Source organism: Papaver somniferum, chromosome 5 (assembly GCF_003573695.1).
Source record: "Papaver somniferum cultivar HN1 chromosome 5, ASM357369v1, whole genome shotgun sequence".
Taxonomy (NCBI): Eukaryota; Viridiplantae; Streptophyta; class Magnoliopsida; order Ranunculales; family Papaveraceae; genus Papaver; species Papaver somniferum.
The window spans coordinates 66,392,025-66,464,113 of NC_039362.1; the positions used below are offsets into that span (position 1 = coordinate 66,392,025).

At 36.6% G+C, this 72,089-nt stretch overlaps 3 protein-coding genes across 3 annotated transcripts; 2 read left to right on the forward strand and 1 right to left on the reverse strand.

Moving 5' to 3' along the window:
- Positions 1–11,732: 11,732 nt before the first annotated feature.
- LOC113279139 (glycine-rich protein 23-like) lies at positions 11,733–12,548 on the forward strand. Its single transcript, XM_026527844.1, has one exon. The coding sequence runs from the start codon at positions 11,733–11,735 to the stop codon at positions 12,546–12,548; it is 816 nt and encodes a 271-aa protein (XP_026383629.1).
- Positions 12,549–35,941: 23,393 nt separating this feature from the next.
- LOC113281779 lies at positions 35,942–38,610 on the reverse strand. Its single transcript, XM_026530622.1, has one exon. It carries the CDS (start codon positions 38,055–38,057, stop codon positions 36,333–36,335), a length of 1,725 nt encoding a protein of 574 aa, XP_026386407.1. The 5' UTR covers positions 38,058–38,610; the 3' UTR covers positions 35,942–36,332.
- Positions 38,611–67,007: 28,397 nt separating this feature from the next.
- On the forward strand, positions 67,008–67,847 carry LOC113279140. Its single transcript, XM_026527845.1, has 2 exons — positions 67,008–67,127; positions 67,224–67,847. Exons 1-2 carry the CDS (start codon positions 67,008–67,010, stop codon positions 67,845–67,847), a joined length of 744 nt encoding a protein of 247 aa, XP_026383630.1.
- Positions 67,848–72,089: the final 4,242 nt, after the last annotated feature.

Consider the following 72,089-nt stretch of genomic DNA (forward strand, 5'->3'; position numbering starts at 1 on the left):
TGTGTCAATATACCTTTATACAATTTTTTTTACATGAAAGGTATTTATGATATTAGAAAGTGACTGCACAAGGGTGTGTCATACCCATTGATTCATTTGGTACAATTTGATTTAAAAAATAAATATGGGATTCCATGGTCACATATTGTAGTCGATAAAATTCAATTGACTTCCTTTTCCCTCGTGATTCTCCAATCCATTCACCGCTCGGATTCCTTCTATGTAGTTGTGATTGATAGTACTTTATGTAATTTAAAGTATCTTCTACATGATATCTAGAAACCGTTCATGTTGTATACCTTGGTAGTTCAATATCAAAATCTATGAGTGGAAACAAGTTTTTATAGTATTTCAAATGGTATTTTGACCCACGTCTGTATGCCGTTGTTTTTGACGCCTTCAGCATAGCTCATTTTCCAACTATCATTGAAGTGGTGATGTTTAGAGATTATGCTATCGCTATAAAAGTTGTTGTCGCCGAATCTCTGTGTTAGAGCACTGCTCGGTCGAACTCGCAAGCATTGTTATCTCAAGCTTGTTTGTCAACCTTAGTTTCCAAAACTATAAGTCTTGATTTTTAGTCTACTTATAGCTAAGTCTCGGATTAGGATAGTAAGTGTAGTTGAGCATTAGACTTCACGGCAGTCATCGACTGAATACGAAGAACTACTAAGGGGAGCTTGTGGAATTTCATCAACATAAGTTATGTGAAGACTTTAACTCATCTATCACTCAAAAGTCTATCTACTCTATCTCCTATTTGAGACAAAAGTCGTATATCTATATAGACTTCGATTATATATATCTGATATTTCGAGCTGAGTTTAACTCACTTACATATTTCTCGAAATATGTATTGGTAAGCTTTCGCTTTAACCAAGTTCATCTTATATTCTTGACGAAAGTCAAAAGATGATCATGTGAAAATCGCCTGGTAACATCTAACTGGTGAAGAAGGTTCTTCCTCTAAATACCTCTTGTCTGTTTGTCATTTTGATAATAACTTTAGAGGTATGGTGAAGGATTTCATCAACAAAGGAATGATCTAAAATCTCAAATCATTTTCTCTTTTGATTACCAAAGGCCAGATTCATTCTTTGCATGTCATTCTGAAGTTTGGAAATCCTTTTGTTGTTCCTCTTGAATTTCCAACACTTATTTTGAACATTATTTGCATTTCAACTAAACAAACAAATCAAGGAAGATTTATTTTCTTGCATATTTGCCTCCTGTTTATCACAACATTCATCATCAATTATTCCAAAACCGGCTAGAACAAAAGAGTTGTTTGTGCTGACAATTTTGCTTTTGAACCCTGAACCATTTGTGTTTCCAAAAAACTTCTGACCGAATAACATTGCTGAAATTTTGTCGGAACTTCCAGAAAACCTTTGCAGGTCACACTTGAGAGTATTAATCTCTTTTTCCTTCAGAGATAGGGTCCTGGTGAATTGATCATTAAGACAATTTATCTCAAGATTTTTCACCTGTAGTGATGATTAAGTTTTTCCAACGAAGCCTTTAGTTGTTAATTTTCTTGGTGAATTGCTTCACACTTATCCAAGAATTCAAAAATCTCAGTGTCAGACTCAAACTCTGAATCAGAATTTGAGTAGGAAGAAGTTTCTGCTGCGAGAGTTGAAAATTCATTGCACGCATCGGAAGCATGCACGATAATGACAACCTGGGATGATTTTTCTTGTATTGAATCATCTGAAGCATTAATCGGAGAGAGACGTTTCTCATATCTTTTGCTTTTTTTAACAATATCCTTGATCTTTTGTGTAATCAGTGATTTATCAAAATCAACATGATTGGAGAAACATTCATCAACCCAAGACAAGTTAGAAGATTCGCTTGTGTTGGTCACAGCATTGAACGCAAATATTCTGACTGTGTTCTGATCAAGATCAAGTATTTTTAACTTCCCAACAAGAGTATTTCTGGAAAGCGTATCAAGGTTATTTCCTTCAACGATGACATGTTTCTTAGAATCGTATTTGGCTGGCAACGATCTGAGAATTTTCATCACAATGTCATTTTCAGGAATAGTCTTACCCAATGCAAAAGATGCATTAACAATTCCAGACACTTTGTGATTAAACTCATCAAATGAATCTTCATCAGCCATACGAAGGTTTTCCCAATCAGAATTTAGGTTTTGAAGCCTAACTTCCTTTTCAGAGGTATTCCCTTCGAATACAGTTTCTAAGATATCCCACGCATCTTTAGACCGATTGCACGTAGTCACATGGTGCTGAAGATCTGGGCTAATGGCATGAATGATAGGATTTAAATCGTCAGAATTTTGCTTTGCAGCGAGAATCTCCTTAGGTTCATATCCACCAATATCCTTTGCAATAGAGACACCGCCTACTGTAACCATTGGAGGATCATAGCCATTAACAACATAAACCCATGATTGAAAATCACGCGCTTGAAGAAAGGCACGCATAGCAATTTTCCACCATAAGTAATTTGAGCCATCGAAGACTGATGGTACGTTTACTGAGATGACACTTATGTCCATAGAGTCAGATCGCTACAAACACAGACTTATAAGGTTTTAAACGTGTTTACCTGCTCTGATACCAATTGAAAAAGCGGGGGTCTAACAACCTCACCCAATATTTCGATTAGACAATCTATATGGACTAACTCCAATATAATTCTGAGAGCACCAACTAATAAAGCGAGCTCAATCAAGAAATGTATCCAAGAGTTATATCTCTGTTTCTTAATGTAATCAGCAAATCAAACAGATTGAAATCCGTGAGCTTGATTATTATAAGAAACAACTTGGACGGTATCAAAAACCAATATCCAAGTGTCAATCATTTCAATCAACAACCAAAGGTTGGATTCACAATTGATTGAACTTACGCACAACATGTGATATTTCAATTATATAGAAAATATAGAAAAGAAATAACACAGACACCATAAGTTTTGTTAACGAGGAAACCACAAATGCAGAAAAAACCCCGGGACCTAGTCCAGATTTGAACACCATGTTGTATTAAACCTCTACAGACACTAGCCTACTCCAAGTTAACTTCGAACTGGAATGTAGTTGATCCCTAACCAATCTCACACTGATCAAGGTACAGTCGCGTTCCTTACGCTTCTGAATCCCAGCAGGACTTTGCGCACTTGATTCCCTTAGCTGATCTCACCCACAACTAAGAGTTGCTACGACCCAAAGTCGAAGACTTGATAAACCAATTTGTCTCACACAGAAAAGTCTATTGAATAGATAAATCTGTCTCCCACAGAAATACCTATGAGTTTTGTTTCGTCTTTTTATAAATCAAAGTGAACAAGAACCAATTGATACACCGGTCTTGTAATGTTTTTAGATTGTGATTACACATAACTATTGCCAACGATTTTTGTCTTGCAATGTTTTTAGGTTTTATTTATTTAAACTCTAAAGTTTATTTGGAAGATGATTTTTCAGTATTAATCTTTATTGGTTTAATATTGAAAAAATTATTATGGGATATGTATGTTTGCGTTCGTGAACTATGATTGTCCCATATTTGTCAAAAGTTAAGCCTATTATGTCATTATGCAAATATTGATAGAAGATAAGATGAAATTTTGATTACAAAGATTAAGTCTATGATATCATTATGCAAATATTGATAAAAAAATAGAATGAATCTTTGAATATTCCGCAGTATTGATCTTTCCCTGATCCACTTCTATGTGAAAGTACTGCATGGCTCCGTAAGATCTCTTATGTTGAGCATTTCCGGTTAAATTAATCATAGGGTCACTTGTTGTTAATTTAATTGAGTTTTTTGGATACAAATTCATGTAATTTGTTAATGTCCAAGGAAATCCTTCTTTTCTTGCAAAAGTAAGGTCGCTCTTGTTGTTCTTACGGGAATGACATTTTATGGGGGAGAGTTCTTTTTGAACTTGTGCTTAAATGCCAAATCTTTATGGGGAGTGCGGCTGTGGAATATTATAGGAGTTTTCTTGTATCTTTATGAACTCCTTGATGAATGCATTTAGTTTCGACTATATGATCTAAACAAAGTTGATATGTTTTCTTTTAGTCATGAAGAATCTCTATGAGAATTTCATTATGATCCCACTAGTTTTCGTACCTTTGCCAATTTATATTGACAAAAAGGAGGAGAATTAATGTGTAGTTCACACTACAAATACATATGGTTTACGGATCATTATGTAAGGGGGAGTGGTTTTCATATGAGATGAAGTATTGACTAAGGGGGAGTGATCCATATCACCATGGTATTGTTGTCAAAGTTGTGATACAATTGGACTTTGATGTTGTGTAATAATACTATGACATTGTATAACAATACGAAAACATCTTATTTTTATATATTGTTATAGCTACGGATCTTCAACAACTATTGTGCTGAGTTGAACACGTTCAGAATCACTGGAGTACTTGGAAGTAACGAAGATGTCGAGTAATGTTGAAGAACCAAGGAAATCAAGCATTTGGATGAGAAGCTACAAAGTTTATTTATTTTGTAATCCATATGTATTGATAGTTTTGTCACTAAAATTGACAAAGGGGGAGACTGTTAGAGCACTGCTCGGTCGAACTCGCAAGCGTTGTTATCTCAAGCTTGTTTGTCAAGTTTAGTTTCCAAAACTATAAGTCTTGATTTCTAGTCTACTTATATATAAGTCTCGGATTAGGATAGTAAGTGTATTTGAGAATTAGACTTCACGGCGTTTATCGATTGAAGACGAAGAACTACTAAGTGGAGCTTGTGGAACTTCATCAACAAAAGGTATGTGAAGACTTGAACTCATCTATCACTCAAAAGTCTATCTACTTTATATCCTATTTGAGACAAAAGTCTTATAGCTATATAAACTTCGATTATACACTTCTGATATTTCGAGCTGAGTTTAACTCGCTTACATATTTCTCGGAATATGTGTTGGTAAGCTTTCGCTTTAACCAAGTTCATATTATATTCTTGACAAAATTCAAAAGATGATCATGTGAAAATCGCCTGGTAACATCTTACATGATTTGTGTGAGACAGTCATTTGATGTAGACTCGGAATGTTTCGTATTGATCATTCGATCACTTGGAAATTGATTTGAAACTAATAGTTTGTGTGAGACAACTATTGTCGTCTTCTAAAAATGTTTCAATGATTGAAATGTGAGTTTAGAACAATTAACCATGATTGGATATAACACAGTATGCGTGTAATACCCCGATATTCGGCAGTGATTGGCTGAATGGAATATAAGTAATGATTTGTCATTTCCTATCACCGGGGCCTTTTCAGCACAATTGGCTCCAGAGTTGGCAGAAAACTCTGTAGTTAAGCGTGCTCGGGCGGGAGCAATTCTGGGATGGGTGACCTCCCGGGAAATTGCTGTTGGATTACCGCAACGATGTCGTTGAAAAACCCCACACCACTGGACCACAAAAGTGTCTAAGTGGGGATAGTATCGGTGGAAGGGACGAGTCGTTACAAATGGTATCATAGCCAACGACGGGTCACCTGTCGAGGGTGAGAAGGTACGCTGGACGGGGTTGGTCCAGGTGCTTCTCATGAGGGACAGGAAACTTCGGAGATCTGGGCTTGTACATATTCCAGAGCCGAGGACGGCTCCAATTTAAGGTGGTGGTATTGTAATACCCCGATATTCGGCAGTGGTTGGCTGAATGAAATATAAGTAATGATTTTTCCTTTCCTATCACCGAGGCCTTTTCAGCACAATTGTCTCCAGAGTTGGCAAAAACTCTGCAGTTAAGCGTGCTCGGGTGGGAGCAATCCTGGGATGGGTGACCTCCCGGGAAGTTGTTGTTGGATTACCGCAGCGATGTCGTTGAAAAACCCCACACTGCTGGACCACAACAGTGGCTAAGTGGGGACAATATCGGTGGAAGGGACGGGTCATTACAATGCGTACTTGTATGCTAAACTGTTGCATGTTATTCCAAGTCCGGGAACCATAGTATGTATACCCATATGCGTACTGGTTGGTTAATGAAAGTCCGGGAACTTAGTATGCATACCTGTATGTACTGGCTTAAATTTCATGTCCGGAAATTCAACTGATTTTGGAGGTATGCACACCCGTTCGCATACTGGCGAACCCAAACTTAGTCCGACCACTTAGGTATGCGTACCAGTTTGCATACTTGAGTAGGTTATGTTCTAAAATCGATTTGTTCATGAACTAATACATTTATATATTAAGGAATGCAATCTTTTGCAAACCGTGGCTATAATGTTCATGAATTGATTCAAGTGAATCAAAATCAATTTTGCTTCAATTCTGTCTTGTATACTTCTATGAGAATATAAAAAATTGAAAACTCTAGAACTAGTTTCATTTGAGTCATTTGAACTAGTTATGGTTAAGATGAATAAGGTTGATATGAAAGTGTTCATATGGCTAACTTCAGTTAACTATTGTTGAGTCAACAAGGTGCACACTTTTAGGTACAGTTACTCATATCTACATGAAGTCACTTTTCATTTGTGTGTAATAAGCTAAGTTCGATCTAACGGTTGAAAGATATTAGCTTGAGTCTAACCAGGTTTTCATCTGATGGTGAATATTGAATGCTTTGTTACCAAGGTAGCATTGATTGCAAACCCTGATTTGAAAACTATATAAGAGAGAATTCTAGCAACTGGGAAACCTAATCCCACACCTCCTGTGTGATGTTAGTTGCGACTAGATTCGATTCTCCTTTAACCTTAGGTTTTTTCCAAAACCATGTAGGTTAATGACTTGAAACCTCATTGGGATTGTGAAGCCAGACCCAACTATTTTCTTTGTAGTTGCGTGTTCTAATCTCGCTGTTTTCTATCGTATTGAGTACTATCTTCTCTAAGATTTGCTCGAGATTTAATCTCAGATAGGCAAGAAAAAGGTAATCACAAACATCTTCGTCTCATCATTTGTGATTCCACAATATCTTGTTTCGCTGCCATACGATAAAGATTATTGTGAGGTGATTGATATTACTAGGCTGTTCTTCGGAAATATAAGACCGGTGTATCAATTGGTTCTTGTTCACCTTGATTTATCAAAAGACGGAACAAAACTCATAGGTATTTTTATGGGAGACAGATTTATCTATTCAATAGACTTTTCTGTGTGAGACAGATTGGTTTATCAAGTCTTCGACTTTGGGTCGTAGCAACTCTTAGTTGTGGGTGAGATCAGCTAAGGGAATCAAGTGTGCAGAGTCCTGCTGGGATTCAGAGGCGTAAGGAACGCGACTGTACCTTGATCAATGTGAGATTGGTTAGGGCTCAACTACATTCCAGTTCCAGTTCAAAGTTAACTTGGAGTAGGCTAGTGTCTGTAGCGGCTTAATACAGTGTGGTGTTCAAATCTGGACTAGGTCCCAAGGTTTTTTTGCATTTGCGGTTTCCTCGTTAACAAAACTTATGGTGTCTGTGTTATTTCTTTTTCGCATTATATTTTCTATATAGTTCAAATATCACAGGTTGTGCTTAAGTTTAATCAATTGTGAATCCAACCTTTGGTTGTTGATTGAACTGATTGACACTTGGATATTGGTTTTTGATATCGTCCAAGTTGTTTCTTATAATAATCAAGCTCACGGATTTCTATCTGTTTGATTTGCCGATTACATTAAAAAACCGAGATATAACTGTTGGATATATTTCTTGATTGAGCTCGCTTTATTAGTTGGTGCTCTCAGAATTATATTGGAGTTAGTCCATACATATTTCCTAAACGAAATATTAGGTGAGGTTGTTAGACCCCCGCTTTTTCACCCTGCATATAAAACTTGTACCAGGATATTTAGGGTGCACTTTAGCCATCATGTATGTATTAATCTCAATCGATTCTAGCTCAGAGTGACCAAAGAAACATCTTCAAATGATGCAATGAAAACATGAAATATCAAATCAACTATACATAATAAGTTCAGTTAGAGATTTAATAAGATTAGTTAGACAAACCGTGAAGAGTTTTTTCCACCAAAAGTGCGAAGGCGTAGCTGCCATTCAAGTTTCGAAATAGTATTTAGGTTTATCTAATTTCTCCTTCTAATAATGGATCATTTTCCTATTTGCAATATTTTAAGCTAACAAAGAAAAATGATGATCTTTTAAGTTTCTTTTACCAGTTGCACCTTTATGTTTGTCAATGTAACAATAGTTAGAAGAGACATATCTCTCAAATCAAACCGATTTAGAATCGTACGAATTACATGACTGACCCGAATATTTTCGTTAGACTTAATAAGATCAAACAAACAACATTCATCAACCAAACAAAATACACTTTCATACCCCTCAACAACATATATACAATTTCTAATATGAAATAGACATGTAACCATTTCTTGCCGATTCAGGTAAAGTTTAAATGACATGGTTTGAATTAAGATTGAGTCATCCAAACCTTTAAGAAATTTACATATAGTAGAGATGCTAGGATCAATATATCCAACCATTTCTCAAAGTTTTTTTCATAAATTTAGTAACTCAGATGATAATATTATATTAGAATCCATAGATTCCACAATAGCCAAAGTTTTCATCAAACATAAGGTGATACAAGTACTAGAGATACCCAAAAGCGGTTCTCTTGGGGAGGAAACGGGTTGAATTGGTCCGAAACTTTTTTTAGTATCAGTCTTCTGTATCCATCTGTTGCTGGAGTCTTTGTGGTTGCTATTATCTTTGGTAACTTGGTTGTTGTTGTTGTTGTTGTTGAATTTGAGGATGTTCGTTATTAAAAATCCAAAATAAAAACAAGAATAGTATGTAAAGAAGTCTTGATCAAAGAAACGAAAACAATTAGATAATATTTGAACTGTAAGAAGACAAAACCAAACCCTAACTAAATTTAAGTACCTAAACCAGCCAAGAAAGAGATTATTCAGTATTAAGAAAACCATGCTTAAGGATATCAATGATCCATGTTTTGCAGGATGGAAAATAATGTTCAGAATGTTACAAGGTTTTGGAGGTGGATGGTCTGATTTTGTTTTCTTACAAGTGTCTCTGGAATCCAAAAATTCCACAAAAGGCGATTTTTTCGTATGGACTTTATGTTACAATGCTGCGCCGACTATGGATACATATAGAAATGCAATTTTGGTTAATGGGTGCATGTTAACCTAACCATCATATATTCTTACATTGTGAAACTGTTAGAAATGTTTGGTTGTTTTTCATGAAGTGCTACAACTTACAATGGGTTTTCCAAAAAACAGTTCGACAAACCATTTAGAAGTGGAATGGGAAGAAGGGATCAAACACTAGTATAAGGAGGAAGGTTTGCGATACAATTCCTTTTGCAGTATGGTGGGCTATGTGGATAGAAAGAAACTCAAGATATTTTAACAAAAAGTTTAAGAGTATGCAAGGTATAATAAACAATATTAAGATGATGATTCTACGATTGGTGTACATGTACTAATATTTTTCATGGGGTGAGTAGATATGGTTTTGAATAATTGGGAGGATGTACTAATGTTTTAGATTTGGATGTGTTTTGTTTTTTTGGTTTTAGAGTGCTCCGTTTATTTGAGTACTATGTATTGGTCTTGCTCATTTTCATTACTTCCTTGGTGATGATCTGATTTTCTTAATGAATATTGCCCTTTTTGCGTTAAGAAAAAAAAAATCTCCTTTGGGATACTGGGAATACACAATGCAGTCAGAAAACAACAAAGAAGTGTTGTTGACATACTGTCCCAAATACGAAATGCCCAATGGGCCAATCCTACATGTCACTGTCTGGTGGAAAAACTTCAGTTACGCATTAACTCAATTCTCATAAACCCAATGGGACGCATTAAGTCAATTTCACTAGAACCGTTTTCTGGGACTACTCAAAAAAAAATGGTAGGGGACTACTCTCTATTTATTTTGGGTGGATATTTGAAGTATTAATGAGTCACCCCTTATCTAATTTTTCTTCTAATACCAAATTTTTCCTTGATAATTAAATTAGTGTAATGATTAGTGAGTTAATTAGTGATGAGTGAGATTAAATTAATAATTTGATTTTTTTCAAAAAAAAGAATTATACAGAGGGAGAAGAAGAAGATGATGATGAAGATGATAATAAAAATGAGGGTTTTGGAAGAAAAAAATTTAGGTCTTTTTCTTTAAGAGGCACAACAAGAGTATGATGTTTTGGGTACTCACGGATACTTCAAATTTAGTTAATGGTGCTTGAATTGGCCAAAACATTCCTAAAAATGAACAATTTATAAATTGATTTCGGTTACAACATTTGAAGAACAGGTAGCCGAACTCATTCTGCAAGTGTAGTTCGGTTAATGTTTCTAAAATCACAGGTAGCCGAACTCAGCTTTAATGGAGTTTTTTCTTTCAGAGAAAAGTCCGGTTAGGAGAAAAAAATTGCGACGTAGCCGAACTTTTCTCTGAAAGAAAAAACCTCCATTAAAGTTGAGTTCGGCTAGTTCGACAAAGTTTTTCAGATAATTTCTAGCCGAACTTTTATTTACAACTTCCATTTTCAACTCATTTTGATGATAACTTCTCATTTTTTCAAAGGAAAACGAATGAAAAGTAATGGGTTTGTTATAATTTTGATTTTGATTTTGTTTTATTAATGATTTAAATTAAGCTATATATAGGGGTGGCGGCGGTGGTGATTTGAGGTGGTCGGTGGTGATGGTGGTGGTGGTCGGTGGTGATAGGTGGTGGTTGGTGGTGGTGAGCGACGGTGGTGATGGGTAGAGGTGGTTATATATAGGTGGTGGTGGTGGTGGTGGGAGTGGGAGGAGGTGATTATATATAGGTGAAGGGTAGGTTAGTCATTTCCATACTTTAAGACACCCCTTATAAGTATAGGGTAGACATTCCTATCACAAAGTAGTCCCCGACATTTTTGAGTACTCACCAAAAAAAATGGTTCTTTCACTAGCACACATTGCAATCATATAGTCAAAATGATGAAATGTAGAACATACACCCGAGGAGTATCCAATTATTGAAGTGACTTAACTCCATCCATGTGAGCTTGGCTTTACACAAAATGCATATTACAGAAATGGGCAGAAGGTTAAAAGTAATCCAAATGATAAAACTTCAACGAGATTTGTGATGTTGGAGTATAACTTTGAGTGTCATTATGAAGATGATTTTCAAGAAAAATGAATCGAATGTGTCTTTATGAGAACTGGAACATTCCAGAGCGCTGGTTTAATTCGAGCAAACTTCATATGATTGAATACAAAAAACTTGAAACAAAACCAATATACTGATAAAAAAAAAAGAAAATAAAATCAATTTACTTATACTCTTAACCAATCCATTATGACAACAATTAATCTAACAATAGATGATTAGGTGAACATCATCGTCACACATTTAATTTTCACTTACAATTCCAGTTGTTTTCTTTCTCTGTGAAGGGCTACTGTCTTTGAAATATACATGTAGTTGTATTTGCATGAAAATAAACATCAAGGTTCATATATATCAAGCAACCAAATAAAGGAAAATTTCTATTCGCATTATACAATGCCTTCAAGTTTCTTTCAAAGCTTTGAATGCGTAGGACCAAACTAATGAATAGCGAATCTTACCTATGGTTATTACATCGCCATTGCAGAATTCAAAAGATGCCTTCACGCTCTATAAAAAGGGAATGGTGTAAGCATTGTTAGAAGAACCAGTAAGGCAAAGATAAGAGAGAAAGCAGAGTGAGATTAAAAAGAAAAAGTTGAGAGTTAAGGTTTACAATGAAGACAAACAGAAAGGTGTCATGTTTTTCTCTCATGATCATAACTATCTTTGTTGTAGGTTTGTTTAATGGTGGTGAAGTTGAAGGAGGAAGAGGAATACCAACGGCTAGCAACACCAAAGGTGCTAGTACTACCACTGTCAAAGATGCTTACCAACCTCAGGACAATATCCATGAACAAATCAACCATGATAGTGGTGAGGCTGGTAAGGAATTAAGTAAGCCATTCAGTTCATCCATTAATGAATCTAGCATGAGTCAGGCTGGAGGTTATTTTTCTGGTGTCAATGGTGGTTTGTATTATGATTTTGGTGGAAATGCTGGCGTTGGTGGAGGATACGGTGGTGCAGATGGAAGTACTGCTGGCATTGGTGGTGCAGGTGGAAGTACTGGTATTGGTGGAGCTTTTGGTGGTGCAGGTGGAAGTACTAGCGTTGGTGGAGGCTATGGTGGTGCAGGTGGAAGTAGTACTGGTCTTGGTGGAGGCTATGTTGGTGCAGGTGGAAGTACTGGCCTTGGTGGAGCCTATGGTGGTGCAGGTGGAAGTGCTGGCATTGGTGGAGGCTATGGTGTTGAAAGTGGAGATGGTGGTAGTGTCGGTTTCTTCGGCGGTATCAGTGGTGACAGAGGTTACATCGGCGGTGGTGAAGGAGTCCAACTTGGCGGCGGTTATAACATTGGCGGTGGTGAAGGAGTCCAAGCTGGCAGCGGCTACAACATCGGCAGTGGTGGCAGTGGCTATGGGGGTGGACAAAGTGGAGCTGTCATTGGTGGCTCTCTTGCAGGATCTGAAAAAGTCCCAGTTTCACCATAACTGACTAGAACTCATGCTACTGGTGAGGATGGAGAAGCTACAAGGATTGACCTGGGACAATATCCATGAACAAGTTATCGTACTTATAACAATTAGAATAAGATGGTGTGTTTTCGTTTATGCAGTTAGGGTTCAAATGTCTGTATATTTTGGCTTTGGTTGTGTTTCATTATGTTTTCACCAGTAGTACCACCGTAGTACCACCGTAGTATTCTGTTTGTCTTAAGTTGATGCATGTAGTAGTGTATGAAGCCTCTATAATATGAATTTTATCATTAAAGTTGAACTCGACATTGTAGTGGGGGATACGGCTAATTCTGAATGCAGTAAAAAGCAAAACAGTAGTGCCCAGTGCAACAAGTCATCAAACAACATCAGTGCTTCTATCAGATGGGCATTTTCATATTTCACTACACTTTCCATCTAATCAGGTAGGTTAGTCTGAATGATAAATGCAGAACACAACACATAATGAAACTTATCAAAGTAATTAAAATGGGAGACTTTCGAAACGAAGATATGATCAATATTCTGGAGCATAAATGAAACTGAATGTATACAGAAATGTGAAACCTTTAAGAAGTATGCCTCAAGTGTTGTCATGTGTATGTGGGGCTTGGTTGTACTTGTTGTCTTCATTCTTCAACACTTTCTTCACTGTAATCTTCTTTTTGAAAAGTTCTTGTGAGAAATTAGAAATTGGATGATTTTTTATGATCTTTTCTTTCTTTCAGTTTGGGATTTGGGGTTTGGGCTTTTCTTTATTCAGAAGAGAAACTATGCATTTTGTAGAGCCCACAGTGAAGTTATGTTGAAGTAAATACAAGAAGAAAAACAAAAACTCAAAATGGAAGCTACTTTTCAGGCTTTAATAGAACTGCTAATTCACATGGCTCCAAGCTGTCCAAGTAAACAAATGAAATTAAATTGAACGAAGTTTAGTTTGTAAACCATCAAGAAGCGGTTTGTCAGTATGGTTGGCATCAATTGCCACAACTGAAATTCTGTGGTTTACTGGGCATCCAGCTTCATCTACTACTTAGCTGTTGTATGAGGTTACCAGTACTACAACTTCCTTCTCGTGGGCATCTCATGAGTCATGCCGCACATGCTCCCCCGCGCTGATCACAACTTCTGAACAGAAATAAAGGCCATCGAGGAGGCCTGGAAATAAGTCAGAAAATGAAAGAGTACGAGAGCCGTCACTGACACAGTAGAGCGTGCTTCGGGACTTGTGCATACGAATGCGGGTCCCCCACAATCCTTTTGTTCTTTTATGACGAACGGTTAAGTGTGTCCTTTTTCTAGTTAGGTCACAAGGATGTATCACTTGACTTGATTGGTTCATTTGGTCCTTCATTTCTACCCATCTTTTATTTTTGACACATATTTCTACCCATCTTATTACGAACAATAAACAAATATGTAAAGTACATGTTTGTCATCTCCTTATTGGATACTATCTTTTGACTACAAATATAATTGCGTAATTTTATTTTGTTTTTCCTTTTTTCTTTTTAGCACTTAGTCAAAACTCCAAACTCAAAAAATTTGCATCAATTAATTGTTTTCTTTAAGTATCCTTTCTTTAATAATTTATTAGATTTTATATTTTGAATTTAACAAAAAAAAGGCAAATCAAAATTATTTACACGAAAACAGGAGTAGGAAGCGCCAATAACTCGAAAAGAAAGATTGAGATACAAAGAAAGATTGAGATACTGCCGATGCATAATATTTTGTATGAAGATTGATAAAAGAGATAAAGGTAACTGTTTTTTTTTTCTTTTGCTTTTCATTTTTTCCATCAATAAGCACTTCATTTAAAATCAAGATTGTTTACATGAAAATGGGAATAGGAAAAGCCAATAATAATCCAAAGAAAGGAAAGATTGAGAATTGAAATATTGCAAATGCATAATATCCTCGTACAAAAAATTGATATAACAAATACAACATCCGTCCCTAATTAGATGACCTAGTTAAAATTTACTAATAAATTTAGAAATGATTTATCTCTCAAACTATATAACGAATTTTCGTAATCTTTGTATCATCGGAAAGCATTTTAAAACACCTATCTAATGAATATAAATATGGCTATCAAATTTTACATATTTTTTATAATAATACTAATCTATCACTCCACTTATTTATGGTATAGGTCATCTAATTAGGGACGGAGGGAGTAATAAGTATTTCTTTATTTTCCATTAATAAGCATTTGGTCTAAACCCTGCTAATGTTTACGCAAAACATGTGTAGGAGGAGCCAATAACTAGTACGTACGAAGGATTGACACAAGGAATGATTTTTGAAACTAAAAATGATCATTTCAATTGACTTTTCTTCAAGAATAAGAGATGCATCGATGATTAAAGAGTAATATGCCTAATATATAGTAAACGTTAAACATGGTAGTTTATAATATAGATGAAAAATACAATCTAAGCATAGTCGTGTTGTAACGTCAATGAACTTAAACTCTCTAGAAGTTGCTGGTGTTTGGGAGTAAGTCCAAAATTTGTTGTCGTTTAGGTCTTAAAAAAGTGGAGAGACTATTGAGTTTTTAACAGAGAAAAGTACTTATATGAAAGACTAATTCTGTAGGCGCGACCTAGGGCAGGTACCTGTCTTAGGGAATGAAGAGGACGAGATTATCATCACGGATGATTTCAACACTAAAAAATGCTATGAACTGTTGTCGGAAACTGGCATCCCCTGTAGTTTTGACAAGTTTTTTTTGGAGAACTAACATTCCGTCGAAAATATCTTTCATGCTATGGGCGGCTTTCAACAATTCTATACCTATCAGAGTTATGTTACATTGTCGAGGAATGCAAATGGACAGCGACATGTGTGTATTTTGCGGTACTGAGAGAGAAACTCAACATTGTTTGCTTCCTCAGTGTACTTACACTTTCAAAGTTTGGGATCAATTTCATAAAGGCCCTTAGGATCTCTTGGCCATTGCCAAACACTTTGGAACAACTCTTCAACGTTTGGGAGTGGAACGTGCTGCGAGGAAGGTGCAAAGATATATGGAGTATAAAACACTACGCGATTACTTGAAATATTTGGAAAGAGAAATAACCAAGCTTTTGGAGGTCGACCAAAGTCTGTGGACGATGTTATGGTACTTGTAAAACAAACCATTGTTTGAGGTTATGGTACTTGTAAAAGAAACCATTGTTCTTTGGTGTTGCGATAAAAATACCTTTAGATTCATGGATATTAGCATGCTTATTCATAATTGGGAAGAATCCATTCATATGGGAGGGAGTTGTTGTATTGTTACGGGTTCTTCTTTTTTCTCTTAATAAAAACTTTTTCATTTCGAAAAAAAAAAACAACCTAATTCTAACCAAAAGTGTATTAGCTTGTCCGCCTTTTTATTACACATCTGTACAGGAATGAAAAAGGAAAATCTATGCAAACATTTTCTTAGCGGCTCTACATGCTCTATTACAATGAAAAATATGTGATGTTACGATGCAATATTGATGTTGATAATTTGCCTCTTATTGGTGGTGGAGATGATTACAAAATTTGGGACTTGGACAGCAAGGGCGTGTTCTCTGTCAAGTCGGCTAAGGCTTCCATCAGGGCACCTGTAGAAATTTCACAAACTGCAGCTCTATTCTCGAGAAGTGTTGTGCATCCTACTTTAAGTGTTCAGTACTGGAAGTTATTTAATAAGCAATGTTGCACTACTGATGATAATATCATAAAGAAGACAGGTAGGGAGATGCCTTCTATGTGCCGCTTGTGCAGGGAGGATTGTGAAGATGTCAGCCGTATTACTTGGCATTGCAAAATTGCTAAGAAGATTTGGAATTGGGCAGCTGATATTTTTAATCTGAAACCGAATGAAGATCTTGTGGCCTCTTACAAAGTTGCAAAAGGACGGAATAGGATGATAAAGGATCTGTGGCTTGTTGCAAATCTTGCAATGGTTACGGAATTATGGAAGCTGCGCAATAAGGCTTATTATGAGAACATGCGAGTTCGATTGCTTGAATTTAAGGGACGGGTTCATCAGGTAATTCGTGATAACTCAATTAGAATGAAGGGCCACATGTATAACGCCTTAGATGATTTGCGAATTTTGAATTTCTTTAGAGTGAAGCATAGATCTTGCAAACACTCTGTTCCAATTGAAGTTACTTGGACGCCGCCTAATCCAGGTGAGCTTATGATCTGTTGTGATGGTGCATCACTTGGCAATCCGGGCCAAGCTGGTTCTGGTGTAGTTTTTCGTGATTCTAACTCGGCAGTTTTGGGAGTTTTGTGCGTTGGATTGGGCTGGCAGACCAACTTCTATGCTGAAGTTTGTGCGGTTATCTATGGTGCAGTTGTTGCTCAAAGATGGAATGTCAAAAATCTATGCGTCAGATCGGATTCGATGAGTTGCATTTTTGCTCTCCAAAAAGAAGAGTTGTCGTGGCAGCTAATGCAGAAGTGGAGAATGACGAAGAGTTTTTACAACAATATTAGTTATGTTCATAGCTACAGAGAGGCTAATTTTTCAACTGATGCCTCGGCCAAACAAGCTTGTTTGTTGGCTGAGGAAAATTATGAGTTTTATGATGGTAGGCCAGGTTTTATTCATTCCGTTGAATGGCCTGGAGAGGTTTATTTTCGTTTTAAATAGGTTTTATTGGCGTGCAGCCTTTTGGCTTAGCGCTAATATAGCCTAGTCCCCGTTCAGTTTCGCTTTTTTATTCTATTTTTGTTGACCGAGTAAAAAAAAAATACAACGAAAAATATGTATTTGGATGAGTAAATTTTGCGGACATAATAAAAGAGGTGGAATTAATATAATGATATTGAGATTGATAGACTAAGCTCTTTGTATAAATTAGATTTGAAGATATTTCCATGAGAAGAATTGGTATAAGGATATTAAGATTGGTAAAATGATTCAGGATGGCAAGCCGGCGTAAAATCTTCCTTATATTTATGGGATGAAACCCATAGATACTTCGTTTGGGGCCATACCCTCTATGGGTCTTGCTAAAAAGAGTGAGGCATGCCGTCCTATGGGTCTATCTTGGATCTCATCTCTAGCCTACCCCAACTTGATTGGGACAAAAATGTTTTATTTTCGATTTTCAATATTTCCATGAGAAAAATGTTTTACGCAAAACTGTCATCAACCACAATTTTGAAGGTAATCCTAAAGTTTTTCTTCATAGAAATTCTATAAAAATTGTTAATAAAATCTTATCGGCAGACATCCTCAAGTGTAAGTCCCACGTCAAGAATATTTCTGCTATCAGTATCTTGGAAGGACAAATGGGCTAACGATCACTCTTAGTTTCCTAATTCTAGTTCTGTTCAAGCTCAATAAAAGTAAAGATGCTACCATCAAGGAAATGATAACCCTTAGAAAACATAATTCGGACAAAAATTTCAACTTAAGCAACAATCTGAAATCTAATTAGGTGGGACACATATCTGAGCTATTTATCTTAGTTCAAAAACCTAATGCATTAGCTGATGGAGAGAAGCATATATGGAAAGCTATAGTCATATCAATTAAGAATACAAGACTCCAAGTAATATCAGCAATTATACAATAATACCATCCACCTTAGATACCAAATATAAGAAAGCAAAAGAAAGATCTATAGAGACATTTTCTTAGCGGCTCTACCTGCTCTATTACAACGAAATATACATATTTGGATAGAGTGAAGTTTGCGGGCCTAAGAAATAAGGTGGAATCAGTATCAGGATATTGATATTGATAAACTAATCTTTTCGTAAAAATTAGATATGAAGATATTCCACGAGAAGAATTGGTATAAGGATATTGAGATTGGTAAAAGGATTCAGAGTTCAGGATAGCAAGCCGATATAAAATCTGACATATCTTCATGGATGAAACTCATACATCCCCGCTTAGGGCGACACCCTCTATGGGTCTTGCTGAAAAGAGAGAGGCATGCCGAGTTCTGGGTCTATCTTAGATCTCATTTCTAGTCTATCCCAATTTGCTTGGGACAAAAATGGTTTGTTTTTGGTTTTCAATATTTCCATGAGAATAATGCTTCACGAAGAAGTATCATCATCCATAATTTTGGAGGTAATCCTAAAGTTTTTCTTCCTAACAATTCTAAAAAAATAAAGCCTATCGGCATATATCTTGAATTGAAAGTCCCATATCAAGAGTATTTCTTTTATCCATATCAAAACAAATGTTTGTTTTGGAAGGAAAAGTGGGTTAACAATCACTCTTAGTTATTCTAGTTTTATTCAAGCTCAATACGAACAAAAATGCTACCATCAAGGGCATAATAACCCTTACAAAAAAAAAATTCGGGTAAGAATTTCAACTTAAGGAATAATCTGAAACCTAATGAGGTGGGATAAATATCCTGGCGAGATTGGGATATACTCATTTTATTCCCATCCAAACTAGTGTGCTAAGGGGTGTCTAAAAGGTGTTAAAAGACCAAATTGCTCCCCAAAATAACCATGCCGACCAAAAATCCATCCAAAAAATTTTCGAAATCTTTTTCCAAAACTCTAATTATGAAACCAAATCAGAAAAAAAAATAAAAATAAAACAAAAATCAAATTTGGATTATACTGGTTTTGAGATTGGGTATGATTTTGTACCCACTCAAATCCTGTATGATCCAAATTTTTATCGTTTCTTTTTGCGGACCTTGTCGACTTGTATTAGTCGGCATCTTCCTAGTTGAATATTGTGCCGACTTTTCATCTCTGAAATTTGCATTTACAAGATCGGTACAGTATTCATCCTTATACCTTGCCGAGTATAGTTTAGTCGGCAGGTTATGAAATTAATACCTTACCGACTATCATGCATTTGTAACACCTTTCTCTGTATGTCAAAAATCCTATAGTCGGCAAGGTATTTTTTGTCGACCCTCGACTATAAGGAAGCCGACAAGGTAAAAAGTCAATAAGATGCCAACTAGTGAAACATTTACAACAGTCTCCTGTGTGTCAAAAATAATAAAGTCGGCATCTTCTTCACTCACCGACCTTGCCGACCGGATATACTCGGCATGTTATTCATCCGTAGACCTTGCCGGCCAGATACAGTCGGCATGTTCTTCATCTGTAGACCTTGTCGGCCGACTTTTCACAAAATTCAGAACTGGTGTTGATTGAACTCATGGGATAAAAGTTTTAATCTACTCAATTAATCCATTTAAACTCAACTAATTAAGAAAATCAAATTTTTTAGTGTTAATTAAACAACGATGTATTAGCCATTTAGAAAATGCATGGTTAAGGGATGGCTTCTTTTACTTCAAAATGACTTAGCTTTTGTCTCATTAGGTATACCCCAATTAATCTGGGTATTTTTTTTTTTTGAAGCATATATTTATTATAAAAAGATTTAGTTTACAACTTGTCTTGGGTATTTGGTACCCACAGAATCTTGAAATAAAATGTGACTAATAAAATATGAGATTGCCTGGTCCCAGATTTTGGTTGAGTAGTTTCCTGTTTGACTTCCATCTGCTGCATGGTTTGCCAGTCCGTCCGCTGCTTGATTTCCTTCTCTGTAGTTGTGTTGTACAACGACTTGCGGAATTTGCCTCAGTCTGTTTTTTATTTCTTTAATCATTTCTGCTATGTACCACGGTGGTGTTGTAGTTGTTGTGATGAGACGCATGAGGTTCTCCGAGTCTGTTTCAAAGAGAAGTCTATGCCATTGTCTCTCTGTTGCTGTGCTTGAATCCAATAGTAAGGCTCATGTTTCTGCAGTTAGTGCAGTAGTAATTCCTAATGGTTGTGCCAAAGATATTATTGTTCGTGCATCAGAGTCTCTGCAGACGAAACCCGCCCCTGCAAATCCTGAGTGGCCTCTGGCTGCTCCATCTGTGTTAATTTTGATCCAATTGGTATTTGGAGCGGACCAGCCTACCAATATTGTTGTCATCCTTTTATCAGTTATTGTGTGGTTGACTATTGGTGTAGCTCCTGGTATGATTGGTGGTGAAGCTCGTTGTGCCCAGGAATATTCTTGTTGTAGTTTTTGTGCCCAGGATAGTATTTCTTCTGATGTTGTTTGTTTTCGTTGGTAAATTAGATCATTTATGGATATCCATAGGGTCCAGAATAGAAAACAGAAGGAGGAGATTGTCGCAGTTGATGTTGGTTGTTGTAGGATTTGAGATATAGTTGTTTGTGGAGTTAAGGTGAAGGTATGGGTATGGCTGGTGTTTGGTGCATTTGTAAGTTGATTGAATAAGTTGTTCCAGGAAGTAGCTGTTGTTGGACAGTGAATTAAAAGGTGGCTTGCTAGTTCCTTATCAGAATTGCATCTTGGGCATATGTATGAGTTGGTCAAATGGATTCGATGTAAGAGAGAGAAGGTTGGTAAACCTTCATTGATGGCTTTCCACAAGAAAAGCCGAATTTTTGGTGGACATGGTAAAGTCCATAGGAATTTGGTAGGTTGTAAAGGTGTGTGGGTTGGTTGACCATGGGTTAGACATTTGTATCCTGAAGATGTGGTGTAGCTTCCTGATTTTGAGTGTGGCCAGATAATTTTATCTGGGGTATTGTTTTGTGGAAGGTGGATATTGATGATTTTTTGAATTGTTTGATTGGGAAAGGTGCTCAATTTTTCATGATTTCAGGAGTGGGAGAAAGGATCGATGATATCCGCTACCATTTTGATTGGGTAATAATGTGTTGGATCTAGATTTGGGGAGTGTGGAATCCAGTTAGCTTCTATTGGTGTTGATAACCCATTTCCAATACGATGGAAAACTAAATTTTGCATGGTAGGGATAATTGAAGAAAGTTGTCTCCATTGAGGGATGGAAGAAGATGGAATGGAGATGTTTCCTTGTAGAATTGGTTGTTCATTAAAGTATTTTGCACTGAATAGACTTCCGCATATAGAGTTAGGTTGTTCATGTACATTCCAAATTCTCTTCATGAGAAGGGCTTTATTATGGTCAGCACTTTTCCTTATTCCCAATCCTCCTTCGGCTATTGGTTTTGTTGCTTTATCCCATCCTATGGGGTGTAGTTTTTTGGTTGTTGAGTCATGTCCCCAAAAAAAATTCCTGGTTATACGCTCTATTTGTTTGTGTATATTTTTGGGTAGGTTTTGTGTTTGCATTATGTGATTGGAGGTTGTTGTTAGGGAGGTTTTGATGAGAACGAGTCTTCCTGCTGGCGTTAGGCATTTTGTCATCCATCCTTTTGCTTTTCTAGCTAGTCATTGTAGAAGGGGAGTGAAAGTTCGGTTTGTTGCTCTTCCCTGTTTAAACTGTATGCCTAGATAGGTTGGAGGTTTTGAAGTGGTTGGCATATTAAAAAATTGTTGAATATCATTTATTTTGGTTGGGTCTAAATTAGGGTGATGGATGATTACTGATTTGGTAGTATTAATTACTTGCCCTGCAGAAGAACTATAGGCTTGGAGGAGGGTTTTAAGGTGTTGATTACTCCATCTGACGCTTTATATGTAATCAGAAGATCATCCGCATACATTAGATGAATTATGGGAGGTGCTTTTTGTGATTTATTAAGTCCTGGAACTAATTTTTGGCTTTGGAGGTTTCCCAGGTTTGTTGATAGGATTTCAGCACATATGATAAAAATATAGGATGATAGTGGGTCACCTTGTCTAATACCTCTACTTGGTTTGATGTATCCATGGGGTGTACCGTTTATTTTGATGGAGTATGTAACTGTTGTAACACATAACATGATGTAGTCTATAAAGGCTGATGGGAATCCCAGTTTTGTAAATGAAGTTTTGATGAATCCCCAGTCTAGGCTATCATAGGCTTTTTGTATGTCTAATTTTAGAGCTATTTTTGGATCTTTGGTGGGTTTTGAGGTTCTGATATTACGGAGCAGTTCCCCAGTAATTGATACATTGTCGTGAATTGATCTTTGTGGAACAAACGCACTCTGAAAAGGGCTTATTAGGAAGGGGAGAATAGGTCTAAGTCGGTTGACTAATATTTTTGAAATGATTTTATAAGTGACATTACAGAGTCCTATCGGTCTGAATTGTGAAGGTTTTGAAGGGTGGTCTATTTTAGGTATTAGTGTTATGTTTGTGTGATTCATGAGAGGGTGCATATTAAGATTATTAAAGAAGGCCTTAACCATTGCTACCAGTTGAGGGTTAGTTGTTTCCCAAAAAACTTTAAAGAACTTACTTGTATAGCCATCCGGTCCTGGAGCACTTTCAGAATTGATGGAGAAAAGGGCTTGCTTGATTTCTTCTGTGGTTACTTCCTTCGTAAGTTGGTCTGATTGTCTAGGAGTCAGCCTCGGTATGATGTTTACAAAAAGATCTTCATTTATTTCTGTAGGTGGGGCCGTGTATTGTTGAGAATAGTGGTCTATAATGAGTTGAACAACGTCTTATTTTTTGGTAATCCAGTTGTTTTGTGTGTCTTGTAGTTGTTGTATATCGTTGCAAGCTCTGTGGATGGTAGCTTTAGTGTGGTAAAAAGTTGTGTTGAGATCGCCTGATTGAAGCCATTGAATTCTAGATCTTTGTTGTCAGTATGTTGCATGACATTGTAATAGTTCTTCATGTTCTATTCTTAGTTGTTTTTATAGAATCAACCAGTGATCCAGATCTGAACCTGTTTGGGATGCACATTGGTGTTGGGCGTTCTGTATCTTGGCTGTTGATTCCTTGATCTTCGTTGGTAGGTGTCCAAAAATTTCTTTGTTCTATTCTAAGAGAGTTTGTCCTGTTGTTATGATCTTTAGTTGGAGGTTGAGTGTCGGTTCATTATCCTGTTGTTGTTCCCAAGCCGATTCGACTATTTGCTTAAGTTGGGGATGAGAGAGCCAGAGGTGTTCGAATTTGTAGTTTTTTGTTCCTTTCCAATACATTGCTTTCTTTTGTAAAAGTACTGGGGGATGATCAGATGTTATTCTTGGAAGGTGTGTAATTGCCGCATGGGGGTTTGCTGTTCGCCATAGTTGGTTTGCTAAACCCCTATCTAGTCTTTCTAGGATATTATCATGCCCCAATTGTTTGTTTGTCCAAGTGTAAGGATCTCCTCGGAATCCTAAATCTATAAAACCCATCTGGTCCATTAAAGTGAGAAGCGGTTGAGATTGAGCATATGTCACTTTTCTTCCTCCTTTTTTTTTCTGATTGGTTTAAAACGTCGTTGAAGTCTCCTATCAGTAGCCAAGGTGTGGAAGGATTGATATTGTTGAATATTGTTGGAAAAGCATGCCAAAAGTTTTTCCATATATCTGGATGTGGAGGGCCATAGATACCCGTGAAGAACCATGGTTGTTCTGGAGGTGGTGGTGTAACCTTTGTGTGGATGAAATTCTGAGAATGTAATAATATTTGGATGTTTAGGTTATCCTCCCACATTAGGAAAAGTCCTCCTCGTCTTCCAATTTTGGGAATGTTGAAGTAGTTATTGAATTGAAGGGATTGTGCTAATCTTCTTATGTGTTGATCGTTAGCTAGTGTTTCAGAGAGAAATAGGATGCTAGGATTGTGAAGAGGGACTAGTCATTTTAAATGCTGAATTGCGGGTGGGAGGTTTATGCTTTGACAATTCCATGAAATAATATTCATATTGAAAAGGTAAATTGTTTAATTGGGCTAAGCAGTGGAGAGGAAGAATAAGTTTAGGTTCGGTGTTGGTTTGGTTTAAATGGGCTTTGGGGATATGGTACGGGATATGGTAGAATTTGGTTTAAATGGGCTTAATGATGAAGAAGGTGTTTTGTGGAAATAAGATTAGGTATTGTTAGACTATGAAAATTATAACATTCAACGGGGAATATTGTCCATAAAAGAAAGAGCTGAGTAATTCTAAAGAAACTTAAAGCAGTAACAGATGCAGAAACAAGTCTTTGAGAATTCTATAAATACAAGGTAAGGTAAATAATTGAGGAACTGTTAAGACCGTTAAGTGTCAAATGTGCAACATGGATTGAGGTTAAGAAGCTTAGAATTCAGTAGAGGTCTGAAAAAAATAATTAAGTGTAAGGACAGTCTATGAGTGTGTAAGGAAAGATGACTTACAATACTAAGGATTGTATTCAAGTGTGAAAGCTTATAAAGGGACTGCAAAGAGTCAGATATCAAGAAGATTCAAGCAAATTTACACTAAATGAGGAGTTACTGAGCTATATCAAGTGCCAGTCTAAAGCAATCTAAATTGCAGAGAGAAGCAGACTTATTAAATCAGAATTGTGACAGTAAATGCAAGAGATGGGAAGATGTTAATAATCAGACGCCCTTGGAAGCATAACACAATTCAGCCTAAAATGCAGTGAACAAGGATGTAAGATAATAACTGAGCTGGGTAAATAGAGATCAGATCAAATTTAAGAAAGTGTTAATGAGTTAATCTAAAAGCAGAAACACAATATACACATTTAATCTGCAATTGCAGATAACAACAAAATTATAACTGAGCCAATTACACTATATATGGAAGCATAATGTGTCAGAACTTAAGAACAAATTGCAGGTCAGAGATAAGTATACCAGCCAGTTAAAGAGCACTAATGGATTAGGCTATAAGACAAAAATTGATTCAGAGGTTGTCAGAGTGAAAAAAGAAGAAAAAAGGGGAAACCAGATTTCTATTTCATATAGAAGTAGAGCAATCAATTGTGACAAGCATCCAAAACAGTCGATATCAAGCTTAAAAGTAGAGAACAAAAAGGAGTAAGGAAGACAAACCAATTGATAGACAATAAGACAGTCTAGTAAATAGTATGTCACAGTTTATAAGAGGCTAAATTAGCAAAGAGATGAATGTAAGTTTTAGGGAAAAAGACAATGCAGTTTCAATCAGAAGACCTAAAGAAGGGAGAGTCTACAGAATTAGTAACCAGAAGGTGTTAGTACACAGGTGCAGTCTAAGTTATCAACCAGGTTAGACTAGAGTTTAGGGAGAGATATGCAGATTATAAGGTTCGTAGACAGAACTCAAGATACTAATTAGGACAATTACTAATATCAGAGAAAATAGAAAGCATACCGAAATTACACAAGCTAGTAAACTAATCTATAGAAGGATCAGGATCCAAGTTGAGCAAACTTATACTACACATAAGATTTTAACATATAAACATAGATATTTATATCGAGCAACCAAAAAAGGTGAAAACCATCAGCTCAACCTAGATAACTAAACAGAAGCAAGCAAACATATTAAGCAAGCATTTAAAACAAACATTCTATGGATGGTTATAGACAGAGTGAACCAAAAATAAAGGGATGTCAAGAGATATGGAGAAGTATCCACCGGCCCTTTAATGTGTCTTTGTTGTATCGGGATAGTCTGAAGGAGGTGAATGTTGGTGTTATCAAATTACGTTTCTCCTGGTGGTGCAGTAGATGGTGACATTGTAGAGCTTTCTTCAATAGTAGCTGAACTGAATGTGCCGATGATGGAATTGATAGAGGGTGTGACAGCTTTTTGATCAAAGGAGTCAAGTTTGAGCCTTTTTGCTGGTTGATAAACCTCTATCCATTGTGCAATACCCCAATCAAGCTAGGATAAATATCTCGGCTATTTTATCTTAGTTCAAAAAACTAATGTTTTAGCCGATGGAGAGAACCATAATGGAAAACTATGGTCGTATCAATTAAGAATATAAAACTACAAATAATATCAGCAATCATACGATAATGCCATCCCCTTAGTCACCAAATCATTTGACTTTATCTGCTTGTCAATTCATAAATAATGTAAGAATGCTTGTATACTAGATAAACTATTCCCGCACCTGATAATGTATCTTCACATGCAGGTGGAGCTTAAGATCAACAAGATCCTAAGAAATAAATAAAATCATACTGCAGTTTAAAATAGTATCAAATAAAAATTAGTAGAAGACCATACTTTTGAATTTTGAAATAAGTAATCAAATCAAATCTATACGAGTTTTTATTAAACATATTCCTCCCCCACAAAAAAACAAAAACTCTTAGTGTATCATTTTTTTTCCCACTTGTGAAGAAAGAAGAGAGAATTTGCTTTGAACTTTGGTAAAAATGCATATAAGTGAAATAAAAGATAAATCTATCAGTGGAAAAGATATGTTACGTGAAATTGACTCTTTATAACTAAAAAGGAGTGGGAACCAAGTACACCCCAACTCTTTCGTTTGGCAACTTGTATGGAAAAAACCTATACAAATGCAAGTAACTTAATGATCCTTGTGAAGAAAGGAGGGAGAATTCGCTTTGAACTTTGGTAAAAATGCATATAAGTGAAATAAAAGATAACTATCTCAGTGGAAAAGATATGTTACGTGAAATTGACTCTATATAACTGAGAAGGATAGGGTACCAAATACAACTAAACTATTTCGTTCGGCAACATATATGGAAAAAACCTAATACAATTGCAAGTAGACCAACTTAATCATCCTTGACAATATGTGTAGAGTTTATATCTCTATCTCTTCACAATCAGAAAGTCTAGACAAAAGAGCCACGAACCTGATTGTTTATAAGAATACTTGGACGATCTCAAAAATAAATATCCAAGATCAATCTAGTCGTATCCAAATTTTTCAAACATGAAACTTGTTATCCATCTTTCAATATATGAATTATACAAGAACGAGTCTAGTAATCGATCACAATTAATATGGACTTGTTAACTAGAATTGATCACACACTACTTGTGTTATTTCTATTATAAAGATAAACAGTACAATGCAGAAAAGGAAAGCACACAAGACACTAGAAGTTTTTTTAATAAGGAAAACTGCACCTATAGGAAATCCCTGGATTTGAGCACCAAATTGTAGTAAACCTCTACAGACATTAGCCTACTATACCAGACTTCAGACTGGAACGTAGTTGAGATTAAATATACCCTCCAAGTAATTCAGCTACAGTCGTGCTCCTTATGTCTCTTGAACCTCGCAAGGCTTTACACAATTGATTAATTCCCTTACTTGACGTACTTTACAACCTAAGTGAAGACTTTTGATACCAATCTGTCTCTAACAGATAAACCTATTTGATTTTCCTTTAGATCGAATAAATCAAGGCTTGGAAACCAATTTGCAATAGACAAAGCTTTCAAACGTCACAAATCCGGAACACTTACACTCAGTTAGCTGAGAAGCCCGGATTGTTAACCACCTCTCAAGAACAACCTTAAACCGATCAATTAAGAAAAGTTTTAGAAATCTATTTTAAGAAATCAACTTTGTGATTTCTATCTATCTTTTTCCGGAGAAAGATTACTAAAACCTCGATAACGGAATGAATAAGATCGGGATATATGAACTATCAAGGTAAAGATAATCGGACCTGGCTTCACGAAACCCTAAGTGAAGTCTTTAATTTGTAGACCTAATTATGTTTCTTAATGGAAATTTAAGTCAATATAGGACGACTCTAGCAAATAACTAGGACATAAATGTTAGGGATTGAATTTCCTGGTGTTTCAGTCTCTCTATTTATAGTTTTTCAAGAATAACGGCTGCTTAGAATTCAAGCTAAGAAAACTTGAGATTCAAGCAAACACTTTATCTGTTTAAATGAAACTCTTGTTAGGAGTCTATGTAAGCAGGTGATAAATATGTCTTGCAATTACATAGAAGAATATACACTATGGTCTGGATACCAGAACCGTGTATAATGATGGTTCTTGGAAAATATGTCTTTCAAACTTATAAGAAATATTGTGTTCCTTTAAACACTTAAGATTTAAATCATGATGCACAACACAAAGTGTTTTAGTGGTAAATGATATCTGAGAGGTGTTTCTGAGAGTCGTAGCAATGCTAAACATATTTGGGAAAATAGTCTATAAGCATCTTCATGATTCATACTGGGTAGGTATGCGAAACGGTATATGTACCTATGACCAGTTCATGAATTAAGGGACCTATAGCATGCGTAATATGTATGCATACCGTTTGTCATTTACGAACAAAAATCCTTTACATTGTGCGTAGTGCACGCATTCAAAAATCCAGAACCTTAATGGTACGCGTACTAGGTACATGTACCCACCTATAATCTCGAACCTCAGATATTTACTATATGCATACTAGGTACATGTGCCTACCCTAAGTTCATATTTCACTAAGTTCTTGAACTCTCTTTTGATATTTTAAAACATTCTCAAATGCGACAGATATAAAATATCATTTTTTGGGAAATTTCCAAATGCTCTATATGACACAAACATAGTTCTTGAACTATAAATTTTCTCGAAATAAGATTGTTAAGGACCTATGAATATCCATTGCTTGAATCATATTTCGAGATGTTTAATTAACAAATCTTGGCGTGAAATTTCTTCTTTGCAATATTAAATATACTAGAAGTCATACGATATAGTCTCATATGGAAAGAATGGTAGTTCATGTGAATAGAATGGTTCAGTATTCACATATATCGTGTTGATGAATTTCTTCAAATGTCTTCGTTTGATCTTCAATATTCAATTTTTTATGTCGATCAGTTTAAAGCACTCTGCTCATTATTCAATCTCTAAATCAGTTCATGAATTATTTAAAGAAGTTTGTGAATAACTTATCGTCTCAGAGTTCTGAATTTTTTTATGTTCATAAGTTTGCTCAGTCTATGAACCTCTTAATCTTACTAAAATGACGAGGGTAACCAAGTACACCAAATCTTTTCGTTTGATCACATCTTATTCAAGACCCACCGTGTATAAACCTCTTTAAGCAACAATCACTAAAGGAATACTCCACACGGTGTCCACTTGGAATAGGGTTAGTTCGGACTGGCCTAACAATGTGGGATATCAAGGCCAAGTGGAGAATCACAATACACCTTGTATGATTGTCTATGGATACACGAGTGAGATAATACAACAACAAGATGTTCACTTGATAATAGTTACAGTACAAGACCAAAACACAATGGAATCAATATCAAGTGCCTAGTTAACATACACGTGTATTTACTTTAATTATAATATAAAGACAATTATAATGCAGAAATAAAGTAAAGCATACACCATAATTTTGTTAACGAGGAAAACTACAATCTTGTAGAAAAACCGTGTAACCTAGTCCAGTTTTGAATACTCAATGAGTTAAGACACTACAAAAAGTAAACTTACAACTCTGAGTAGACGAGACCAAGCAATCAAAAATCCTATTTACTCAGCTTTAGCTATATTCTTGTTTTGATAACATCTAGCAGAATCAGAGTTCTCAATAGACATCAAAATACTAGATATCCTAGCAGAACAGATGTTCTCTTTAGGACTAGATCTAGTAGATCTTCTTAATGGTTCACAATAGCTTCTGCTACCAATCTTTCAACTAGTAAGACAAGGTTCCTTTGGATCGTATTCCAAACAGTTAAAGTATCAAAACTGTTTGGTAACCAAACTCACTTTCCAATCACAATACCGAAATATATGATAAAAGTATAATTACGTATCTTCAATATTTAAGATCTGTTACAAGATCTGAAGCTCCAAGGTTACGAGATCAAACAAGATAATCATTACCGAAATAATCAATCCTGATTACAAGGTTTAATATAAAATCACAAACAACTTGTTGATCTCAAAAGGATTGTGTTTATCAAAAATAAACAACTTTTTAATGCCGAAAAATCAAGTCACAGAAAGTCACACCAAGATCAAAAAACAAGAACAAAGTCTTCAAATCTTCAAAGTCTTCAATCTTCGATTTAATCTTCAAAGTAACAACCTGCGAAAATAAACTTGATTCCTTATTGATTTTTCGCACAGAACGAAGTCTGTTAAAAATGGCAAATCAATGAATCTATCTTACAAATCTAGAATTACTTAGATTTGCAAAAACGTTAAATATTTGATCTAGTTTTGGTGACCCTATATATCAGAAGAGAAGGTTCTCAAGAATAAACAAACTAGGTGCAATCAAAGTTTCAACAACCGTTAGTCAATCAAATCAATAATCGAAAACTAAAATAACAATGCAATTATCTAGTTTCCCAGTAACAGTACTCGTAGAGCTTCTTGATCCCACATAAGTCTTTATACATGCGGTCGTAAGATATTTCGTCTAATTAGGGTACTTTCCTCTACGGATAGACGGATCCACCAGAAACAACAATAATTAAGGTTTTTTGGCTCTTAGTATAGTTTGCAAGAAATGCAAACTCAATTATTTATACACCAAGGTTGTTTGGACAACAAGGAAATTTCAAAACCGAAAATATTCTCAAGATATTCTCATTAAATAACCTAAAATTGCTTTTCCTATTTCCACTTAAATTCCAAACCATATTTCTGAAAAATCTCGTAGAAATCTTCTATTATTAGTCTAGAACATTAACTAATAATATTTTCCAGAGGATATGCTTTAACTGCTGGTAATTAAAACATATATGATGAAAATCATAATTAAATACTTTTCACTTTTGCGGATCTGGGATCACCTTGAGTATCAAGGAATATCTTTGAACAATTAATGATAAGAGTTATATACACGTTCAAATAATGTCGACATCTAGAAGTTTCCTGTTTAGCAAACGCAATTTGCAAATCACACAAACCTTAAAGTGTATGTGACTATATAAATTGGTTTTGCTTAAGGGAATCATTTCTACCTTATAAAGATGATCAAGTACGAACTGGTACTACCTTATAAAAATAATTAGGTAGCTTGAGACCGGTTACACCTTGCTCCACAAAGTAGCTTGTGACCGGTTACACCTTGCTTCCAAATGTAGGTTGTGACCGGTTATACCATGCTTCCCAATATAGGTTGTGGCATATTATAACTTAAAAATATAATCAGGTAGGAACAAATACTACCCTATAGAAATAATTAGGTAAGATCGGTTACACCTTGTCATCTTGTATTGATCATCCAAATATTCGATGAAGAACCATACCAACACACCATGATTTACCTTTTGATTATGAAACAAGTTCATACATCTAGTTCTTTAAACCAATGTAATAATACATAGTTTCCCAGGATGAAATCACACCTATACTAATGCACATAATCAAGTAACTAAATACAATAGATTATGTCGATGTCGTATTTACGAAGTTCAAAAGATAAACGTTATACTTCGTAATACAATTTCTTGGTACTTTGATCATACTAATATGAAAAAGATTAGCACTAGAGTATCATATATATATATATATATATACCTCGCATGTTATGTTTCCAATCTAAATGACTTGAATGAAACAAGATACAAATGAAACAAGTCAAGTACGTAGTTACTAACCTCAAACTGAAGGATAATGTCTTCGTTGTCTTCAATCCATCTTCAGATCTTTGTGAGTAACTAAAGCACTATATTTCTATCGTTTCTATTCTAACCTAACGAAGTTGACTCTAGTTTATTTATTAAGCGACTCGAGTTTTGGAACTAAATATGACAACCAAACTTGACATACGAACGCTTGGTGGGTTCAACCGAGCAATGCTCTAACACTTGCCAAATCACTTCGTGCACTTGATGATTCAAAGATATCCAGGAACATCTCAAAATCAAACAGTTTGTGAACTGACTAAATCAGTCGTGTATGCGAGTTAATAAGAGAATAATTCATCAAGTCTTATTATTTATAAGTTCCAAGTTCATGTACTGAGCAAATAAATTCGTGAATATAAAACTAACATGACGACTCCTATGAACTTAATATGCAACTATGATATGTCGAATTTTTTTTGCCCTGAACCTATTATGTGATAAGTTCTTCATTACTTGATTTTACGATTCGATATTTATCAAGTACTAGCTTGAACTCGAGATTTTTCCTAACCATTCATCATAGTACTAAAGTTATACTATATTGTCTCAGTAGATGGATGATAGATAGTACGAGTAACTAGGATAGCCGACACTCTTCACATATCTTTATTCATGAAGTTCTCCTAGATATCTCAGACTTTCTTCTGTCTTTAATCTTCAAGGTCGATTGATCAATTGTGTTACTCAACTACCATGTTCTAGCTCTGGACGAGACTGACCTTCGTAGATTACAAATCAAGATATAGTTTTGATCAACTAAATTTGGAAACAAGCTTGACATACCAAAACTTGTGAGTTTGACTGAGCAATGCTCTAACGTATTTTACCAAGATGGGTTCACAATGTTCAGATTTTATTCAAGGTTGGACGCATATGTGGTTGGTCATTTCAGAAACGTGTTTTGGGTAAATGGTTGGCGTAGAAAATAATATAAAGAATCTCGCGAGGTTATTTCTTTTGACACCACGTACTTGGTGAACTAATATTGCATACTCTTTGCTTTATCTGTTGGGGTAAATTTCTACGGGGAATCAATATTGTGTGGGTGTGGGCTAGTTGAACGTTGAAGATTTTGAATCATGTTTTTAGTTACTTATGCAGTGGCTTTATTGTATACTTGCATGTGCTCCTGCAATAATAAGTGATCAAAACAAGGCTATGCAAATGAGAATATAAATAATAAGATTGAAAAATATGAATTATCCGACAGTCAGTAGCTTCAAGAACTATGTATATGAAAAAAAAACTTCGTTGGATACCTTATTATATGAAATTTTATTTTGGGGCTTGTCATCTACCCAAAAAAGAGATAGTATAAATTCTTTTTTTAACATATACCTTAGCCTAGAAACAAGTACAAAACAATTTGTAGAGCAACACGAACGTTAATAGCGAGGGATAAAGTAAAGAAAGCAACCGCGACTTATTTGGAGTCATGATCTAAATTGATTCCAGCACCTACTTGGGAAAACTACATAAAGAATCAAATAACCTATGAAAACTCAACAAGTTTCAACAAGAATAAAGTTCAAAAAAGTATAACAAACTTATTAAAGAAATGATGATTCTAGCTCGTAATATCTCCTGAAAGATTAAACATGAGGAACACATTTAATCACATATCTTAATGTCAACTGTTAATGAATTTCTCTCGAAATATATCACATTAGAAAACATGGTATGTCTAGACTCAACGATTAAAGAAGATCATGTTAGAAAAGTCAAACATTTTACCTACAAAAAGAATGGACCGAGTGACAATGATCAGAATATTAAGAAATTGGTATTCCCTTCGTTTCAAAAAGATAGGCCGGTTCACGTGTAATTTCTACATAAAATCAACCTATCTTTTTGAAAAGGAGGTAGTAATTTTTTAAATGAAATTTTGGTCCAAATTAATGTCAAATTCATTTCCAGCAGAAATTGATAACTTTTGAAATAGCTTATATCTAGCAGTATAGATGTTCGATTTCTCTATTCTTCGCGCGTCTATCACGGGGAAGAGTGGTGCTGAGTTTAACAAGCAGAATAACATCTTAGATATGAGAACTGGACGCTCACGGGAGTTGTTTCGCTTGTGGAAATGGCACTTCACGGTTCTATTCTCCAAACTAGGATGTCATATGGGTCCACCCCATCGTTGACTAGTGCAAGACTTAAGACACGGTTTCAATAGTCAAACCCCTAAATCTACGGCTAAAAATAATCCTCAAGACACAGACAAAACCAAATATTCCTTGACTGAGATCTCCAAATTATTTCTCTGACACGTGTAAGACAAATAGATACTTCAATTTGTACCCACTAAACCTCCGGAAGTACAGGATCTAATAAAAAATGTCATATCCAAATTATAAACTTACCCTTAGTAAGTACCTTTTATTACGTTTCATATCACCCTTCTTACTATGACAACTGGGTTGCACAGACGCGGACACGATAAAATTCTCAAAAAACTAGGACGCGGACACGTATATACATGTTTTATTTATATATTATTTATATATATAATCATGTATTTATACAGCAAAGTCAAGTATTTCGATCCTAAAAATTAGAAAATGATGCTACATGTGTATAAATTTCAAAAGAAAAGAAGATATCATTTGTATATACATGCCGAAGGTCAAACAATCAGTCACTATTAAACACATGTTACAATCAAAATGCATTCTTAGAACAACACATGCCCACTAAGAATATACGTGATCTCATTTCCAATTACAAAATCCTAATAAAGACCTAAATTATTGATCTAAATGTTTATCTTTCTTCATTTGGTTAATAGTAGTAAAAATAATGGAACAAATTTAAATGAAAATGAAAAAAGAATGTGTCGGACACGCGTCATCGGTGCGTCCAAACCAGACGCGCGCATGACGCGCAAATTGGTGCGTCGGACACGCGTCGTGTCAGACGCGGACACGACTCAAGAAATGGAGCGTCCGTGCAACCCAGTATGACAAGGACTTGACTAGATTCCAAACCTAGTTTCCTTTCTACTTGTGATAAAGTGACCACAACTGCCAGCAACTGGACTTGAGTGAATCCAACCAAAAACATGAAAAGAATAGGAAAAGTTCAATTCTTCACACAAAAGAAAAGAAACTCTAAATATCTAGCTCTTGCTCTGCCAAACTTACACTAGAGTACATGTAAATATCATGTAATGTAATTTGAGCAGAGTGTAGTAGAGTAACAGTACAAACAAATATCCAAAGATTTTTTAGGTTGCCTAACAAAACATGGAAGTTCAAGTAAAGTTTTGCAATTGAATTCAAGCTTACAAATACAATGTATGGATATTACCTAACAAAAAAATAGCTCATGGCTTCGTACGAACTTTCGTACGCAATTTCTCATAAGGTTCGGCATCCGTCAAGTTATTATAAAAAACAAAAAACAAACTTACTCGAGCTGCATTCGAAACAAATTTGACAATTGAGTGTTAAAGCTAAAGCAATATCAAGCTGTAATTCGAGAACTATATGAGTACTAGCTTGGAATCAACCTTGAGTAAGCTAACTAGCTAAATCCTAGTTGTAGAATGTGATGGTTCAATAATGTGCAGTTTAAAACAGGCAATGACTAGTTGTATAGTTTGTTATTGGAGTATTATAGACTTAAGCTTAAAGGAATAAGTTGAGTAGTATACTTTAATTACTAAGTTAAGGAAAAAGAGAAAGAAGAAGAAGAAGAAAGAAAAAGACATCAACTCATAGAAATGGGATGAGTTGTCATGTTTTTGATGTTAGGTGACTAAATGAAATCACATTCAAAACTCACATGCTTATGTTAATATATTATAGTATACAAATTGCTTTTTAGTTAAGAAGGTTCCTCTTCACTTTTGTTTCTTCATGACTTTTAAGAACATAATCATCTAAATACAATGTTCAAGTTTCAATGTAGTATGCTAAGTAAAACTACTACTCACTTTCTAGTTACTAAAACAGTGAATTGTCTAGTAAAGAATCAAACACATTTTCTACCTAGTTTTAGAATTTGGACTAACTTCACCTATCTTTGTGTCATGTGTCAAACAAAAACCAAACACACTCAATTCTACTTAAACTCTGGAAATGGCTAAACACCTGCACTGTAGAGTAAAGTCGTTAGGTGGTGATATCTACGGTTTGAATTTCACAGTGCATCTCAAAGCTTCATAAACAAGTAAACAATTCGGCTTATATTAAAGGTATAATAATAAGAAAACAACATATAAAATCTCATTGTAGTGACAATGTTTGGAACTGAGACAAATATCTATGTAACTATATGAGTAACATCTATGAGCTTAAATAAACTCTACTGTTGTAGTGTTTTATTTTCAGTTGAAATAAGAACAACGGAAAAAGTAATATCCAAGAAGAAAACCAAAAACAAGAAATGCTACTAAAGAAAAGTAGCAATAGGACTGTTTGTTGTTACCTTTGAAGGATTTTATCTGTGAAACTGTAAAGAATTAATGAAATAATATCTCCCCACCAATATTGTTGTCTGTACACTCTTGCATTTTCGTTGGAATAGCTGAATTCAGTAGGAACTTTCTCTCAGTTAGAGATCAAACCCACTAACTGGTCATGTTTGTGGCTGTTCCCAACCCACCAAGGCTCATAACCCATGTCGCCGGTATTAGTTTCTTCGTCATTCGGTGCAGGAAGATTAAGATCGAGGAGATCTCGCATTACTGGTAACTTCTGCGGAAGTACTATGGTTGGAGTGCTCCTAGTATCAGATCCACCAACCAAATGTGACCTTTTATGTCCACCTAAAGCTTGCCCAGATGAGAAAACTTTGAAGCAAATGGGGCATTCATGCTTATTCTTCTTCAGTGCGGGACTAGTTTCAGCACTAGCCGTAACTTCAAAGACACTCACATTGTCATTGTTGCAGGACTTGATGTCAGCTGTAGGATCAGGAGAAAGATCAGTCTCAAAGCTGGTTTCACTGAAATCTACTTTCGAAGCTGAACAACCTTTGATTTTCTTGTGACTAGCTCTGTGGCCTCCAAGAGCTTGGTAAGAAGGGAAGTACTTGTTGCAAGTAGTACACTTGTATTTGCTTTTCTTCGAAGAAGATTTGCAAAATTCAGAATCCGAACCATCGTATTTCGCTTTCTTCCTCGAGACCCTGTCAAATTCGTCTTCGTACAAGTCGGATTTAGCTCTCTTGCTTGAATTGAACTTCCCATACTTGAAACTAGACTGATTCTCACCTTCCCTGATCAAATTCTTCCCCAATTCAGCTCTAGCACTCTTACTATTAACTCTATTTCTAGTATAAGAACTGTTCTCAAGCTCATCATCAAATTTAGGCCTCTTAAACTCACCTTCTTCTCCAAATGAAGCTGACACTTCCAATTCACCATTCCTCGAAAACCCAGAACCATAACAACCACCTAATTCAGATCTTTTACCATCAAATCGAGTAACACCCAGTTTCTTTTTACCTTTTAACTTCTTCTTCTCATTCAAATTGACATTGTTAAGCTCATTTTCACTAGCCCTCTTAGTTAAACTGGATGATTTAGCTTCTAAAAACAAAGAATTATTATCTGAAGATTCAACTAAACAGTTCAATTCACTTCGAGAATAACCACTAGAGTCTCTAGATAACATCATTAAAGACATAGCTACTTCTTCTTGTTCATTCGAAATCTCCGAAACTGAAGAATTCTCAACAGATAAACAAGAAGTAGTATTGTTATGATTATTATTAGTACTAGGAGTGATTATAGTATTAGTATTCTTGTACCTTGTTCTCTTTGATCTCCTCCTCTTTGGTGCTGTAGCTTCATTATCAGATTGACTATCCATTACAAGATTCTGATTTTCTTCAAGTTCACGATCACTCCAATAATCTTCTTCTTCTTCGTCTTCAACTTGTTCAACTTCTTTTCCTCCTCCTCCATATACTACTATGCTCAGAGACTTTTCATCATACATCTGTGAGTGAAATGATTTCAAATGACTCGTATAAGCTTTCCAGGATTGAAACCCTTTTCCACATTCTTTACAAGTGTTGTCACCGATGAAATTTCCTCTTTTTGTAGAATCTGAAACTGACCTCCATGTTTTCTTAGGATTTTCTCTAAGTCCATAACCAGTATGAGCAGTACCGTTTTGATCATACCCCACCATGAAAGTGTTGTTTACTTCTTCAATTTCAGTTGATGTATTCATATGAGACCTCATATGACCACCTAATGATCTTCCACATGGAAATCTTTTCTTGCAGTACTTACATACATGCTTAAACTCATGATCTTCATCCATCGAAAAAACAAACTGAAACAAAAAAACCTAATCTTTAACTTCAAAATTGAGAAAAACCCAGATCAGAAAATCGATAAAAAATCTCACTTTGGAATTATAATAATAATTGCCTTCACTAATTAATCACATTGCAAAAGAAACAGAGTAAACAAGACAGACATGACATCTGAACAGAAAAGAGAAAGAAGTGATCAAATCATGGGTTTTCTAGGTTTCTGAAGTGAATCAAGTAGAACCCAGATTTCAAAACAATAACAAGATCTAGTCTAGTTAAGAAAGAAAACAGACACTTCAGAATTTTTGGTTTTCTCCTCCTCCTCTTTACTTACTCTCTCTTTTAAGCAGCTACTAATGGCATAAGTTTAAATTGTGATAACAAAAACAGAAACAAAATCAATAAAAAATTAATACACCCCAAATTTTTAATTTTTACTAGTGAGATGAGATTCTATTCTTTAACCTCCATTGTCATTGATGGTGTTGTTGAATGAGCTCATTCGTTTATAATAAAAAAGAGAAGTTTTTTTTTCTGTGAGTTTGTTACTAGAAAAATTCTCCCTTTCTCTTTGTGCTATATTTGGAGGAGAAATCCATGCATGGAAGCAAAGATTAGAAAAAAAAAAAGAAACAAAAAGATAACTGCACGTGTACTCAACTCACAATCCTACGCCATCATGTAATCGTACGGTTCTTAAATTTCCGTGATTTTGTTTTAATTACCAGTATCAACGAAATTTTAAGGAAATTTTTCATTTTTTTTTCAACTATTCGTGTATTCTTTTCCTTTGTCTCTATCTGAAGTAACTCTGGCTTGGTGGTACGATTTAGTGGTACATCAACACCATCAAAATCTGTAACCGTTGTTCTTTTCGGATTTTCTTTCAATTTATTACTACTAGAAAATATCGAAGAATCCTCCAGTATTTTCTTAATTTTTACATTAATTATTTTGCTCATTTACTTGTTTGGGGTTCACTTAATCGTCTCGATATAACTTGACTTTGTGTATTGTGTTTGAAATTTCCATAATGTCTCCGGAATATGGTTCGCTCGAAGCCAAGGCAAGCTTCAACATTAGGGTTGTCAACGGATCCGGGTCCCCCGGATAGTACATGGTCCAGAATCGGACCCGGCATATCAGTGTCGGTTCCGGGTCTTAATGGTTCCGGGGCCGGTTCCCTATTCTACTGGCCCAGAACGGACCCAGTAAAAGACACGGGTAATCACCGGGTCCGGGTACCCATTGGGTACTAAAAACATATTCATGATTTTACATGAGTTCCCAACCCTGTGACTGGAGTCCTTAAAAAGAAGATTATTGGCTTCAACAGAAAAGAAAAGTAACCGTCTTTAAAAGTCTAGATAGAATATAAAGTTATAAACTTAAGCTTAGATCCGGAAAATTAAAGTTATTTTCCTATCTATAAGTAAAAATCTGCTATAATATAAAAAATATAAAAGTTGGCAGACTTGTTTTTAGACCTGTCATTCTATAAAGTGTAGAAGCCCCAGAAGATAAATGCCTGGTTCCTTTACAAGTACATATACAAAAAAGAAGGACGTAGTCAGCACTTTGCATATTATTTGGCTGTATCAAAAAGAAGTTCCCATCAGTTCAATAGAGATCATTTCACCATCATATTCATAATTATTCCTGCAAGACAACCAAAAACAGTTATTCATAGAAGGATGGTTCATGACTTCATTCCCAGTTATTAGAATGCAGAATGGTTGAGAAAAATGAAACCAACGAAAAAAGAACAGGGAGAAAACAAAAGCATATAACTAAATAGTAAAGAGTGACCAGATAAACAAAAGCATATATCTACTTAAACATATAGACAAATTAAACAATTCTGCGAATGGCAAACTATAGTGACGTAACCAGAGATGTTGTGATGTATCAATAGTGGTGGTGTTCTTTGGTGGTGTAATGCACATGAACAATTGATGGGATACTACATATAAAACAAAATAGATACGGAGGAAGAAAACAATAATAAAATGGAGACGGAAAGTAAGTGACAAAATTACAAAACATCATGGTTGGTCACGCGCTTTATATGTCTCTTCCACCTTTATCTGGATTAATAAATACATCAATTCTCTAGGTGCCCACAAAAATGCAACTTTACAAAAATTGCATGCACGATTAACTACAGACATGTTCTTCTATGCAGGTACCAATTTTTGAGCTGAGCGAATTATTTAGTTTCAGCTAGAAGATAAATATAAGTTGGGAGGTTGGACTGAAAGTCTAGAGAATTAAGGAAAGATCTAGCTAGCTGGTAACGTCACATATTACGTCTTCTGATACTGATACTGGAGCTTACATTAATTCTTTTCGACTACTCTTTAGTCTGTGGTGCTTTGTATAAGAATTGTGAATGCAGCAACAAAATCTGTAAATGTTGGAAGTAATATTACAGTGGTTCAAGATGCAAAGTACTTTCATATATATTATGGTCAGAACTTCAAACTTCAAATTTATCAAAAATGGTATTGATGGAAAGAATGACCTTCTCATTTCAAATCTATCACAATCAAATTTATGCATTCCAAAGTTATCTGGTTATTTTATCTTAAATAAATTGAAGGTTTTGTAATGAAATTGTGTACCTGAAACACGCCATAATGCATCTTTTAAGTAAACCATAATAGGAACTTCACAAAAAACAAAATATATACTCTTTTTCTTGTTCATCTGTTAGACAATGTGCTCATCGTCTGACTGAAGCTCATCCACTGCCTCCAAAAGAGTCTGAAGTGAAGTATCACCTAACCCAAGTCCCTCATCTAACACAATAAAACAGTTAATCGACGTACAAGAACCACAGTACTAAGTGAATCAGTAAACAAAATCAGTAAACAAAAATTGATATAATAGAAGACGTGAATTGGATATGTTACTTACTCTTTAGCGCACTTCTTATCCAATCTTGTGTGCATATCAAATCTTTAATTGTTTCTAGAAGCATTGAAGAACGGAATTTATCTACAACTCTACCACTGGTGCTGAAAACAGATTCAGAAGCCACCGATGATGCATGAATTGCTAATATATCACGAGTTATCAATACTACAATTGGATATACCGGACCATGAAATTTCCACCATCCCAAAACATCAAAACTGGAATCATTCAAATTAACAGTACCACTAGGGAGAATATCAGCTGATAGGTATTGCTCTAGATCCGTGCGAACAGCATCCTGTTGTGAATTTTCTTCAAGAAACGGCAGGGAGAATATCACTAGGGAGAATATCTACTGATTTTACAACTTTAGTGTTCATTGTAGGCTTTGAAACGGCAGCTTTAGGAGGAGGCATAGATGGAGGTTTCAATCTTACAGGAATACAATGATCGCCAACTCTTCTGTTTTTTCATGTTGCCCCTGCAAGAAAAACCAACAAACATGCGTATTAATGTATGTATTATAAAGCATAAACGATAATAAACTTAACAAGCATATAAAGAATAAAGTAATCCGCCAACTGAAATCAGAGACACCTAGTCAAACAGTACCACCAAACCTTCCATTTCGCTGTACAACTATTGCAATAGTGTAACAACTGCATTCGACAGAACACATAAGTCCAACTGTAACAACACACATGACTTGACATTGACACACAGACAACATGTAAAATCAAAAGCTCAAAACTCTTACACAACTAACACCAAAAGAGCACTCAGCATAATGTGATCTTGTACCTTATCAGATTGTGAAATAACTACTTAAAGACTATCACATGCCAAACAAAATATGACTCAAACATTATATGATGACACTCAGGGTGCATAAAACATTCATCTTCGATACGAATTAAACAACCAACAACTCAATAGAAAGATAACAAGCTCCTCTGCAATTTTTGTTACAACATCGTGAACTAAATCGATCTCTATCATACCTATAAAATTTATGGTATCATGAATATCATAAGATATCTAATTTCATACCCTAGCAAGTTCTACTCCTCATGAACCAGTAGTCAGAGATTGAGAAACAAGAAAAAAAAAAAAATGGTTTCAAAAGAAAACCCTAAGATTCTGGGTGATCAACAACATAGACATCACGAATATCCTCTATATTTCAAGTTCTGATCCTACCATGTTTCAGTAACTAAGAAAGATTGAAATCAATTTCGAATGAATCCTTAGATTTCTAGTTCAGGGATTGAGAAGGTCAAGATAGAATCGGTAATAGTATATTCAATCAACAAATCAGTATAAAGAGTTCAACCAGTTGAAACAAGAATAATTTAAGTTGATTCATACCTTCAATTCCTTGATCAAGAACAAAGAAAGAGTCAAACAAGAATCGATTTTGTACTCAGTAGAAAGAGTTGCGGCTGTAGGAAGAAGAGTAGAAGACCAGAACTAGATTTGCTTTCTACGAAAATATAACGTGTTTATATATGACCTAATTTTCCGTACAAAATTTACTACATTACCCCTTTCCACAAATACCCGGTTACTCGCGGGTACCCGCCGGGTAGGACCCGTTTATTAACGGGTCCAATCGGGTAATTACCCGCCGGGTCCTAATTGGTTAATCGGTCCAATTTTAGGACCCAGAACCGGACCATATTCTCTCGGATCCGGTTCCGGGTCCGGGTAATGGGTACCCATTGACAGCTCTATTCAACATCCTACTACAGTACTACAATACGGTTCGGGTCGACCCACCTGCAGTCATGTTCATCTATAATGACACCTAGGAGGATCTAGTTTTAATATCATCGAATTATTTTCTATTAATATTAACAAAGTGGTTTATTTTGGTTAACGTGGATGTATTATACAGAAAGACAAAACATTTGTCTGGGGACTAGGTGTTGCCGTGCAGGCCACCTTACTGTTTTTCCTAACGAGCCGGCTATCATCATCATCGCAGTTACCGCAATGTAAATGTCTTATTCAGCCATAGGGGTGTAAATTTTGCCCGGTAGCCCGAGGCCCAGTACCGTCCGTCCTGTCCCATGACAGTGCATGGGTGACCTTGGCCATTTACGGGCTGGCCCGACCTAGCCCATTTAAATAAGAGGGCGGGCACAGGCCACAATTCAAATTTTCTTGCCCGGCCCAATACTCTCCCTATTATCCCGTCAATGCTACCCGCCATGTTAGCCCGCTAGTATTATCCATTTACCTAGCCTAATTGACTGTTCTCATTTGTTTTATCCTAGAATATACTTGGTACATATACTTAATACAGTCAACCCTCATAGTTTTCATATGTATTTCTTAACTTGTATTCCATTGGAGTCTAATTTTGTTAACCATATACAAAAAATATTGAGCAAAATTTAAGGCAGTTTCCTTTTCTGATGATTCAATTCAGGAAAAATTATAGGAAGTTTGGTTTATCTTATTCCCATCTCAATTCTCGTCTTTGATTATTAATTTTAAGTAAAACTTGTGTATTATTACTACTTTCTTTTTATTTTGAACAATATATATGTATAATATATATATTTGTTTGTAATATTCAAGGCCCTCCCGGTCCTACCCGTCCGATCCCAAATTACAAAACATGCTTGGGTAGGCCATGGGTACTAACTGTAGATAAATAATCCTGCCCGCCCGGCCCTTTTAATTTCATGGATAAGAGATGTTCCGGCCCGCCCTATACCGTCCCATTTAATAAATATATCGGGCTGCCCGGCCCGGCCCAATTTACACCCCTATTTAGCCATTTTTGTCAAACCCTTAACTTCCATTAGGAAAGTTTTAGTCATAATGGAGGAAAAACATGAATTCCATGACATTTGTTCTTTGTTTCAGACTTCACTTTAGTGTTAAGATCCACTTAAATATACGGATTTGAGTTGACAGCTTGAAATCTTATAAGAAAAGGCTGGCCATTCTTGCCATCTCTTATGACTCTAGCTAAAAACAGTTCCTGACAGGCTTGTGATAAATGATATCCCTTCATCCGGGAAAAAGTAATGTTTTCACTTTTTCAATTTAGCATATTCTTAAGCAAAAATGAAATTGAGACGAAGGTAATAGATTACTACTACTAGCCCAGACAACCTAAACCATTTACATCCGCGTCAGGTCATCGTAATATCTTTGGCTATGAGCAATGCCGAACAATTAGCACCGGCATACTCGATATCGGTTTGAGAGATCCTTCGGCCGGTTCGATTCTTGTATGGTTCTTTAACATTTCATAAACTCAATTCTGGTTCCATGGGATATAAATAAAAGGAGCATGAATTTAAGACTGGAGTAAGTTAAGTAGAAAATTTGAGAGTCTAGTTCATGGTGTTCCATGACCTAATCTTAATAGAGATAGGACCACTATGACTTGCACTAGGAAAGTGGCCAAGATATTTAAATATCTTCTCGAGAGTTTTACTTACTTTTACCCATGCATCATCCATAAAAACAAACCAAAAACATATACTCGATAATCAAGCTTTTATTCCCACCTATTCCTTCACGCCATTTTATCTCACTCTCACACCATTTTGCCCATCAAGTCCAACAACTTACACTGTTGCGTAGTGCCTTCTTTTCTGGGTTAGGTTTAGTTCATTCTGCTTGACTGATTTCACTAACTTTGTGTTAAACCATTATTAACCCGACAAATAAGACGTAGTTCTTTTTGTTGACTGTTTTAAATTCATAAAAATTAACGAATTTTTTAACAGATCACCAAATTCTGGTTATTATTTTTGAGTTGACCAAACTTATTTATAATTAAGTCAATAAAAACTGAACGATTAGTGAGCCAAATGTAATAAGACGTGTAGACGATAAGGTCCTCTTTTGGGATGAGTTTACCTCCAATCAAATGTGTTGTATTAGAAAAAAATGTATGCTTCAAAAAAAAAAAATAGTGCTGTATTAGAAAGGAGAAGAAGAGCTTAAATTAATCAATGTTGGATTTGATCAAATTTTTTAGCTAATAAATACGTGGTGGTTGGGATAATCCTTATTAAATTGCTGGATAGAGCAACATTTGGCAGATGCCTTAGAATAATCAATAAGAAAATCACAGTATAGACGGGCACTTTGGCACAAATGAACGACTGTTAAATGTTTGGTGTGTACTAAGATTTTCTTGGTGAAATATTAAGCCATGGGTGAACCGATTATCGATCGAGTTTTTATCATGAGACATGGTCTTCCCTTGTTGCTTTACACGTCAAATAAAATCGCTGCCATATAGGATTTTAAGGGAATTCCATCTTCCCTCGTCGGACATGGTCTACGTCAATAGGAATGACTGTTATAAAGTGAAGCAACGCAAAAATGAATAATGTAGAAGAGCCACTGAGACCTACTTTGCTGAGTGTATACAAGAATGCTTTTGTTGATGGTTACTGTCAATTGCAAGCAATCCATTATATGTAAGGGTTCTTGCACCTCTATTTAGTAGTAGTAAACTGGAAAGGTAAATTCTAGCAAACACAAAACAAAAGTGAGTGCAAGTGATATGTTGATTTGGTCTCCACAAAGAATTAGGTTAAACAACAAAAAGAAAGAAGAAGACACAGAAACTGTTAAATGTGCAAGCAACAACTGTTCCACCACTCTTTGTTCTTCTTCTAATTTATTTATATATATATATATATATACACGCTTTGGATAATAAAGCTTGCATGTGTGTTTTCCTTTGGTTGTAATGTTGCTGCTGCATAGTGTAATAATGGTGCATGTGTTAGTGAGGAGGAAGTATTCTCTTTCAATCTCCTCTCACAATGCCATGCTTATAGACTACTCAAATGAGGTCAATGGAACTCAATTCCATTTTTTTTCTATCTTGTAGGGTCTTTATTTTAACATGGAGGAAGAAGTTGTTCTGTCTGGGTCTACCATGACTGCTAGTATGTTACTATCCTTTCTCCCTTCACTTCTTTAATGTAACTAATCCAAATCCTTAGCACAATTGAAAGGTTGTCAATTCAAGAATCTAACCCCAAATGGGTACTTTCTGCTAAAACCTTTTGGGTGGTTAAACTACTTATTTGAGTTCCAGTAACATTTTTTGGAATGCATTAGGATTTGGAAATGGACTTTATTTTCTGACTGCTTACAAAAATTGCTATATTATGTGTAAGTTTAGCAGATGTCCAAAGGTTGTTATTATGTAGTTGAAAGAAGCAGCTATCAGAGAACAAAAACCTGCCCCTACCATCTAAAGTTGTATATACTTTGAGTATTCGGGTCATCAGCCTGTCATTGCCTTGCACTTCCTTTTTGTTTCTTTCTCTTTTTTTTTTTCTTCTTTTGGGCTCTAAATATCCTGGCACTTTTAGGGGCGACACTAAAAGACAAAAAAGATCACTCAAACGTAATTCTAAACTACCCCTTATCTCTGTTTTTTCGAAATGGCCAATATGTCCTTATATAATCGGGAACCTACACCATAATCGGTAGGTTAGAGGTGAATCGGTAGGTTAAATTGAAACTGTACCTTCCGATTATAGTGTAGATACTTCGGCTAATAATCCTTTTTATAATCGGTAGGTTATCCAACATATATGACTACCGATTATAAGTTGCCCCAAAATAAGTTTTTTTCTAATCCTTCATGTATTGAATTTTGAAACCTGGTATAATCGGAAGGGAATACAACTTAACAACCTACCGACTATAAGGAGTCCCAGATCGAACCCTTGCCATATTCCATAAGTTTTGAGTGTACACAGCCAGCCATAACCACTTGGTTCGTATTTTGGATGCAGCGTTAATCGGAAGTTAAATATATTACAAAACCTACTGATTATAAGCTGTCCCAAAATGAGTTTTTTCTAAAATCCTTCATGTATTGAATTTTGAAACCTGCTATAATCGGAAGGGAATACAACTTAACAACCTACCGATTATAAGGAGCCACGGATCGAACCCTTACCATATTCCATAGGTTTTGAGTGTACACAGCCAGCCATAACCATTTGGTTCGTGTTTTGGATGCAGCGTTAATCGGGAGTTAAATATATTACAAAACCTACCGATTATAAGTTGCCCCAAAAAGAGTTTTTTCTAAAATCCTTCATGTATTGAATTTTGAAACCTGGTATAATCGGAAGGGAATACAACTTAACAACCTACCGATTATAAGGAGCCACAGATCGAACCCTTGCCATATTCCATAGGTTTTGAGTGTACATAGCCAGCCATAACCACTTGGTTCGTGTTTTGGATGCAGCGTTAATCGGGAGTTAAATATATTACAAAACCTACCGATTATAAGTTGCCTCAAAATGAGTTTTTTCTAAAATCCTTCATGTATTGAATTTTGAAACCTGCTATAGTCGGAAGGGAATACAACTTAACAACCTACCGATTATAAGGAGCCACATATCGAACCCTTGCCATATTCCATAGGTTTTGAGTGTACACAGCCAGCCATAACCACTTGTTTGTGTTTTGGATAGGGCTGCACATGGGTCGGGTTGGGTCGGGTTTGGCCTCACCCACCACCCAACCCACTGATGGTGGGTAACATAAGTTTTCACCCACAACCGACCCAACATAAAAATGGGTCGGTTTTCACCCTACCCACTCTTCAGTGGGTTGGATCGGGTGGGTGGTGGGTTACCCACCATAAAATACACATTACTTACAAAAATTTTTTTTTTTACATACATACCTAAGACTCTTACAGATGAAAATTAAAAAGTGATGAGTGCTAAAAAGTGCATATTTCTATATATTTTTCTTGGCATTTAACTCATCTTTTGTGCATTAATTCTACATTTTATCCCATATTCTGTATTTTCTTTGTTTTCAAGAATAAATATTTTTATTAATTAACTTTGCATTTTTAGGTTGTAAATAAAGTTTGGATGAATTGCGGAGCGAAAAGAGAAGAAAAGTAATGAAAAGTCGGGAGGAGTTACACAAGGAAGCCGCAAAGAATGGAGCACACGTCCAAAAAGCTAGGAATGGGCTCAAGAAGGAAGAATTGTTCTTAAAGAAGATATGGGCTTGGCATACCCAAGGCCCAAAACCCTTACCCAAACCCATTTTCTATATCCATAACCGCCTCCATTCTCAGCCGTTAGATGGGACTACATCGAAATCCTACGGTCGCTCCTTCGTAGAGCATCAAAATCTGAAGTCTCTGCAAAACACCACAGCGCTTAAATTCCAAGCCTTCAGATTAGATTGTAGTTGAATCCAACGATCGCTTCTATGCCTGTGCATCAAAATTAGATACTCCCGATCTACACTACAGTACCGAACTCCACCAAGTGCCGTCCGTTTCGTTGTATCCCTTCATCCGACGGTCGCTCATCGCTTGCCTCCGAATCGCCGTCAGATCTACCTACCATCTTCTCATCCTACGACGCAGATCGCATAACATTTTCCCTCGCTGAAACCGCTCAACACCATAACATCCGAGCCATATACCCCTAGCCAAACGCCCCCTAACCCTAACTCTATCGACTTCTTCTTTCTTCTCCATCTCTTCTTCCTTCCCCCGTCTGCAGAACCCGTACCACCACCTTCTCCCTCATCACCACTACCCACTCCACTGCCACCGCCACCAACTCCTCTACCACCACCACACCTCCACTATCATCACCCCTACCTTCCTACAGCTATTACCCATCTTTATAGCCCCCTAATTCGTCAATTTCTCCCCTGCCGAAACCCTAGGTGAGTGGTTGACGAATTAGTGAAGCTAGAAAAGCAATTGAAGGCATGGGAATGGAGCTGGTGAACGAGGAGAGGAATGGGTTGAAGAGGGAAGCGTCAAATCGCAGGTTTGGTAAGAAAAATCCCTAACCCTAATTTTTCTGTCCATTTAGGGTTTGTTTGATAAAACCCTAATTACTGCTAGGGAGAGCATGAGGAAGAACAGTGCCAACATGGGTATGATTAAATTAGTCGAATTAGGTGAGAAACCCTAATTTTGTCACTGTTCAATTTGGGGATTTGGGGGAATTTTTTTTGTAAACCCTAATTTGGGTGTCTGGGTATAAAAAGGGGACTGTGGTGTGTGTAATGAATTATCTCTGGACTAGCCAGTGTATCCCCATGAGGGCTGGACTAGCCAGTTCCTCTTGGGTAGATTTTTCTTCCCTGTTTTGTATTTGTAGATTTAATTTTAATTTTAATTTTCAATTTTAATTCAAAATTCAGTTTTAGTTTATCTTGTTTCAATTCAGTTTGTTTTATGTTTTAATTCACATTTCATTATAGTTCACATGTTAGTTTGTAGTTCTCTGTTTAGTAATTGTTTTGTTTTTGTTGCTGTTATGTGAGCTCACATGTGTATGTGTATAGCTAGGCCGAGATGATGCCTTAAGTCACTGTTAGTGGTGGAATGCTAGGTTATAATTCATGTAAATTGAGTTGATTGAGTAATGGAGGAATTTAGTGCTCAACTGTGCTTGTGATTGATTGTGCTGTCAAAAGACAGTCAATGCTAGGAGTAAACAGTTGAGCAAGCTTCTTCTCCTTCCATTCCATTTATGTATGCCCTGGAACATAGGCAGGCTTGAACCTTCACCTAGATCTATTAGGGACAGGGATTTAACATAGAATTACACTATCTGGCTAGGTCACAAGGTGGATTCATAACCTAGTTGTGTTGTTTCTCTGTTTTGTATCTGTAATTTTGCTCCCCTGCCATTGCCCTTGGCTTAGGCCTTGGTTTATCTCTTTGTCATTCTTTATGCCATTGTCTCCTTCACCATCATCATTGTTGTTTGCTGTTTGCTTTTGCCATTGTAAATATCCATGTTTTACCTTGGCCTAGTGCCACTGCTACATTTAGTTTGCTCCACCTCCCCTACCATCTTCTTATTTCCCTGGCCTTGCTGCCAGTTCTGCTCAGTTGCCCTGCTTACCTTCCTCCCCTGCTGCTGCTGCTGCTTCTTCTCCAGCCCAGCCTTGTCTGCTGCCAAAGGCTAAAAGCCCAGGTTCAAGGCTCAGCCACAGTTCAGGTTAAGGCCTAAGGCCCAGTTCAGTTCAGTTCATTGAAACCAAAGGCTAAAAGCCCAGGTTCATAGCTAAAAAGCCTAGCTCCAGCTAAGGCCCAAATCATACCAAAAGCCCAGGTTTAATCCCAAGCTCAGTTCACTACACTGAGCCCAAGCCTAAGTTTAAGGCCAAAGCCTAGTTCACAGTTCATTCCAAAATCATTCAAAGGCCCAAGGCCTAAAGCACTTCATCATTACAACAAACCCATAAAGCCCAACAGTTCCAAAGGGTATTCATAACCCATTGGTACCACAACCCTTTGATACCTAAAGCCCAATAGCCAACTAGAACCCAAAATAGCTAAACACTACAAAACACCCCCAGTCTTTGTGGATCGACCCGTACTTGCACGAGCTACAACTGACGACCGTGCACTTGCGGTATTACTGTAGGCCCGCGTTTCATTTCGCTTCAATTTTATACGCTTTCCCGGGCCAACCAAGTTTTTGGCGCCGCTGCCTCCGGACTGGTGCTGTGTTTTTCTTGTAGTTTTATTAGCTATTTTTGCATTTCACTGCATAGCATTTTGCATCTGCATCTGCTTCACTTCATTTGCTGTTGGACCTGCTGTTCTGAACCTGTTTTTCCTCTGCTGGGACGCCACCAAGGAAAAGAACCAAAGCCCAACTGGGTTTTTGCAACAATATCAGAGCAGCTGGGCTGTGCTTAAAAGGTAACCCATTTAAGAGAACCCGAATTTTGGGCTTCCAATTTTTAATTGTGGGCTTGTAATATTAAAGCCAATTTTTGGGCTTTTTATTTTCTGTTGGGTTTGTAATTAATTTTTGTGGGCTTGTTTGTTTAATTTGTGGGCTTGTATTTAATTTTTGTGAGCTTGTTTAATTTGGACTGATATTTTGTATTCTGGGTTTTTAAACGCAGCTGAGCTTGTAACCGATCACGCTAGGTTAACTCGTTAGTGGGCCGAGTACCCAAATTCTAGGCCGAGATTTTGGACTCAGTTTCACCAAACGTTTTCAAACCAGCTGAGCCAAAGCAAACACAAAACCAACAGTGGGCTCGCTCCCATTCAAAAACCAAATTTTATTTTCTTTTTTAAAAAAAAAAAAAAAAAAACCAAAAGTTTCCAAATGTCTCCCGCCAAAAACCAAATTTTTCCCAACAAAACCAAATTTTTCCTAAAAAGTCCAATCCCATTAAAAACCAAATTTTCTTGTAGATAATGTGTTAGTTAAATTTCCTTTTGTATATATTTTGTGCTCATCCATTGTGACTCCGAATATGTTGGAGTTTTGCCTTGGATAACGGAGTTTTAATTCTGCTTTCGCCGAAATCGGGTATTCTCTCTCATTTTACTCTACTCAGCATGTCCCTTTCCATATGTTGCATTTTAATTCTTTCCATATTTTTAAACATTGAGGACAATGTTTAGTTTAGGTTTGGGGGTATAGAGTAGATACCATGATAATATGCCATAATTGAAAACAAGAACTCCCTCTTTTTGAAAAAATTTGAAAAATTCCAAAAAAAAATTAGAAAAATGATAAAAACATAAAAATGGAGCTCATTTACCTTGAAATGTTGACTCTTGTGCAAATATGTAATTATTAGGAGTCTTAGTCTAGATATTTAGGCACCCTGATTCTAGCACATTTCACATAGTGATAAGAAACTTGCACGCGCACGATCTACCAATACATGTATGGCCTCGATCTTCAAGGTGTTTGATAGGAAGTCACGATTGCCAATCACTTTAGAATACTGAACGAAACTTGACTAGCTTGTTCTTTGGTTGGTTGGGATAGAAGGTGGAGGTTACATTAAGAAAAACAACCATCGAATTTAACTGGGTGCATCAAAAAGGGCTACCTCTTGCAAAGTGTCATGTAATTTTTTGTTTCCTTTTGTATTTGTATCAACTGTTTCCTTATCAAAAAAAAAAAAAAAAAAAAAAAAAAAAAAAAAAAACGATGTATATATTCAGAAAAAAAAAATACAAAAAAAAAAAAAAAATATCATGTATTTTTCAATTCCATCCTCTCTTGTTCCAAAAATAAAAGAGAGTAGTCAATGTAAATAAGAGTCATGTAAAGAGTCATCTTTTGTGTTTTATTGTAATAAGCAAGGAAGGGTGCATGCCATTGATGTACAACGCGAGTGATTGTGAAATACCTCCAACTCATTCACAATTCTCGTAAAGTCCGGACAGCTAGCTAGATTTCGACCTTGGTTCTTAGCTTGAGAAACTATCTCTTGGTGATTAGTAGTCATAACTTCAGATCTTTCTTTACACATGTGTAGATACACTTTACACTCTTATCACATGTCTTTTTTTGTTATCAGTGCTAGGATTGTGCCTTTGATAGCTAGATTGACATCTCCATTTTGCTGTGAGCTTAAACTGTCTTGCACATGTCACATTTGATGGAATCTGAGCTTATATTTTGACCTAGAACTTTGTAGGTACGTTCTAAGCAAACCTTCACGAGACTTCACTCGTCCACTAGGGACACTTAGTGGTTTAAAAGGCTTAGTGCATACGCTAAATGCATTCGAGAGACCAGCGACAGTGGTATAGGTAGGATTTCCTTAGTTTTGTTTTACTTGAGGACAAGTAAAATTCAGGTTTGGGGGTATTTGATGAGTGCTAAAAAGTGCATATTTCTATATATTTTTCTTGGCATTTAACTCATCTTTTGTGCATTAATTCTACATTTTATCCCATATTCTGTATTTTCTTTGTTTTCAAGAATAAATATTTTTATTAATTAATTTTGCATTTTTAGGTTGTAAATAAAGTTCGGATGAATTGCGGAGCGAAAAGAGAAGAAAAGTAATGAAAAGTCGGGAGGAGTTACACAAGGAAGCCGCAAAGAATGGAGCACACGTCCAAAAAGCTAGGAATGGGCTCAAGAAGGAAGAATTGTTCTTAAAGAAGATATGGGCTTGGCATACCCAAGGCCCAAAACCCTTACCCAAACCCATTTTCTATATCATAACCGCCTCCATTCTCAGCCGTTAGATGGGACTACATCGAAATCCTACGGTCCCTCCTTCGTAGAGCATCAAATCTGAAGTCTCTGCAAAACACCACAGCGCTTAAATTCCAAGCCTTCAGATTAGATTGTAGTTGAATCCAACGATCGCTTCTATGCCTGTGCATCAAAATTAGATACTCCCGATCTACACTACAGTACCGAACTCCACCAAGTGCCGTCCGTTTCGTTGTATCCCTTCATCCGACGGTCGCTCATCGCTTGCCTCCGAATCGCCGTCAGATCTACCTACCATCTTCTCATCCTACGACGCAGATCGCATAACATTTTCCCTCGCTGAAACCGCTCAACACCATAACATCTGAGCCATATACCCCTAGCCAAACGCCCCCTAACCCTAACTCTATCGACTTCTTCTTTCTTCTCCATCTCTTCTTCCTTCCCCCGTCTGCAGAACCCGTACCACCACCTTCTCCCTCATCACCACTACCCACTTCACTGCCACCGCCACCAACTCCTCTACCACCACCACACCTCCACCATCATCACCCCTACCTTCCTACAGCTATTACCCATCTTTATAGCCCCCTAATTCGTCAATTTCTCCCCTGCCGAAACCCTAGGTGAGTGGTTGACGAATTAGTGAAGCTAGAAAAGCAATTGAAGGCATGGGAATGGAGCTGGTGAACGAGGAGAGGAATGGGTTGAAGAGGGAAGCGTCAAATCGCAGGTTTGGTAAGAAAAATCCCTAACCCTAATTTTTCTGTCCATTTAGGGTTTGTTTGATAAAACCCTAATTACTGCTAGGGAGAGCATGAGGAAGAACAGTGCCAACATGGGTATGATTAAATTAGTCGAATTAGGTGAGAAACCCTAATTTTGTCACTGTTCAATTTGGGGATTTGGGGGAATTTTTTTGTAAACCCTAATTTGGGTGTCTGGGTATAAAAAGGGGACTGTGGTGTGTGTAATGAATTATCTCTGGACTAGCCAGTGTATCCCCATGAGGGCTGGACTAGCCAGTTCCTCTTGGGTAGATTTTTCTTCCCTGTTTTGTATTTGTAGATTTAATTTTAATTTTAATTTTCAATTTTAATTCAAAATTCAGTTTTAGTTTATCTTGTTTCAATTCAGTTTGTTTTATGTTTTAATTCACATTTCATTATAGTTCACATGTTAGTTTGTAGTTCTCTGTTTAGTAATTGTTTTGTTTTTGTTGCTGTTATGTGAGCTCACATGTGTATGTGTATAGCTAGGCTGAGATGATGCCTTAAGTCACTGTTAGTGGTGGAATGCTAGGTTATAATTCATGTAAATTGAGTTGATTGAGTAATGGAGGAATTTAGTGCTCAACTGTGCTTGTGATTGATTGTGCTGTCAAAAGACAGTCAATGCTAGGAGTAAACAGTTGAGCAAGCTTCTTCTCCTTCCATTCCATTTATGTATGCCCTGGAACATAGGCAGGCTTGAACCTTCACCTAGATCTATTAGGGACAGGGATTTAACATAGAATTACACTATCTGGCTAGGTCACAAGGTGGATTCATAACCTAGTTGTGTTGTTTCTCTGTTTTGTATCTGTAATTTTGCTCCCCTGCCATTGCCCTTGGCTTAGGCCTTGGTTTATCTCTTTGTCATTCTTTATGCCATTGTCTCCTTCACCATCATCATTGTTGTTTGCTGTTTGCTTTTGCCATTGTAAATATCCATGTTTTACCTTGGCCTAGTGCCACTGCTACATTTAGTTTGCTCCACCTCCCCTACCATCTTCTTATTTCCCTGGCCTTGCTGCCAGTTCTGCTCAGTTGCGCTGCTTACCTTCCTCCCCTGCTGTTGCTGCTGCTTCTTCTCCAGCCCAGCCTTGTCTGCTGCTGCTCCAAACAGTTAGCTTAGAACCAAAGGCTAAAATCCCAGGTTCAAGGCTCAGCCACAGTTCAGGTTAAGGCCTAAGGCCCAGTTCAGTTCAGTTCATTGAAACCAAAGGCTAAAATCCCAGGTTCATAGCTAAAAAGCGTAGCTCCAGCTAAGGCCCAAATCATACCAAAAGCCCAGGTTTAATCCCAAGCTCAGTTCACTACACTGAGCCCAAGCCTAAGTTTAAGGCCAAAGCCTAGTTCACAGTTCATTCCAAAATCATTCAAAGGCCCAAGTCCTAAAGCACTTCATCATTACAACAAACCCATAAAGCCCAACAGTTCCAAAGGGTATTCATAACCCATTGGTACCACAACCCTTTGATACCTAAAGCCCAATAGCCAACTAGAACCCAAAATAGCTAAACACTACAAAACACCCCCAGTCTCTGTGGATCGACCCGTACTTGCACGAGCTACAACTGACGACCGTGCACTTGCGGTATTACTGTAGGCCCGCGTTTCATTTCGCTTCAATTTTATACGCTTTCCCGGGCCAACCAAAAAGCTGAACCCAAGTTTAAGCAAATGACAATAATTCAGAGAAGTAAGAAGTTGGTGCAAACTGAAAAGTTACAAAGTGCATGCAAAACAAAGTACAAGAAATGAGTTCAAGTGTTCAACTGTTCAAAGATCAAAAGATAAAAGACTATTGCCTATTATACTATAGCCTAAGATCATATAAAGCGACCAGCAGCGACCCCCGAGAAGATGTGGATGTTTTACCCCTGAATGCTCTGCTAGCCTGAAATAAAATGAAGTATGCAAGTTAGTTACATTAACAAAGTTGAGCCGGATATGCAGCAGTAGGAGCTAAGCTTAGCAGCCATCTTCTCTTACAATGCAACACATGTTAAAAAATGAATTGATAAAACTAAAAGAGCAGTGAATAGTGAATTACTGGACACAACTACACAGATTTAGATAATAACAGGTGATCAACTCAGCCTACATAAGCACATCAGGTCTTCAAAGATCCACAACTAAAGCCTAAATGTCATGCAGATGCAAATTTACTGGTTTCTAGAATACAATCAACACTGAAACACTATTATGCAGAAAAAGAAAACAAAAATACTGCATCTAATAGTTTTCTATATCTCAACACATGCATAGGAACTAGAAAACCAACCAAGGTTGGCAGTTTGGCACATGATAATAAAAAATAGAATACCAGGAATAAACAGATCATGGTACAGTAGTACTTAACTAACCCTAATTAATTAGTACGACGATGACGACGCTGATATCGTCAGCACAGAAATTCGACCCACTACACATTCAGTTATCCTATAAGATATTGCGCAGATCTTTCATCTTGCTGCTGGGTAAGCATTTATGTGATTACTTAGGACAAGGTGACATTTTCTATTGACAGGGATCGATTAGCTATATGTTCAGTGCAGGAAAGAAACAATTTGTTAAAGAAGAAACACAACATTTCTAAGATTAATTTACTGTAGTATGTAACATCATGAGTGCAAAGTTGTGATCCAGAAAAGAGATGATCATCTCTATGCCGAGAAAAGTGTGCAAAATTTGAATTAAGGAGCATGGCAGTGACTTTAGAGACACCACACCAGTGCCACTAATTTCTTTACTTATTATAAACACCAGTGCCACTAATTTATTGATTTTCATCTCTATCCAACTAAATTAACACCAAGATTTGCTTCCCTTTTTAGCACTGGTTCTGCATATGTACAATTCAATTCAATCAATCCACCATTGCAATAGTTTTTGGACCCTTTTTAATGCCTCCAAACTCAAACCACAGAGAATCAAACTAAAATCACAAACAAACCAAGACCCAAGATCTTACTTCAACAACAGTACATGACTACAGGGTATTCAAATCACTTAAATATAAATCAACAATAAAATTGAAAGTAGAAATGACATACCAACAAGATAATTTCTCCTGATTTCCTCTTAGGCGAGCTTAAAGTTCCAGACAGTTTCCTGAGTAAAACTGTTTAACCTTATTAGTTATTATCAATCATTTTAATGAAACAAAAACGGAAAAAAGACATGCAAATTCGAATCAAAGAACACAAATCCTAACAATAAAATTTAAATCAAAGAACACAAAACCTAACAATCATCTTTGATCGAATCATGTGATGAAATTACCTTATGATATTGCCTTGTTGGTGTTGATTAGAGTCTTTTCACGGTGTTAGGGTTTGTGAACTGACTGAAGAACAGAAAAAAAATGAGAGCAAGGAGAATCGACCAGGCTTAGCCGCTTAGGTTAGATTTTTTGGTTATATGAGAATTGAACGGCTAGGATATATGTCTGGGAGATAATCTAAGGGTTAAGATATATTTAGGCGGGTGTGCGAGTAGGGTCGGGTGAAAAAGGATGTCACCCGTAGTCGACCCAACAGATGGCGGGTTTTCAAAGAGTTGAGTCATAGTCGACCCGTGGCTTGGTGGGTTGGGTCGGGTACGGGAATTTTTGGGCTGGTGCGGGTTGGGTTGGCGGGTTGGGTCGGGTTTGTACATCCCTAGTTTTGGATGCAGCGTTAATCGGGAGTTAAATATATTACAAAACCTACCGATTATAAGTTGCCCCAAAATGAGTTTTTTCTAAAATACTTCATGTATTGAATTTTGAAACCTGCTATAATCGGAAGGGAATACAACTTAACAACCTACCGATTATAAGGAGCCACAGATCGAACCCTTGCCATATTCCATAGGTTTTGAGTGTCCACAGTCATCCATAACCACTTGGTTCGTGTTTTGGATGCAGCGTTAATCGGGAGTTAAATATATTACAAAACCTACGGATTATAAGTTGCCCCAAAATGAGTTTTTTCTAAAATCCTTCATGTATTGAATTTTGAAACCTGCTATAATCGGAATGGGATACAACTTAACAACCTATCGATTATAAGGAGCCACAGATCGAACCCTTGCCATATTCCATAGGTTTTGAGTGTACACAGCCAGCCATAACCACTTGGTTCGTGTTTTTGATACAGCGTTAATCGGGAGTTAAATATATTACAAAACCTACCGATTATAAGTTGCCCCAAATTCAAATTTTGAAAGCTACCATAATCGGTAGATATGCTAAATCAAATACTACCGATTATACGAAATAGGTAGATTATTTTGTTAAACAACCTACCGATTGTAATATTCGGTTATGTTATGAGTCAACTTTGTTTCCGATTATGGTGTTCTTTGGTTCCAGGAAACAGTTTTTTTACATAGAATAATCGAGAGGGTAATAAAAACTAAACCTATCGATTATTATTATTCGGAAGTCAAGGTGCACATTTACATTCCGATTGTGGTGTTGTTTGGTTCCAGGAAACAAAGTTTTTTTACATATAATAATCGATAGGGTAATAAAAACTAAACCTACCGATTATTACTATTCGGAAGTCAAGGTGCACATATACCTCCCGATTATGGTGTTGTTGGTTCCAGGAAACAAAGTTTTTTTACACTAAAAAATCGGAAGGAAAAGTATATTAAAAAACTCCGATTGTGACAAAATATTTTGAAAAATCCCCAGAATCGGTAGGTTAATAATATATAAAGCTTTCGATTCTAACCAAAAAATGCAAAATCCCCAGAATCGGTAGGTTAATATATAAACTTAGCTTCCGATTATGTTCCAAAATTCAACAGTTTCATGTCTCTTCATGTGATTTGCTTGCGAGTCATTGTTAAATGGATAAACATAGCAACATAATCATTCATAATCCATACAAGGAACGATTCACAATCCATAAACATAACGTAACAACTAAAAATCCGACACATTGTTTGAAAACGACATAATCCGACACATTGTTTGAAAACGACACAATCCGACATAAACAAAGTTATCCATAAAGTGAACGAAAAACATCGAGAGTTTACAACATCGAGAGTTTACTATTTCTTTCCTTTGACTTTGCGACGAGTTGGACCAACATTATCATTGGTTTCATCAACTTGAGTGCTCGATGACACCCGAGTTCTTTTTTTCACAATCTTTTTAGGTTGCTTGGCTTTTTCCCTAAACTGAGATGCATAATCTTCATTGTCAATGTTATCAATCAACTCTTGGTGCTTTCTTATCTTATCAAGTGGCACAGGCTCTCCGGTTTTTATGTAATTAGTGCACCATTTGGAAAAACTCTTGAACCTGCCCTTCTGTTTTAAAACATAGCATACCATAAAACGTTATTACTCTATTTTGACCCATAATATTAAACTAAACTAAGAAAAAAATACGTACCAATCTTTCATAACCCACAGGTTTGTCTTTGAGGATACTCTTGTACGAAGCTGGCTTTGGTTTAAGATCACGGATTACATGAATGTGAGAAACACGCAGGTACCATTCCATATAGTTGGGAGCATTTTCAAAACCTTTGTTGGCTGGCCTTCCTAGGTTGATCAAGTAATGCGCCCTTCTATCCCAATGCAATTTACATGATGGTTTATTCTTGTGAACGACCGTGATAGAATCCTTATCATAGGTGCACTCCTCCAGAACCAAAGAGAAATTTCCATGGATTTCCTCCGTTGATATACCTTGTACAAAACCATGTTGTCGCATCACCCTTGAGGCATTGTACATCACATATCCCGTGGGGTGCCACAACGGTCCAAAATAAAGGGCCAAATCGGATCGACCCACGATATGTCCACCAGCTCGGTCTTCCTTGTACGGATCAAAGCATATGTCTTGGGTTGTCAGTGAGTCCAAAACCTCCCTCAAACGAATCAGTTGCTGCTCCTTCGTCCTAGAATGGTTGTCATCGAAGACGTACTTTGTTCCTCTAGGATTTCCTTTCTTCTACGCCGGGTTTTCAATGACCAATTTCAAGATAGGTAAGTGGTCGTATATCCATGCCTATATTGTCATTTTTACAAGTATTAGGCAATTGAATCTTCAATGGTAGAAAAACCAAAAAAAAACAATTATGTAGAGTTAATAAACAATACCTGTAGTAGACTCACGTTCCCGGCCACTTGGATAATTCCAACCCTCGACGCCTTTCTCAACTCTTCCATCAACCACGCATGGAATGTCGTGCCCCAAGAGTACTCATGCACTTTCTCGAGAGGACCCAGAAGTTGTAAAAGGTTGGCGTCTACCCGATTGCCACTGGTATTAGGGAAAATGACACATCCCAATATACATAGGAGATATGCGGTGGCCGCGTGGTTGACTTGCTCATCGGTTAAAGTTCTTTTCTCTTCTTTTTCCTTGGTTCCCTTGAACATATCCATCAGAGTACTAATGTTGAACTGTTTAGTTCTATACTTCATGCATCTATTGAACTCAGTTGTAGATGTTTCTTCATCCCAACCCAAACACTTTTTAGTTAGATCATAAAGTTTGGTCCATTCCAACTGCTTTGTGAACTCAGCCCTAACACCTTTGCCATGGAAAGGGAGTCTAACAATATGCACAACATCATCTGGGGTAATCGTCATCTCCCCAAACGGCATATGGAAGGTGTCGGTCTCAGGATAAAGTCTCTCCACAAACGCCGATATAGCCACTCGGTCATGTTCCAACATTGAGTTCTCCGCAACCATGTATTCCTTGAACCGAAGTTTTCGAACTTTGTTGATCAAGAGAAATCGGGAGGATTGTGGAATTGGCTTGCCAAGTCCGCGAACTGTCGGAAGTTCTCGACCGAGAATTTCTGCTGGGATTTTCCAAATACTCGTTTGTGTGCTTAGTCCGCGAACTCAGCCCACGAACCCAGTCTGCAAACTTGCGGAAGTTCTCTTTTCGAGAATTTCTGCTGAGTTTGGAAAACTCAACCGATTAACTTAAGTCCGCGAACTTGTTTGTGAACTTAAGAGGTTATGATCTAAAGATGTGCTCTGAACATGAAAATTAAATTACTAAGGAATGCTTTATGCAAACCGTGGATATAATGTTCATGAGCCGATTCAATCGAATCGAATCATCTTTACTTCAATTGTGTATTGTGTAGTTACATAAGATCTCATAGCAATTGAACAACTCTTTAACTAGTTCATTTGAGTCAAATGAACTAGTTATGGTGAAGAAGAACAAGGTTAATATGAAATTCTCATATGGTTAACCTTTTGGGTTACTATGTTGAATCGACATACACGTACACGTTTGGGCATGGTTTTCACGAACCCAGTAAACGTCTACCCAAGTGTGTGTGACAAGCTAAGTTTTCGATCTAACGGTTGAGAAATATTAGCTTGAATCTAAATCAGGTTTCCATCTAACAGTGAATATGGATTGCTTTGTAACTAAGGAAAAACCCTGATTTGAAGGCTATATAAAGGAGACATCTAGCATTGTGCAAAACTAATCCTCACACGTCTGTGTGCTACTAGTGCACCCTCTAGAGTCGATCTCCATTAACCTTTGATTTTCTTCTCTAAAATCAGGTTAACGACTTAAAGATTTCATTGGGATTGTGAAGCCAGACCGATACTACTTTATCGTAGTTGTGTGATATGATATTGCATCTTCTATCGTACGAGTACAATCGATTGATTGGTTTGAGATCGTGAGAGTTCTACGATAGGCAAGATAAAAAAGTCACAAACATCTTCGTCTCACTGTTTGTGATTCCTCGACAATCCGCTTGTGTAGTCAGGAAGGATTATAGAGAGGTGATTGATTAATCTAGGATGTTCTTCGGGAATATAAGACCGGATTATCAATTGGTTCATGTTACCTTGATTTTATATCTAAAGATGGAACAAAACCTAGGGTTTATCTGTGGGAGACAGATTTATCCTTTTATAGACTTTTCTGTGTGACACAGATCTGTTTATTATCAAGTCTGTGATTTTGGGTTACAACAACTCTTGGTTGTGGGTGAGATCATCTAAGGGAATCAAGTGCGCAGTATCCTGCTGAGATCAGAGGCGTAGGAGTACAACTGTACCTTGTATCAGTGGGAGATTGATAGGGGTTCAACTATAGTCTAGTCTGAAGTTAGTTTGCAGTAGGCTAGTGTCTGTAGCGGATTAATACAATGTGTATTCAATCTGGACTAGGTCCCGGGTTTTTTTTTTGCATTTGCGGTTTCCTCGTTAACAAAATTTCTGGTGTCTGTGTTATTTCTTTTCCGCATTATATTTTATATAATTGAAATAATATAGGTTGTGCATTCGTGATCATCAATTGGAAATCCAACCTTTGGTTGTTGATTGATATTGATTGATCCTTGGACATTGGTCTTTGGTACCGTCCAAGTTATCTCTCTTTGATGAAGACTCGCAGATTTCTATTTGCTTGAGTAAAGATCAAATCGAGATATTGAGATAATAACTCCTTGAGATACTTTCTATCTAGATTGGGTCTGACTGTCTAGTTGATTCTCTAGCAAAGTGTTTCGGAGTTAGTCCATACATATTGCTAATCAAAATATTGGGTGGTGTTGTTAGACCCCCGCTTTTTCAGAAAGGTTAACCATATGAGCATTTCATACCAACCATGTTCTTCTTCACCATAACTGGTTCAAATGACTCAAATGAACTAGTTAAGAGAGTTGTTCAATTGCAAGGAAATCTTATGTAACTACACAAGACACAATTGAAGCAAAGATTATTTGATTCACTCGAATCGGTTCATGAACTTTAATAGCCACGTTTTGCAAAAGCATTCCTTAGTATTTTAAGATTAAGTTCAGAAATCATCTTTAGATATATAACCTTCTCAAGTTCGCAGACTAGGTTCGCGGACTTAAGACACCGGACAGAGTTTACAAACTCCAGCAGAAATTTTCGGGATGAGAACTTCACCGGTTCGCGGACTGGGTTTGCGGACTTGGCTCACGCAAGTAGTTTGTCAACTCCAGCAGAAATTCTCGGGTTTGAGAACTTCGGCAGTTCGCGGACTTGGCACTTGTCATACTTCCGGTTCTCTTGATCAACAAAGTTCGAGAACTTCGGTTCAAGGAATCCATTGGTTATGTAATCTAAACTCTCATTTCAATCTTTGAAACATTCTTAGAGGACGTTATACAGTTGTTACACCATTTCTCTTCAAATCAATTTCCAAAGTGATTGAAACATTCATGACTCTCGTCACTAGGTAAAGATAAACTTGGTCGAAGCGAAAATCTTACCAACACATATTTTGAGAAATTGATAGGCGAGGTGTACTCGGCTCGAAATACCAAATGTGTATAATCTAGTATATATATAGTGTAATACCAATATTCTGTGAAGCACGTGTCACGATCTTAGTGGCCGCACATATATTCAACTGTGTAGCCTTCGCTGAACAGAGAAGCCTAAGTAGCAAAGGATACCTCCGCAGATCTACTTTATCTCATCCCAAGAAAGAAGGCCTAAACGATCAAGATAAGAATGGTAAAAGCCTAGTCTACAAAGAGGCAGCTGGCGAGGGGACAGAGGTAGATGACGCATCTAATCAGCATTAAATGCTCAAATCTCTTATCTACACGCATGAATCAAGGCACGTGGAGAGAGAAGGCGTGGAATAACCCGATTGGCGGAAACTGGCGGTGAACGAAGGTACAACCTGTACTAAGGTTGGGTAGTTCCCGAAGGAACGTGGGCCAGCTGAGGTGGCGAAATACAACTGGAGAAGATACGCGGTGGACGAGGGTACCATTGGTACGAAAATTATATCAGCATACGATGGACCCATATGCAGCAAAGATATACCTGGAGCAAGAGGGGCTATAAATACTAAGCCTCACCAACAAACTAAAGGCATTCAATATATAGGAGAGAAGATCTAGTCTTAAGCTTATACCTCTTTAATGTTTAGAACTTAAGTATTTACTTCTACTTGAGTTCTCTCTATTACTTTGGTAAGCATTTAAGATCTTTGTAACCACCTCAAACTTAATATTAAATAATCACTCATTATCCCTTGGACGTAGACAAATGTCGAACCACGTAATCTCTTGTGTCTCATGATAACTTAGAATCTTTTAAATTATATTTGTATTCTTCGTTATTATTGCGATCTTAGATATCATTTATCACTTAGGATTATCAGTTCAACAGAGGTATCAATACTTCTTAGTATTAGATCCTCAGAGCTGTATACATTACGTAGACTACGGGAAAATGAGTAGTCACAGTTTGGCGCCTACCGTGTTTTGCTCACGAACCTGAGTTTAGACACAGTTTACATTTTACTTATACATCTTCTGAAACGAAGGGATCTATGTTCCAGCGATGACTCTCACTCTCTAGTGATTCGTTCATCCATTATTTGTGTATGTTTTTTGAGTTCATAGCCTCTAAAAACGTGCCTTGTTACAGATCCACAAAAATTTCAAAAAAAAAAAAACAAACTCACAAAACGCCAAAATGTTTGTTTTATACTAAAACAACCCTTCTTAATCAGAGCATATTTTAGATCTGAGAACCTTTGACTGACAGAGGAATCTCAGTCGAATTTTAAGGAAAAAGATTTTCTAACGCATTTAATAGCCTTGTTTTTCGCAAGAGATGACACCCTTTTTCATTGGTTTTCAATGTTTTAAGGTTGTTTTTTCCAAGGGTGTCATAAGCATTTAATACCCGTCTGTCAAAAACATTATTTCAGTCTTTTTTTTGATAAAGCTGCTTAGCCGTCTTCTGTGTTAGAGCATTAATTGCTACTTTAACGAAGACACCCAAGTAGCAGACTTTTTCGCCTTTTCTGTGACCGCAGGATAACAAAAGCCGAAGGCATGCAGAAACCAACTGATGTACCAACAAGCTAATGACCAGCTATCACAAGAGGGAGATCCCAAAAGCCGTCTCAAGAAAACCAAAGGAATGAAGCGGAGGACGGACAAAGCGAAATAGGGAGCATGGTACCAATGCAAATCCACCTGCGGCCAACGCAGGGTTACCCAGAACCGTAGCTCCTATGGGACGAGGGTTGGGAACCTAAATCAAATCCAGATAGATCCAGACACGCCAATTGTAGACGCAGGAGTGGAAAACTCTGAAGATCCATCCGACACCACTCATCAGGGAGGTGGAGCCCACAACGAAGACCAAATGGCGACACAAATAGCAGCTTTGTTACTCCGTAACAAGGAAAACGAAGATGCCATGCACGAGATGGCCCAGGAGAACCAGAACCTCAAAGGTATGCTATACATACAAATCGAAGGTTCCCAAACTCACCCTCCGCAACAGAGGCGTGAAAACAAAGCTATCTCAGGAAGACGAAGGGTGGATCTCAACCCACAAAAGACGAATCGACCTTGTTAGAGCATAGCTCGGTCGACCTCGCATGCGTTGCTATCTCAAGCATGTTTGTCAATGTTAATGATAAAAACTATGAGTCTTGATTTCTAGCCTGCATAGCTAAGTCTCGGACTAGGATAGAAAAGTGTAGTTGAGCTCAAGGACTTCATGGAGATTCATCATACAACGACGAAGATCTATACAAGGAACCGTGGAACTTCATCAACAAAAAGGTATGTGGAGACTTGAACTTATCTATCACTTAAAAGTCTATCTATTCTATCTCCTACTTCTTATGAGACAAAAGTCGTATGCTATATAGACTAGATCATACACATTTGACATTTCGATCTGAGCATTCATTGCTTATCTTTTATCTCGAAATCGTGTGTTGGTAAAGCGTTTTGCTTTGATCAAGTTTATCTTCACCTAGTGACGAAAGTCATGAAAAGTTTCAATCACTTTGGGAATTGCTCTGACGTGAATCGGTATGTGAATAACGGCTATATAGCGTCCTCTGAGAATGTCTCAATGATTGAAATGAGAGTTTAGATTACATAACCATGTATTCCTTGAACCGAAGTTTTCGAACTTTGTTGATCAAGAGAAATCAGGAGGATTGTGGAATTGGCTTGCCAAGTCCACGAACCAAGTCCGCAGACTCAGTCCGAGAACTGTCGGAAGTTCTCGACCGAGAATTTCTGTTGGATTTTCCAAAACTCGTTTGTGTGCTAAGTCCGCGAACTTAGTCCGCGAACCCAGTCCGCAAACTGGCAGAAGTTCTCTTTCCGAGAATTTCTGATGAGTTTGGAAACTCAACCGATTAACTTAAGTCCGCGAACTTGTTTGTGAAATTAAGAGGTTATGATCTAAAGATGTGCTCTGAACATGAAATATTAAATTACTAAGGAATGCTTTATGCAAACCGTGGCTATAAAGTTCATGAGCCGATTCAATCGAATCGAATCATCTTTGTTTCAATTGTGTCTTGTGTAGTTACATAAGATCTCATAGCAATTGAAAAACTCTTTAACTAGTTCATTTGAGTCAATTGAACTAGATATGGTGAAGAAGAACAAGGTTAATATGAAATTCTCATATGGTTGACCTTTTTGGGTTACTATGTTGAACCAACATACACGTACACGTTTGGGCACGGTTTTCACGTACCCAGTAAACGTCTACCCAAGTGTGTATGACAAGCTAAGTTTTCGATCTAACAGTTGAGAAATATTAGCTTGAATCTAAATCAGGTTTTCATCTAACGGTGAATATGGATTTCTTTGTACCTAAGGCAAAACCCTGATTTGAAGGCTATATTAAGGAGACATCTAGCATTGTGCAAAACTAATCCCCACATGTCTGTGTGCTACTAGTGCGCCCGCTAGAGTCGATCTCCATTAACCTTTGATTTTCTTCTCTAAAATCAGGTTAACAACTTAAAGACTTCATTGGGATTGTGAAGCCAGACCGATACTACTTTTATCGTAGTTGTGTGATCTGATCTTGCATCTTCTATCATACGAGTACAATCGATTGATTGACTTGAGATCGTGAGAGTTCTCCGATAGGCAAGATAAAGAAGTCACAAACATCTTCGTCTCACTGTTTGTGATTCCTCGACAACCCGCTTGTGTAGTCAGGAAGGATTGTAGAGAGGTGATTGATTAATCTAGGCTGTTCTTCGGGAATATAAGATCGGATTATCAATTGGTTCTTGTTCACCTTGATTTTATATCTTAAGACGGAACAAAACCTAGGGTTTATCTGTGGGAGACAGATTTATCCTTTGATAGACTTTTATGTGTGAGACAGATCTGTTTATAATGCGCAGGATAAACAATTTATCAAATCTCAGAAATGGGAAGTGTTGAATCAGATTTTACAGGTTAGAAACTGGGTTTACAACTTCATGCCAGCAAGTCAAAGAACTTCTAAGGCAATGGTATGGGTTAGATTTCCTGGATTGGGATTAGAATTCTGGGATGAAAAAATATTGTTTACAATATGTAAGGAAATTGGAACTCCACTCAAGATTGATAATGCTACAGCTAGATGTGAGGTAGGATAGTATGCAAATGTTTTGGTTGAGGTTGATTTCTCTCAGCATATTCCTAGTAAAGTGTGGATTGGGACCAAATATGGAGGTTTCTTTCAGGATGTGATGATTCCATATTGTCCAAAATATTGCTCATCATGTAAGATTGTGGGACATTTGAACTCTGAATGCAAATTTAAGAAAAACACAGTGCAAGAAAAACCAGTGGAAACTGTAGAAAGTGTTCCTAAAAATGATCAAAGAAGGGAGCCACAAGTATCTTTTGATATTTGTAACCCTATCTTATCTGAAGATTCAGTGGTAGATTCAATTAAGGATGTTGTTCAAACCAGTTCTTCTAATGTAGAAAGTATTTCACAAGGGAACAAATCCAGTGCTCTGGAAAATGTTCCTCAAGAAGAGGTACTTGAGGAGGTAATTATGGAAACTCCTAAGATTGTGAAAGTTGTTGAAGCAAATACCCTGAATAACAGTACTTTCAAATTTATTAACGGTACCAATGGTAAAGTTGAAGAGGTTCCAATACAAGTTACTTCTTGGTATAAAGTAGTTGAGAAGAAAATGGTTACATCTACTTCAACTAGTACTTCTGCTTCAGTTAAAGTTCATAAAAGTCCTAATGCTTCTTCAAAGGTAAGTGGTCAGATTCCACAAAACAATAAGTATAATTTTAGAAAACAACCTGGTAAAGGGGGAACTAAGGATCCCCATCTTAAACAATGAATATAATATTTTGGAATATCAGGGGCCTAAGAAGAGTAAGGGCCCAGGATAAACTTTGGTCTTTAATCAATCAATTTAGTCCTTCTTTAGTTTGGGTTGTTGAGCCTAAAGTTGTTTGTAGTTCTTCTTTCTGTAGTAAATTGAATCTTCCTGGTATGGAAAAAATGGTCATACATAATTCTAGTCCTGGTATGAAGGGAAACATTTGGTTATTTTGGAACAAAAGTTTACAACAACCTCAAGTTATTTCAGTTTCTAATCAAATGTTAATTGTAAGTGTTGGTGATGTGTTGGTGTCTGGTGTTCATGCACATGTCAAAGTTATTCAGAGAAGATTTTTGTGGTCAGAAATGAAGATTATAAGTGATCTTAATAAACCATGGATTATTTTAGGTGATTTTAATGCAGTGCTCACTCAAGATGAGAAGGTGGGTGGTAGAGTACCTAACAGAAATTCAATGTTAGAGTTTAATGATTGCCTAAATCAGTGTGAATTATTATTGCAAGCTCCTAAAACTGGTTTATAATACTCATGGTCTAATTGTCAACATGGAAGCAGGAGAATTTTATGCAATTTAGACAAGGTTGTTTTTAAAATGGTTGCAGTTGTATAGTGATTGGGGGTATAAGGTTGGCATGAGAATAGTCTCTGATCATGCACCTTTGTTAGGAGGATGTGCTAATATTCCAAAGCCAAAAAATACTCCAAGGAAATTCCAAAAAATTTGGCTCAGTCATCCAGATTTTATGCAAGTTGTATCAAATTGTTGGTCTCAAAATGTGGTGGGGGGTCCTTCTTTTCAGTTTCTGCACAAGTTGAAGGAGTTAAAAAAGGTTCTTAACACATGGAACTAGGAAGTCTTTGGTGATGTTCAAGTAAAGATTAAGGAAGCTGCAGATAAAGTAAATTTGGAAACTCAAATTTCAGATGCTAATCCATTTGATGAGGATGCTCTTGCTAATTTAGTACAAGCTCAAAACGAACATGCTAATAGAGAAATTCAAGCCAATACTCTGATGAGGCAAAAAGCTAGAGTCAAGTGGATAAAAGAAGGTTCAGCTAATACCAATTTTTTCATACTAAAATGAAAATAAGAAATGCCAAAAACATGATTAGTGATCTAGAAGACAATGAGGGTAATGTAATTGCAGATCAAGACAAAATAGCTGAAGCTTTAGTTGATCATTTTCAAAAGAAGTTTGAGTTTCAGCCTGTGAGTGAAGCAGAAAATTTGTTGGATGTTATACCAAAAATCATTACTGAAGAAGATCAACAAAAATTAGATATGCTTCCAGAAGAGGAGGAGATTAAAGATGTCATTTTTGACATGGATCCAGAGAGTGCTCCTGGTCCTGATGTTTTTTCTGGTATCTTTTTTAGAAGTTATTGGAACATTATCAAAAATGACTTGGTAGCAGCTATCAAATTTTGTTGGAGGAGAAGATTTATCCCAAAAGGGATGAACTCAAGTTTCTTATTCTTGTTACCTAAGACTCAAGGAGCTAAAACTGCTAATTTATTTAGGCCAATTTGATTAAGTAATGTGGTTTTCAAGATCTTTACTAAGATAATTACTAAAACAATGAGTGGGCTTATGTAAAAATTAATATCTCCTCAGCAAGCAGCTTATATCAAAGTAAGAAACATACATGAGCAAGTTTTGCTTGCTTCTGAGCTGGTCAATGAGATGAAATTCAAAAGAAGGGGAGGCAATGTAGGAATTAAGCTAGATATTTCTCAGGCCTATGACTCTGTAAGTTGGGATTTTCTTACTAAAGTTCTATTGAAATATGGTTTTTCTGAATCTTGGTGTGAGTGGTTAATCATTCTATTCAAATTAGCAAGGATTTCTGTGTTAGTTAATGGAGTCCCATGTGGATTTTTTTCTGTGGGGAGAGGCTTAAGACAGGGCGATCCACTCTCTCCAATTATGTTTGTTCTGATGGAGGATGTTTTAAGCAGAAACATTTCTCCTTTGGTGGAAAGATGTGAGATGCAACCAATGGTTATGAAGAATGGAATACATCATACTCATCTGTTTTTTGCAGATAATGTATTCATATTCAGTAATGGAGGTAAGAAGAGTCTTAAGAATTTGCTTAAACTTCTAGATGAATATCAAGTTGTTTCTGGTCAGATCATTAACAAAAAAAAAAGTAAGCTTTTTGTGGATGGTACTTCACACATAAGAAGACAATTGATTAATAACATGTTACATATGGAGGTGGCCAAATTTCCTGACAAATATTTGGGGGTATATCTTGCTCCAGGAAAAGTTACTTCTGCAATGGTTTGGCGTATAGTTGAAGTGTTTCAAAGCAAATTGGCAGCATGGAAAGGTAACTTACTATCTTTTTATGATAGATTGGTGCTAGTTAAATGTGTTCTTAGTAGCTTATCTATCTATAACATGTCAGTTTATAGATGTCCTTCCTCTGTGATTAAGATATGTGAAAAACTTATAAGGAATTTCTTGTGGACTGGAGATGGAGATATAAGAAAATTCAAAACTCTTTCATGGAAAAAATTTTGTACCCCTTATGAGGAAGGTGGTCTAGGTATTAAAAGACTAAAAGTTGTTAACCAATCACTGTTAATGAAGCTTATGTGGAGAATTCTAAATTCAGATGAAGAATGGGCACTGTTTTTATCTGCAAAATTTCAAAATAGATTTGGCCAATGAACATCAAATTGGAGACAATTCACAATTTGGAAAGGACTGAAATGGGCATGGAATGCTTTAAAAGATAATATCAGATGGAAAACTGGGGATGGCTCACACATTTCAGTTTGGTTTGATATTTGGTTGGGGGAAAATGCATTGATAAATGACATTGGTTATATAGATTATGTCAAGCAAAATATTGGTTTGAAAGTGAATGCACTTTTATCTGAAGGTCAGTGGAACATTCCAGTTGAATTGCAACCACTTATCTCCAATCATCGTTTGCCTGCAGTTCATGGTGGTGGTGATATTAGATTATGGAATGCTGATAAAAATGGTACATTTTCAACTCATTCTGCAGTTGAAAGAATAAGATATCATGAGCCAGTTTTATCATGGACAAAATATGTTTGGCAGCATTTTATGCATCTTAGTATTGCCAGCAATGTATGGAAGCTGCAACAAGAAGTCTATGTAGATGATGCTATTATGGTAAAGAGGGGTTTTGAAATGGTGTAGATCTGCTGCATTTGTTGTGCAGATCAAGATAATATGAATCATACTCTCTGGGAGTGTGAGTTCAGTGTTGCAGTTTGGGATTGGTTGACTATGGTTTCTGGATTTTCAAGGCCTAAATCATTTGCAGATGTTTGTCAGGTGGGAAAACACAAAGGTAAAATGGTAAAACAGATGTGCATGATAACTGCTTGTGATACTATGAAAGAGCTGTGGTTTCAGAGAAATGCCAAGCTTTTTGGTGAAATTAAGCCTAATCTCAATAGATTTAAAAGCAGAATCATTCAGCAAGTTCATGAAGGTAGTTACAGAATGACAGTAACCAGATCTGGGCTCACATAAGAGCCAAATCATGTTTTTTTTTTCAAAATTTAAATTCTGTTAGCTATCTTTTTCTTGAGTCTGTAATTTCTGGTTTGTTTCTATGTAAAAGCCTTGAGTCAGTCATGTTTTAGTCTTGTGACTTTGTTTTTCAATCAATAAAAAAATGTGATTCAGCAAAAAAAAGAAAAGAAGATCTGTTTATTATCAAGTCTGTGATTTTGGGTTGCAGCAACTCTTGGTTGTGGGTGAGATCAGCTAAGGGAATCAATTGTGTAGTATCTTGTTGGGATCAGAGGCGTAGGAGTAAAACTGTACCTTGGATCGGTGGGAAACTGATTGGGGTTCAACTATAGTCCAGTCCGAAGTTAGCTTGGAGTAGGCTAGTGTTTGTAGCGGCTTAATACAGTGTGTATTCAATCTGGACTAGGTCCCGGGGTTTTTCTGCATTTGCGGTTTCCTCGTTGTCTGTGTTATTTCTTTTCCGCATTATATTTTATATAATTGAAATAATACAGGTTGTGCGTTCGTGATCATCAATTGGAAATCCAACCTTTGGTTGTTGATTGATATTGATTGATCCTTGGACATTGGTCTTTGGTACCGTCCAAGTTATTCCTTGTATTTGATAAAGACTCGCTATTGTTTTTAGTTTGAGCAAAAATCAAATCAAGAGAGAGATATTAACTCCTTGAGATACTTTTATCTAGATTGAGTCTGACTGTCTAGTTGATTCTCT

Coding starts and splice junctions, on each gene's coding strand:
- LOC113279139 (XM_026527844.1), top strand. CDS start 11,733: ATGAAGACAAACAGAAAGGTGTCATGTTTTTCTCTCATGATCATAACT.
- LOC113281779 (XM_026530622.1), bottom strand. CDS start 38,057: ATGGATGAAGATCATGAGTTTAAGCATGTATGTAAGTACTGCAAGAAA.
- LOC113279140 (XM_026527845.1), top strand. CDS start 67,008: ATGGTATGGGTTAGATTTCCTGGATTGGGATTAGAATTCTGGGATGAA. Junction 67,128..67,223: donor ATGCTACAGCTAGATGTGAG/GTAGGATAGTAT, acceptor GGTTTCTTTCAG/GATGTGATGATTCCATATTG.